Below are 59,756 nucleotides of genomic sequence, written 5' to 3'. Positions count from 1 at the left end.
CAGACTACCCTCTGTTTTACATAAGAGTTTGCCAGGGGCAGCTCCTCAGAGCAATGCTGTCCCTGGCCAGCTTCAATTCCTGAAAAAGACACACGAAGCACATTGTTCAGAGACACACGTCATTTTTAAAAATGCAGTTAAAAAAAAACACCATGGAGGGGGAGAACAATGGATATATTTTCCCTGCTAATATAGTTGACTTCCTTCCGAATATGTCCCTTCCTTTCCTCCAATCCTTCCTGTCACTTGGGGAATTCTAGTCTTCTTGTCTGAAGAAGAAATCATTCTTTTTCAGACAATAATCTCTTATCTGAATATCAGCAATGGAGGCTGGCCCACTGGGGCAAAGGGGGCAGCTACCCACCAAGCACAGTTTGCCCTGCCACACCTGCCTGCCTTATTCCTTTTAACCAGGCCAAGGAGCGGTCCTGACTGTCAGTTTTGTGCAATGCTATTTTTCTAGAAAAAGAGGTGCCTGAACTTACCACAAATGCCTCTCTTGTTCTCTTACGACACCCACCTGAGAGGAGCAGGGCTGAGTTCCAGTGAGTTCCAGCTGATTGGGGGGGGGGGACCCTGGTTTTGTGGAAGATTAGCAGCCAAGCCTAACAAATTCATAAGAAAGAGCTAATAACACAGTGCTGTCTTGCTGATAGGCAGCTACTCAGACCATAAAAATACGATTGGTAGAGAGGGTTCCGCGTGATGTCATTTCCCCATCTCTCCTGGAGAGGAAGGAGCACATAGTACTTCCTGTTCCTTTTTCTCTTCCTTTGACCAGCTTTGGATTCTGGTAAGTAAATAAATCTTGTTTTTAAACTTACTTTACAAGTTGTTGGCTGATTATTTGTTAAGCGGGATAAGAAGGGGGAAGCCAGCTTACTTCATTAGCTGTGCTTGCTCAAAACAAGGCTTTGCAGCTTAATTCCTATGCTTTTATTTTTTTCTTCCAAGGATGGGGTTTTAAAATTCTCTTCAACCTACACACATGCATGCCTGGAGAGATAAATTGCAATTAATATATCCTCTCCTACCTATTGAAACCCATCCCACAAGCTTCCTCCTCCTCAGGTTCAGCATTGCCATCAGAGAACACCATAGGGAGAAGCAGGGGGCAACACTAGAATTGCCTGGGAAACATTGCTACGATGTGGGGAGGAATACTGCTGGAACAATCAAGGGACAAACCTTTCCACCTGCCCTGCCCTACCCCTGCAAACGTTTATCACTGTATAACTGCTCCATAAACACAAGCAGAAGAAATGCTCATTAAAGACCAGGCAAAGTCTAACCACCCTGTAAGCATTGTGCAAGCAAATCGGGAAGAATGTTGAATGAGCCGGTCATCTGGAGGAGCCCAGAGGAGCCCAGTTCCAGCCTGAGAACTGGCCACAGCATTCTGCACCAGCTGCAGGGTCAGATTCAAGTAGATAGTTGCTCTAGCAGAAGCCAGGGCAATGAGTCCCACTAGTGCAACCGGCTTTTGCCCCTTCTCCTCGCCTTGTGCACTCCAAAATAGGCTCAATGGCAGCGTGGGGGGAGACAGTAGAACCTCCCAGAACAGTGCACAAGGGGGAGAAGAGGGGAAGTCCTTCCATCAGACAAGCAGAAACACTTGTGCTGATGGAGCGATCTCCTTTGAATTCCCCCTGCAGTTGCCAGTCAGGTTTCAAAGGCAGACCCATACAGAGTGCATTACAGGAATTCACACAAGCGGTGTTGCCACTAACAAGACATGCTGCCTTTCCACCACACCTTAGAAGAGTATATCTGTTTTTATTTAGATCAAGCTGTGTTCTGCGGCCACGTTCTGTCTACTCCTTAGTGACTCATTGTCTTAATTTTCACTCATTTGATGCTAGTGATAATACATAATACCAGCAAAGTGGTGTTTGTTTATCCTGACCTGAAGCCATGATGTTGTCAGAAGAAACTGATACAGGAGGTGCCAAGGAGAAAGAGCTGCTTTGGAGAAGGAACTTCACCTTTGCTTTGAATTGTCAGTACATCAAATGGAAATTTCCCTTTTTGAAGTGAGTTTTCTTTTCATCTCTCTCCTTTTTTAAAAAACAACCCACACCCCCAAGTAAGTAGATAGCTTGCTTTCATTCGCGGGTAAATGATCTGTTACTGTTTACAGTCTGGAAGTGGCAGAGGAAAATACCTACTAATGTTCCACACTGCTGAGTTTACGGGATGAGCACCAGAGTGGCTTGTAGCCACTGCAGGATTTGCATGATAGTTTGACATGTTGGGCTTCCTCCAGAGATTCTTGTTGCGCATTTGTGATTCCTTGTTCTCATGATGCTATCTGGGCAGCCCCACACAACCCCATGTTCAATACTCCTGGCACCTGCAAATGTTTGGGGTGGTCACACTGCGTCAGTGCATATCCCATAACACCCTGCTCAAATGCCATAACTTTTTATACCACAAATGTTTGGTAATACAGTGGATGCTCAGGTTGCGAATGTGATCCGTGCAGGAGGCATGTTTGCAACAAGCAGCGTTCGCAACCCGCAGTGGCATGTGCAGGTTGTGATTCGGCACTTCTGCGCATGCTCAAAGTGCGATTTAGCACTTCTGTGCATGCGTGGCCACTGAAACCTGGAAGTAACCCGTTCCGGTACTTCTGGGTTTTGGTGCAAACGTAACCCAAAAAAATGCAACCTGAAGCAACGGTATGACTGTAAAACATTAAAAATGTTTCGTTTTTGTCCTCCTTTTGTTGCAATATAACCCCTCCCAGCAGCAACAATGTGGTAGCATTTGGAAAGCATTGCAGTACAAACCAAAGCAGAATGAACCCACCACTATTGCACCGTTATTGTGTCAAGAACAGGTTGCAGAATGCACCCACATAAAATGTCATCCTGAAGGAGACCTTAATCTAGTTTCTGAGCCATATTTATGCATTGCAGTAGCTCCCTCATGCCCAGCATGGTTAGTATTCAGATGTATAAGCACATGCAAATGCAACATCAAGGTACCAACCTGTTTACTTCAGGAAGTAAAATGTCTTAGGCTGGCCTTGTGTATGAGCTTGCTGAGAGAGGGAGCAACAATTCTGGTCACCAGCAGTAATGATAAACCTCTTTGAAATGGACTCTCTGCCCCTAAAAGCCCATTGTGAATTGAGACACTTTCCCACACATCACAAAAGAATGCAGGACTTCTCACTTCCTGTCAGGTGGGAGAGACAGAGCCTGCCTTGGCCTCCAATACCTTTGGCAAGCTCAAGGCAGGACTCAGGGAATGGGTCGGCCTCAGTTCTGCAAGGGTCTTTGCAGAGGTACACTCAGGGTAGACCTTAAGAGACAGAGGTCCAATGACTCTTTCAGTAGAAGGGCTCCTAAACACTGCAGAGTTGGATCACCCAATTTTGAAGGGAAGCAATATTCATTGCCATCTAGAGTTCCTCCACTGCAAGACCATTAAGTCAGACCTATGAGCACTACTGGGCTAATCGGAGACATCCAGAAGTGGTGGGAAGGGCTATAGCTCATGGGTTTGTATGCAGAAATGCCAGGGTTCAGTCCCTGGCATCTCCAGGTAGAGCTGGCAGAGACGCATGTTTGAAACCCTGGACTGCCAGTGCCAGTCAGTTCAGATGATACTGTGGGTCTGACTCATTGTAAGGTGGCTTCCATAGTTCCTCTTTCCTTCATTTAGAACCATGAGTACTGGAATCTAACTTTAGGAGTAAGGACAGTAGTTCATTGATAGAGCATCTGCTTTGCATGCAGAAGATCTCAGGTTCAGTCACTCCCTGGCATCCTTAGGTAGAGCTGGGAGAATTGTTGTCTGAAACCCTGGATGGCCTTTGCCGGTCAGCATAGGCAGATACTGAGCTTGATGACACAGTGGACTGACTTGGTATAAGCCAGCTTCCTATGTGCTTCAAAGCAGCAAGAGAGTGTCTCTGTAGATAGCTCAGCTGGTTAAAGCATGGTGCTGATAACACCAGGGTTGCAGGTTTGATCCCCATATGAACAGCTGCATTGCAGGGAGTTGGACTAGATGATCCCCAGGGTCCCTTCCATCTCTACAATTAAATGATTCTGTGTATACTTGGTCAGTGTTTCCCAAGTCCAGTGCAAACGGAAAGACTGACCTGAACTGCACATGCTGAAGGACTCAGGGAGATGCAGTTGCCATAGTGGCCCCAAGGAATAGAGGGCAACCAGTGGTAGCCCAGAACTTGTGGTTGCCAGGAATGCAAAGAGAGAAGGGGCATGTTGCAAAAGCATGCGGTCTGCAGGAGCGTTCGTTGAATAGCTGGAGGCTGGTTCTCAGTTCATGGAATTTCAAACGGATGTAATTATCACTTGGATGAGGTTCAGGTCTTAGAGGAGCTGCCAGGTCTTTCATGAGAGAATGAATCCCTCCCATGGAGAAACCGTAGAAGAAAGGGAAGAAGAAAAGAATGGATGGGTTTGATTTTCCCATTTGGGTGTCGTCTCAAGGTTCTGTCTGAAACAAGGTACCTCCTGCACTATTCAATATGGAGGTGCAAAGTGGAACTGGAAGAAACAGTTGCTGTGCAGAGTTCAAAGTTCCAGCCATCTTCCAGACTACTCCATTTCATTACTCCCTCCCTCTTGGTTCTCCATGCCATCAATCGGCATTACAGGTCTACTGAACATGCTCAGTCTTCATTGAGCTCCCCTACCCCCAAAGTTTGGTCATAGTTCTGCAAGCTTTGGTACTCCCCCAAAACCTGCTGATACTCCCTCTTTCATGTGAGTGATGCTTTCTTGCCTACTGGCACTTGGGGAATTGAGACCACATTCATATATGATAGATAGATAGATAGATAGATAGATAGATAGATAGATAGATAGATAGATTTGTTGTTGTTTAGTCGTTTAGTCGTGTCCGACTCTTCGTGACCCCATGGACCAGAGAACGCCAGGCACCTCTGTCCTCCACTGCCTCCCGCAGTTTGGTCAAACTCATGCTGGTAACCTCGAAAACACTATCCAACCATCTTGTCCTCTGCCGTCCCCTTCTCCTTGTGCCCTCCATCTTTCCCAGCATCAGGGTCTTCTCCAGGGAGTCTTCTCTTCTCATGAGGTGGCCAAAGTACTGGAGCCTCAGCTTCACAATCTGTCCTTCCAGTGAGCACTCAGGGTTGATTTCCTTCAGTATGGAGAGGTTTGATCTTCTTGCAGTCCATGGGACTCTCAAGAGTCTCCTCCAGCACCATAATTCAAAAGCATCAATTCTTCGGCGATCAGCCTTCTTTATGGTCCAGCTCTCACTTCCATACATCACTACTGGGAAAACCATAGCTTTAACTATACGAACCTTTGTTGGCAAGGTGATGTCTCTACTTCTCAAGATGCTGTCTAGGCCTGTCATTGCCCTTCTCCCAAGAAGCAGGCGTCTTTTAATTTCGTGGCTGCTGTCACCATCTGCAGTGATCATTGAGCCCAAGAAAGTAAAATCTCTCACTACCTCCATTTCTTCCCCTTCTATTTGCCAGGAGGTGATGGGACCAGTGGCCATGATCTTCGTTTTTTTGATGTTGAGCTTCAGACCAGATTTTGCGCTCTCCTCTTTCACCCTCATTAAAAGGTTCTTTAATTCCTCCTCACTTTCTGCCATCAAGGTTGTGTCATCTGCATATCTGAGGTTGTTGATATTTCTTCCGGCAATCTTAATTCCGGCTAGGGATTCATCCAGCCCAGCCTTTCGCATGATGAATTCTGCATATAAGTTAAATAAGTAGGGAGACAAAATACAGCCTTGTCGTACTCCTTTCCCAATTTTGAACCAATCAGTTGTTCCATATCCAGTTCTAACTGTAGCTTCTTGTCCCACATAGAGATTTCTCAGGAGACAGATGAGGTGATCTGGCACTCCCATTTCTTTAAGAACTTGCCATAGTTTGCCGTGGTCGACACAGTCAAAGGCTTTTGCATAGTCAATGAAGCAGAAGTAGATGTCTTTCTGGAACTCTCTAGCTTTCTCCATAATCCAGCGCATGTTTGCAATTTGGTCTCTGGTTCCTCTGCTTCTTCTAAATCCAGCTTGCACTTCTGGGAGTTCTCGGTCCACATACTGCTTGAGCCTTCCTTGTAGAATTTTAAGCATAACCTTACTGGCATGTGAAATGAGTGCAATTGTGCGGTAGTTGGAGCATTCTTTGGCACTGCCCTTCTTTGGGATTGGGATGTAGATTGATCTTCTCCAATCTTCTGGCCACTGCTGAGTTTTCCAAACTTGCTGGCATATTGAGTGTAGCACCTTAACAGCATCATCTTTTAAAATTTTAAATAGTTCAGCTGGAATACCATCACTTCCACTGGCCTTGTTATTTGCAGTGCTTTCTAAGGCCCATTTGACTTCACTCTCCAGGATGTCTGGCTCAAGGTCAGCAACCACACTACCTGGGGTGTACGAGACATCCATATCTTTCTGGTATAATTCCTCTGTGTATTCTTGCCACCTCTTCTTGATGTCTTCTGCTTCTGTTAGGTCCTTTCCACTTTTGTCCTTTATTATGGAAATCTTTGTACGAAATGTTCCTTTCATATCTCCAATTTTCTTGAACAGATCTCTGGTTCTTCCCATTCTATTGCTTTCCTCTATTTCTTTGCATTGCTCGTTTAAGAAGGTCTTCTTGTCTCTCCTTGCTATTCTTTGGAAATCTGCATTCAATTTCCTGTATCTTTCACCATCTCCCTCGCATTTTGCTTGCCTTCTCTCCCCCCGCTATTTGTAAGGCCTCATTGGACAGCCACTTTGCTTTCTTGCATTTCCTTTTCATTGGGATGGTTTTCGTTGCTGCCTCCTGTATAATGTTACGAGCCTCCATCCATAGTTCTTCAGGCATTCTGTCCACCAAATCTAGATCCTTAAACCTGTTCCTCACTTCCACTGTGTATTCATAAGGGATTTGACTTAGATTGTATCTTACCGGCCCAGTGGTTTTTCCTACTTTCTTTATTTTAAGCTTGAATTTTGCTATAAGAAGCTGATGATCTGAGCCACAGTCAGCTCCAGGTCTTGTTTTTGCTGACTGTATAGAGCTTCTCCATCTTTGGCTGCAGAGAATATAATCAATCTGATTTCGATGCTGCCCATCTGGTGATGTCCATGTGTAGAGTCGTCTCTTGTGTTGTTGGAAAAGCGTGTTTGTGATGACCAGCTTGTTCTCTTGACAGAACTCTATTAGCCTTTGCCCTGCTTCGTTTTGATCTCCAAGGCCAAACTTGCCAGTTGTTCCTTTTATCTCTTGACTCCCTACTTTAGCATTCCAATCCCCTATAATGAGAAGAACATCCTTCTTTGGTGTCACTTCTATAAGGTCTTGTAAGTCTTCATAGAATTGGTCAATTTCAGTGTCTTCAGCACAAGTAGTTGGTGCATAAACTTGGATTACTGTAATGTTAAAAGGTCTGCCTTGGATTCGTATCGAGATCATTCTATCATTTTTGAGATTGTATCCCAGTACAGCTTTCACCACTCTTTTGTTGACTATGAGGGCCACTCCATTTCTTTTACGGGTTTCTTGCCCACAGTAGTAGATATGATGGTCATCCGAACTGAATTCACCCATTCCCGTCCATTTTAGTTCACTGATGCCCAGGATGTCAATATTTATTCTTGCCATCTCACTTTTGACCACATCCAACTTACCCAGGTTCATGGTTCTTACATTCCAGGTTCCTATGCAATATTTTTCTTTACAGCATTGGACTTTCCTTTCGCTTCCAGGCATATCCGCAACTGAGCGTCCTTTCGGCTTTGGCCCAGCCGCTTCATCAGCTCTGGATCTACTTGTACTTGCCCTCTGCTCTTCCCCAGTAGCATGTTGGACGCCTTCCGACCTGAGGGGCTCATCTTCCAGCGTCATATCTTTTATATGCCTGTTGTCTTTGTCCATGGAGTTTTCTTGGCAGGGATACTGGAGTGGCTTGCCGGTTCCTCCTCCAGGTGGATCACGTTTGGTCAAAACTCTCCACTATGACCTGTTCATCTTGGGTGCCCTGCTCGGCATAGTTCATAGCTTCTCTGAGTTCTTCAAGCCCCTTCGCCACGGCAAGGCAGTGATCCATGAAGGGGAGATAGATAGATAGATGATAGATAGAGGGGTTTCTTCATAGCAGTATTCTTTTGTCTTCTAGTTGTGGGGGGGAATGAAGTTAGTGTAAAAAAAATATCTGGCAAACAAATTTTTGGGGAGCAGATCTGTCTCGCATGAAAAAGATTCTTCAAGCCTTATTTCAGATTTCCAGGGACATACGTTCTGTGTGGATACAAAAAGGAATTCCTTTTGAAGCTTACCCTGCTCATTCCCAAGTTCTAAATAGATATTGAGTGACTAATTACTTTTGAGTGCTTTATTACGACTCCTTCTGTTTTTCTTTGGCCGTTTACTGACACTGAGTAATGCAACTTGAAAGGAGCTAGTTATTCCTGAGGGGGAAGTCAACTTTATAAGCTATTAGGGGTTTCAAAACAATCTCATGGCTCGGATTATACATCTTTAAAATAGTGATAGTATCAAAGTGCTGGTTGAGTTGTAATTTAATGGGGATTTATTTTTCTTTTTTACCCATGTTTGATAGATAAAGTGTGCAGAAAGCTGATAAAATTCTTGAGCATGTGTCTAAGAATATCTGTGAAGTATTTTTATGGTAACCAGTAATCACACCACATGGAGAAACATCTCCTGGTCTGTTTTTATTAAAACGTTAATTCCAAGAGTGACAAGTTGGATCACTATCTTTCAAAGTTTGGTAATGGTATGCTCTGCAGACTTTGAAGAAAACCTTTGTCTAGACAAACGACATCTTAGGAAAGATTTCAAAATGTACAGTTTATTTGAAACCTCTGCTGACTTCATTGCATTTATGGCTGGAATTATCTGTATTTGGGAGATCTTTAAGGGCCAATATACTGTGCTTTCTCAGGGTTTTGGCATTTGAACTGCAAGAAAGCAGATCAAATTGACAAAATGCAATCTACCAAAAGTTAGTCTTAACCTTGGCTTAACACACCATACATTTAAAGCGTATTTCCCCTCCCACAAAGAATCGTGGGAACTGTAGTTTACTGTTCAGAGCTTTAATTCCAATCACACTCAACAAACTACAGTTCCCAATATTCTTTGGGAGAGGAAATGTGCTTTAAATGTATGGTATGAATGCAGCCATGGCCCCATTGAAAGTAACAGAAGTTCATATTCCTGTTTACTCTGAATCTAGCACACCCTCACTGTGCTCCCACATGAGATAAACCACAATCCAAATCTATCTTTTATCTAGCCTGTTGTTTGTTATGTGTTTTGACGTATTCCCCCCCCCAAAAAACCAGCTTTGATCTGAATTAGGGAGAGTGGGGGCCAGAGAGATAGCTCTGAACTTGGAGACTGAGATTGGGCTTTGGATTCCCCCTCCCCACCATTCCAAGGCCCCTGCTCTGACATTGCAACATTGGTGGGGCAGAATAAGGGGGAAGGCCAGAGGATGGTTTGGCTCCATACTCTTCTCAGTCCCCCAGCATGCCTCCAAACCAGGTATTGACACCAGCCCAGGGGCTAGTGCAGTTTCTTCCAATGTATTATTATTTAAAATAATTTATTTGTTTTTTTAATGGGAAGGTTGAAGAAGCACAATAATGCTAATCCACCCACACACCTGTCCTACGGGTGTCAGCCCTGCTGGGGTTGGACAAAGCAGTTCGCTCCTTCCAGATTTAGGTCTGCAGGCTAAGAAACGGTGCTCAGGCTGGCCCACCCACAACACCTCTTTAGTTTGGCTTTTGACACTTGAGATGTATATTTTAGGACCCCCCTTATTTCTATGACAGTGAGTTGTTTTAAACTGTTTTTAATGTTGTGCTTTAATTGATGTAACCCACACTAGGACTCTAGGGTGAAAGGCGGGTAAATTGTAATAATAATCATAAGGCGTTAAAAGTAACCAAAAGGACACCCAGAAAAGGTCAGTGACTTCGTTTCATGTGGTTAAGAGGTAATATTGCGCTTTTTGCAATCCAGTAGTGTATAATTTTTAGGAAACAAATGAACAGTAGTAAGGCAAGTTGGCTTCTGAATGATGTAGCCAGGATTATTTCCTATAGCCATCTTCAAGAGTAGGTCTGGGGAATCCTATCCCTGGGGCCAAATGCCTCTCTCTCTGGCCCCCAGAATTCTCTCCATGCCTCCTCTGCACACCCTCTCCCTAAACCATATCCCTCACTAACTCTGCTTTGATCCCTCATTGTGGGTCCTTGAATTCTGATACAGTGGTACCTCGGGTTAAGTACTTAATTTGTTCCGGAGGGCCGTTCTTAACCTGAAACTGTTCTTAACCTGAAGACCACTTTAACTAATGGTGTGTTCCGCTGCTGCTGCACGGCTGGAGCACGATTCCTGTTCTCATCCTGAAGCAAAGTTCTTAACCTGAGGTACTATTTCTGGGTAAGCGGAATCTGTAACCTGAAGTGTATGTAACCTGAAGCGTATGTAACCCGAGGTACCACTGTATTGCCTGGATGGAGGACAGAGGAGTGTGAGAGTGCTATACAAAGGCAACATTTACATTCAATGTCCCACCCACTGGGTCCCCAGAAGCTGCCCAGAAAGGAGGCCGCCCCAAAAGGGGCTCTTTTCAAGAGCTTCCACTACCATGATGCTTAGTGGTTTGCTTCTTCCAGTGACTCTGCTGCTGCTGTTGCTGTTGCTGTTGCTGTTACTACTACTACAGCTAATAACGAAGATAATTATACTTGTCTAAGGCTTTTCATCTTTATGGCACTTAGCTACCAATTTTGCTTCAGAACGTTCCTGTTGTGCTTCTGAATGTAAATGTCCATTAGTCATAGACGATGAAAGGCAGCTTCAGCACGGCTGTTTAAGTGTAAAATGTGATTTGCGCCACACACACAACCTCACTCCCAGGTAGTCCACGTTAATCCAGGATAAACACCGCCCTTAGCATTGTACACAGAATTGTGGGTGTGACTTGGAATCCTCACTTTAGGTATAATGCAACAAAACAGTGGTAGAAACCCACTCTTGAGCTACACTGATTACGGATACAAGAGGGCACAGTGAGGTAATTTTAGGGCTTATCCACACTGTTTGCCCCACTGCTTTCCCCTGGGAAAACCTGCAATTTAGCACTGAATTGGAGCAAACGGCAGTCAAGTTTCCCATGGATTGTCTTTGTTTTGAGCGGTTTTCCAGGGAGAAGAAGTTGGGCAAAGGCAAAACTGCTTGGATCTGTGCTTTCTAAGCATAGGACAAGCGGAAGTGTGGATGAACCCTTAGACTCTGGACATAATGGTTTTAGAGAGCCCCTTCCCAGTGATGGCTGGCACCTATTGGAACTGGTAGGGCAGAAGACAGGAAGACCAACAGTAGGTGGAGCCAGAGCTAATGACAGGCAGATCCAGCTAAGGCCGATTACACATTACCCTGGCTCCAGTGTATTCCCATGGCGGCATTTGAAGCGTTTCTCCTCAAACTAGCTTCCATCCAATTAAAAAGCGGAGGTGTACGCATTTCAGACATCAGGTGACAACTTCATTCAATAGAAAGGCGTAGGGAAACAAATTGGGTAATGTGTGTACAGCTCAGTAAAACGCGACTTGAAATGCAGCAGGAGGAAGCGACCTCACTGAGCTTTAAGCCACTAACATGTCCATGCCCTAAATCTAGTTTTGTTCCCATCTTCCTCTTTGCTTAGTTGTACAGAGAGCACCACTGAGGCTGCACACACACCAAACAGTTTGCTCTGTCTCAGCTTCTGCCAACCCAGCAGTTCAGAAGCACACCAGTGCAAGTAGATAAATAGGTACCGCTGCGGCAGGAAGGTAAACTGCATTTCCGTGCGCTCTGGCTTCTGTCATGGTGTCCCATTGCACTAGAGGTGGTTTAGTCATGTTGGCCACATGACCCAGAAAGCTGTCTGTGGACAAACACCGGCTCCCTCAGCCTGAAAAGCGAGATGAGTGCTGCAGCCCCCAAGTCACCTTTGACTGGACTTAGCCATCCAGGGGCTTTTTACCAATTATTATTATTTTTTTTTACAGTTAAAGCACATTTAAAATACAGTATGAATGCATCTTAGTTGCACAATTTCAACAAAACTTGGCTGAAGGCAGGCTGGTTGAAATTGTACAAGCTAAATCCAAGGCAAGGTAGATATCTTAAAAGCTCTTTTTGCACCTGGTTTGCTTGGGGTTACCTGGCAAGAGGTTTTAAGCTCTCTACCTTGCTTGAGAGCAAGGCCTGCTCAGTGCACCGGCTCTGGGATGCAAACCATAGTGCACTGTAACACAACAACCGGTAAACTGGGGTTTGTGCTTGCCCTCCAGAATGACTGGCTTGATCCTGGTTTGCAGTTTTGGGTTGCATGGCAAGTGATAATCACAGTTTGGTGATGTGGATGGAACAACAAAGTATAGCTGGTGCTGAAAGGTAAATAATTTAATCTGAGCACACAATGAAAGAAGAGAGCAGGAGGTGGCATTTGAGAGGGCATGAGCCCATGGTAGGTTCTCAGTTATCTAAGTCATGACTTTGAAGGGCCAAAACCTTAAATCTAAACTTCAACCATAGCACGTTTAGGCTTTATATTTTAGCAAGTATTTCTAATCTTTAAAATGCCCACATTTTCATACGGAAGATGTGGGGGTTTTTCCTTCAGAATTCCATTGGTGAAATTTTAATTACGCAGAATAATTATTTATTCAAATTCACTATGTGACCCTCCCCAATAGAACAACTCCCATTAGTTAATCACATACAAGTTGCTTGTTTGTTTAGACTTCTGATCACTTATTTATTTTGGATATCATCCACCAACAAGCCACACCAAATAGAGTGTTTTTTTCCTCCTGTTTTCCTTCTCTCACTCTTACATGCTAGCGTGTTGGCATATTTCACAGTGGCAAACCTATATTTTGGGGGGCCCTGAAACTTGAACTGTCCAGGGGGGGGGGGGGGGCTTCACAACCAGCAATGAGGTCTGGGTAATCACTGTTACCTGCTTCAGTAGGGTTGTTCCACAACAGACCACCACATTAAAAGAACAAAACTATTACATCTCAGATTTTGATTAAAATTGGTGCTCTGGATTATCTCACATGTCAAAGTCACTGGTGTGAATAAGATTTTTTAAGCGACTAAAGTCGTTTCTGGGGCCCCTCTGGGATTAGGGACCCTAAAGCTTAAGCTTAATTAGTTTCATAGTAGATCTGCCTCAATATTTGACACACATGCACATGGAATCCGTGTCACAGTAACTGATGTTATGTGCTCCTATTTTCCCGAGGAGCCGCAGCAGAAGCAAAATGTATCATGCTTCTAAACTAGAATTATATCTATAATGAAATAATGGCTAAACGTATGTTAATGATAAAACGTTCACTGATTCTAAAGGGACTTTGAGTTGGTTATTAACTGACTTATTACTTAAATAAGTGTCTGTAAGGATGACATCATTACTATTATTATGACATTCATTGAAATCACAGCCTGACGAAACATAATGGAATTTCTGTTCTCATTTTCCAGCCTCCAAACACCTTGGATGAACATGCCCCGATGTGAGTGGGACTGAATGTCTTTCAATGCCATTCTAATCAATGGAACAAGTATATCACAATGAATTTAAGTCCCATTGAAATCATGATATTTGTGACTTTAGTCCCATGGATTTCAATGAGGCTCAAGCTCAACTAACTTTCTCTGGATCGGGGTCAATATGTTCACTTGTATTTAGGAAAAAATGCCCTACTAATCATTTATCATATATGAATACCCACATATAGATATCTTGAAACCAACTCTTTCACTTGGTTTTATTGTTCCCTTTGGCTGACAGACAGAACAAAGGTCACAGAAAGTGAGGAATATTTCAGATTTCAAAAAACAAGGTCAGTTATTATTTCACTCTCTTCTCTCACACACACAGTTGTTAATAGCATAAATAAGAAAACATTGGGAACAAAAAGGAAACATTAGGAAGAATACAGATTTTTTTCTCCCTATGGCCAAAAACTGACCAGAACAAGTAATGAAGATACCTTTTTCATCCCTTTGCTGGGGACTAGTTTTGTTCTTTGAAAAATAATGTAGCTCTTTAATAATAATAGTTAAAAGGCAGGCTTGAAGAAGGTGTCCATTTCTGAAGATGTTTTCTTAACTGCAGACTTCTTCAAATTCGCTATAGGGCGATGAAGCTAATGAGGTTTTCGATTCTCCATCACTGTTGCATTCCCTTCTTAAGCTAAGATCAGAAGCACCAGCGGCCTCCGCAGCTGGGACTGCTATTTTAGGAATTGTCCCTAAAGGCTGATGGTCCAGCAAGTTCTGGAGGTGTTTGATATAAGTGATGGCAGCTCTCAAAGTCTCCACCTTGCTGAGACGCTTGTCAGCAAACTCCTTGGGCAGGTGGTCTCGGAGGCGCGTGTAGCCCTCATTCACACAACGAACCCGTTGCCTCTCCCTCTCGTTCCTCTTTCGAATGAAGGCAGGCTCAAAAGAGTAGTCATAGACTCCTACGTACCCAGAAAAGGGCAAGTAAGAGAACCTTCCTGAATATCCACCGTAGGCTTGGTGGTCCCAGTATGCTGGGTCAAAATGGAAAGGAACACCAAATGGTTCTCGGAGTGGCAACCCATGAGGGTTGGGGTGGCTGTTTCCGAGGGATGCTGGTCCTGAGAATGAGATCCTGTTCAGTAGCCCCTCGTCACTATTACTTCCCATTTTGAAGTGATGCTGTGCCAATGTCCAACACGGGCTCTACGGAGTTAATCCATTGATGAGAAGGCCAAATAGACCAGATATATCTTTGTGGTGGTCAGAGCAGTAGTATTTGCCCAAGGTTTCTTTTGTAGCAGCAGTAACAATTCCAGAAAGCCGCTGTTGTGTCTGGATATCAGCTCTGCTCCTGGATCTGTTATTATAGAGGTAGCATGGCTTCTAATTTATAAGCAGGCTTCTAGGACCATCACTCCACACGTTAAACCCAGGTTTTCCTCTGATCTTCATATTTCAAAAGATAATGAGAGGGTTCCTGTGTTCCTTTTCTCCTAGCTTGGATGTGTGACTATAGAGGCAAAGCCAAACATAAATAATCTTCCAGGCTGTAAACACTCCTCATGTATTGTAATCCATAGTGCCCTTTGATATTACCCGTCTCCAAAAGGATGGGTAACTTGAAAAGTTTACAGGCAGCTGCCAAGTGTTGCCAGAGCTCCTCCTTCTCAAGAAGCAAGGATCTCCTGTCTGCTGAAAAATTAGCCAAGGGCTTTCGATACCAAAAATCCAAAGGGGATAAGGTCAGCCTTTCTGGCTTCCGCTGTTCTAAAGAAACTGAAGAAGCTTATAGAAAAGTTTGCAAACTTATACCATTATCTGACTACTTTGGGGAGAAGAGTGGGGGGGTAGTAGGATTCGGAGATATAGAAAATCAAGGGAAAGAGTGCTCCCTTGTGGTTGAAAGCTGTCAGGTGAAGCATGTGCTTTGCAAACACCAAAGGGGCTGTGAACACAATCTGGTTTACTCTACATCCAATGCATTCTTACCACCGGTTTGTGAAGCTGTGAACACACAGTGTTAACCATAATCCACATCTTTGCTGCAATTTCTTGAGAAATGCTGCATTTTGATGCGTTTCTCCCCAAACCAGCTTCAACCCAATTTGAAAACACAAGCCATATGAAGACATCCACGCCACCTCTCCATCCGCTGGTGTGGACAGACAGGTGAGTTGAAAACATCCCTCTGGATGGATGTGTACAACACATCATGCAAAAGTTTGAAACACAGCAGAGGGAAATTACCTCGCTGCATTTTAAGGCGATAATGTGTACAAAGTCAGGGGTTGTTTTGTATTCTGGTGTGTTTGTGCAACAGCTACAAAGGAAATATGGAAGCACAGTGGGCGGTTATGGGGGGTTATGGGAAGTCCAGGAGGAGGACATGAGCACAAAAGCACTCTCCCACTCGTGATCCCCAGTTACCGGTATTTAAAGGTATACAGCTCTGATACTGTAGAGAGTATACCCATACACAGTCTAGTAGTAGCTGCTGGTTAATAGTGCAAATAACTTAAGCTGGAGTGGGGCCATGTTCTCCAGACCTTTCAGCCGGTAGTCAATTGCCAGAATTACATTTACAGAATTTCATTATCGTAGTGTAAACTCTTTCTCTAGATATTAGACGCCCTACTTCAGTATACACTGTACACTCATCTGCTACTCCTGAGCTGAATTCTAGCCCACAATCAAGATGATTACATTTTCCATTAAAAAAAGGTTTATAAATGTTTGCAAGAAAATTAATGTAAGCATAAAGGTGTCATCTTGTGAGATTAGAGAAAATGATATGGTATTCTTCTTTTTGCAAGCGGTAGAAAGAAAATAGTCTTGAAAAGGTTTGCGGAGCGCTCTATCACCCCCAAGAAATGAAAGTAATTACTTTGGAGTGTAAAATGCCCCATTGGGCATGTCATCTCTTGCTTATGAGGCGGGGTGGGGGAGAGCAAGAACCGACTGTTCAGGCTGTAATATAGAAAAAGAAAACCCACAAGCAATTTCATTGTGCCAGATATTAATCTGAACAAGGCTAGTCTTGTTTCAGAATAGGCAATACTTACCAAGGACTAAGTTCTGTCTGAAGTTAGCAGGCACATTTCTGAGCAAATATGCATTGCATTGTATCTTGGCCCCCACATTCTTCTGTGTTCCTAATACCCTAGTTTCCTTTTTGGATGAAATCCTAGCTGTGCTTAACAAAATATTATGAGAGAGGGAGGGCAAGGAACTTCCATTGCTTTATTTTAGTAGAGCTGGGTTTCACAATTCAACCCCTTTCATATATATATGATGTCATGGCTCAGTAGCGGCAGAGCACATGATTTGCGTGCAGAGGGTCCCAGTTCAGTCCCCAGCATCTCCAGGTAGCGATGGGACAGATTCCTGCCTGAATCCCCAGACACACAGATGTTGCCATCCAGTGCAGACATCTCAGTAATGAGCCAGCATAAGGCTGCTGCCTCTGTTCCTAATCCTAGTAAATTCTTAACAGTGGAATCCTTTCACACAGCAATATAAATCATAATTAACTTCATCAAGCCACACCTGGAAAGAAGAGTAAATGGTTATTTAGTTGTTAACTAAAGTGGTTAAAGATAGGAAAGCTGCATTATACTGCAACAAACCGTTGAGGGAAGTAACATTTGATTCCTACTGTGCCTGAGCATTATTTAGCTGAGCAAATTCACATTCCATACCAGGTAATTATGAGCTTTGGCAACAAAAATTCATTAACAGGGAAGGATCAAAGTATGTTGTTGGGAGCTCCCAAGTGTAAATTTTTGGATTTCCCTCCCTACTTTGATTGTAAATCTTGCATTTATTTTGTTGTTATATTTATCTTTTGCATATATTTTTTTTAAAAAAAACCTTAATCAGGCTTTACGCACACAAAAACACACATGTTCAGGCCAACTTTCTGGAAGTTTTGAATTATACTGTACTGAGTAGATCGTTTTCCTCATGGGAGAATCCAGGCTGCCCCTTTATTGATATTATGACAACACTTTGAGAATTGCTGCCGTTATAGGGAAAATTAAGATGCAAGCATCAGGCATCCCAGCTGCTAGCTTCCGATCATGGCATGGAAACCCCATGTGATGGTAGAGATCTGACAGTAAACCAGGGTACATATTGTAGGTGCCACATGGCAGAGCAGTCAATGGAGCATGCAAATACTGCTTCAAATACTGGCTACCGCAAGGCATAGACCAGAGCTAGCTTGGGTCATTTACAGCACAGTGCTAACCCTGTTTACTCAGAATATTGAATTCAATGTGGCTCGCTTCCAAGTAAATGGGGTTAGGATTGCAGCCATAGAGATTTCCGATTTAGAAAACAGACTCCCCAAACTCATTTAAGTAAGGGGTTGATGTATTCCTTGAGGCAAATGCAGAGAGCATGAGATGCTCCTGCATTAATTAAAGAATTGTCAATTTGTTGTTTATTGGGCTTGTTTATATACTTTTGTAATTTTTGTGTATATATATTTTCTTTATTACTTTGTTCCCCACTCTGGGACTGAAAATATTAAATGAAAAGCAGGCTATCAACACTCCAGATTCAACCATCCCTATTCATATTATGACTTTGTTTGCTGTATAGTGTTTTAACTCTGTATTCATTTGACGAAAACTTTGTCATATGAAGAAACCAGTGGAGGTGACTGAGAACAGGACCATCCCTGGAATGTGTAGGTGAATGAACATTTTCAAAGCATGATGATGCACTATAGGGAACTGATAGGTTGGCACCAAATAATCTGTTGAGTTCTGAAAATGTTTTGCTCTTTTTCCTGTGTTTCCTGTTATAAGAGCAAAAGGTAGAGGTGCAGACAGCCGAATGCCTACAAGTTTCTTCCTGCAGTGACATTCTCCTCTGGCACTTCCTTTCAATACTGCAGTGGCCGCAAATTTATCAGATTACAAAAGCACACGCCACCACATTTTGCGGGATTTGCTGTTACGGTCTGGGAGAAATTTGTGGATTGATTTAAGTAGCATTTGTAACTTGCATGCATGTGTTGTCAACTGGTAGTACAGTAGGTGATTGTGTGGGTAGCTTACAGTTCATACAACACCACCATGACGGCTGAATGCAAGCAATAACATGACATACTTTTCTAAGGATAGTCTGTGAATAACAATTTAGTCACTATCTTTTGAGTTGGTGTTTTAAATTTTGGCAGCTCTCTGGCTCTAAAGAACGGAGCTGGGGAAATACAATACTGAAACAGAATCTATGATGCTCCACCAATGTCATCTTTGTTTGAAATGTACAGGAACCTATAACAGCCTCTGTGAACTGAATAATATATTTCTTTTCTTCTTAGTACTTGAGTGACAATGGATGACAAAATCACCAGAAACAAAAAGTAGCCTTTTAAGGTCGAAATACACATTTGATGTTAACGTAGCCCTGAGCATAAAGCTTGAAAAATTATCCTGCATTGCTTGTTCCAGCAGACTCCATCCAAGCTACCTTGGGCCTGGGAATTCCCTGCTCTGATCCAGCAGGTAAGCAATAGGAATCCGTCTCCATGCTTCCTGCAACAGACCACCAATGGCAGATTACCTCTTGGGGGAAATAACAGCTTGGAAGTGGGGAGTGATTTCAATGGAATCACAACAGGAGGGAAAGGGACTGTGTGATATAGCATTTAGTATTGGTCTAGGAGTTGGGAGACCAGGGTTCAAACTCCCACTTAGGCATGAAGAGCACTGGGTGACCTTGGGCCAGTCACTGCCCCTCAGCCTAACCTACCTCACAGGGTTGTTGCAAGGATAAAATGAGGAAGGGGAGAACCATAAATGCAATAAACAAACATGTGGTTCCATTCCTGGTTGGAAATCCTGGAGACTCTAATTTTTAATGTAAAAACAGGACATGTTAAATGAATCCACACTTTCAAAGATGATAAAAACTTTTATTTACCACTAGCTTGCTGTTTTATTATGTTCTCAAGGAAATTTTAGTACTGCCCACTCACAGTGTGTTACTACTGATGTTTTACTGCTGTCGTTCTGTTTCTTCCTGAGGTATTCTATTTTGTTGTTGATTATAGTGCATCTTCTTTTTATTATAAGTTCATTGGTTTCTGTTTTACTGGCAAGAAATAATTAATTAAGGTACATTCAAGTCGCTTGAGCACTCCTTCTGGATGAAAAGCTGGGGCAGAAATCAGGCAATATATCAGACAAAGAAATATGCCTCTTCAGTCTCTTAAGATGCAACATTAATGTCCTCCATCCCACCCCTAATCAGCACAATCCCATGTGCATCTAAATCAGAAGTAAACCTCACAAAGATTAACAGGGTTTACTTAAGAATCTGAGAGGAGCCGTGATGGACCACAGGCCCATCTAGTCCAGTATCCTGTCCTCACAGTGGTTAAACAGATGTCCCTGGGAAGCCTTACAAGGAATGAAGTGTGGCAGCATACTCCCCACTTGGCAATTCCCAGCAAAAGGAGCCCAGAGGCCAACAGAGGAAAACACAGCCCACCATGGCCAGTAGCTGTGGATTTGCCTAATCTTTCAAAGTCGTGGAAGTTTGTAGCCATCACTACATCCCAAGGGAGCGAATTCCATAGTTTTTAAGTGTGCCAGCACTCGGCTTCATTGTGCGCATCTAGTCTTATGGAGAAAAACGTCTCCCTACCCATTTTACAAATGTCATCTTACAAACCTCCATCATATCCCCCAACCCTTTCTTTGGGTAATCAAGGACCTTTAACGGGCTCCATCCCTTGTCCTGTTTTTAAAGAGCTCCAGATACCATACTCATGGTGAAAAATTTTCCATGCCCTTGGTCGTTTTGCATTGCCTTCTCCAAATATATCGCTTTTTTTGGGGGGGGGGAGCTGAAGAGATCAGAGTTGCGCGAAGGAAATATCCGACGCGTAGTGGCAAATACACACAGGTTTTATTAGGCGATCACTTCCCTGTCATAAACTGATTATAAAACAAGCTGCAAGCTTATCACCCGCTTGCCCGCAAGCAAGCCCCTTCCTAGTTATGTGTGTGTTTTGAGAGGAGGTGTTACTTCCGAGGTAACTGAGCTGCGCATTAGGCAGCACGAGGGTCGACCACCAGGCACGCGTATTACTAGCCGTTCCTGCTCCCCCACCCCGCTCGCTCGCCCCCGCCCAATCGCGGCAGGAATGGAGAGCACGAGAGAGAGAAGCACTGCTGAGCATGCGCGAAGGTGCAGCGGCCGGCGAAGCCCTTTCTCGTCAGGACGGAGCCGGCGCGCGGAAGGACTCCTGAGAGAAAGGGCAGCCGTTGCAGCGAAGGGCGAACAGGCCAATCTAGAGAAGAGCGGCGGCGCGCGGGCTGAGGAGAGGGGGAGGGGTCGCTTCCTGGACGCGGAACGGAGCGGAAGCCATCGCCGTTCTGAGCACGGCTCCCCCTCCCTCCCCTCCCCGGCTTTTGCCAGCGCGCGCGCGCTCTCTCTCCCCCCTCTCGCGCGCCTCGTCCCCTCAGGGAGCGGCTGTTCTGTGGAGCTGCGCCACCTCCCCTTCCGGAAGGGGGCGCTGTTCCTTTTGCTGGCGCGCTGCGTTCGCCTCGCCGCGCCGCGCCTCCTCCCATGAGGCTCCCCTGGCGGAGGCCGGGGCCTGCGCTGAGGTGGGGCGGGAGGCGGCCGTGGCCGCGGCGGCTGTTGCTGCTGCCTTAGGTCGATGCCTGCTCGCTTGCTCGCCTGCCTGGGGCGGAGAAGGGCGGCGGCTGAGCGGGGAGGCCAGATGAGGAGGCGGAGGAGGAGGCCGCTGTTGCCGCCGCCGCCGGGTCCCCCTCAGCCCCACCGGCCTCGCCAGGTAAATGCATCACAGGTGAGAGGGCTCACAGGTGCATTTGTGTGTGTCGGGGCCGAGTTTGCGCCGGTTGCCGAGCCTCGTTTCCAGCCCCCGAAGTTGAGCATTGGGTTATGTGGAGTGGGGTGCCTCTGGGCGCGTCCAGAGTGCCGCTAGACGGATAATCCCTCAGGCTGCGGAGCAAACGGCGATTTTGCAGCAGGCATTTGTGTCCAAGGAGGGAAAGCGCTCCAGAGATGGAGATTTCACGGGATAGTCGCAGTAGGAGCCAAAATGTTTAGCATGCTAAGTCTTAGGAAGGGTCGAAGGCAGGCATTGAAGCTCAGAGTCTGCTTTGCACGCAGATGCTTCCAGGTTCTCAATCCCTGGCGTTTTCAGGTGTTGGGGAGGATTTCTGCCTGAAACACATAGTGAACTAGAAGTGACTTGGTTTAAGGCAGCTATGTATTTATTAAACCGCTTCCCAACGGGATAGGATGGTACATTAAACACGGGGAGTTGCCAGGATCATATATGATAACATGGTGTAACGTATATGTGATACTGATGGGTTTAGTGTAGAGTAGAAATATGCTTAACTTTATTGGAATGCCAAACAAAAGGTGATAACTGATGCTCTTTTTCATTGCTGTAATATTGCAGCACTATGTTGAGAGACGAGGTGTGATAATAATTAAAAGAATTTGTGGTTTGAAAAGCAGAAACTGGCAGTACAGTCATTCAATTTTGCCTGTTGGCTTTTTATTCACTGTAATTTCTAGCACTCTCCTTAGTCTGTATCAAGAGGTATGCATAGCTGGGTCTCAGCATGCACAACATGCTAAATCACACAACACACTAAAGATGTTATGCCTTTCAGCTGTAACAGTGCCTTCCCACAGAGTGTTCACCCCACTTCAGGTTTCACAATCCCTTTTGGAAGTGCAGTCTGCTTCTCATATTTGCTGTTAAAGTTGTAGTTAAGTTGCCTGATTGATGGACTTGCTGCTTTGGTCCCTACACAGGGAGTTTACAAATTAGGTTGCACCCATGCCATGCACTTCAAGCACTTTTATGTCACTTTTACATAATTCACCATTCATTTTAAGGGTGGTGAAGGGAAAAAACGTCACCCGTAATGTACAGGGGAAAAAAATTGTTTTCTTAGAATAGCAATGGCACCCACCTGAGAGGTGCCAGAACTGAATTCTGGCGAGTTCTGGCTGAAAAAAAGAACTGTCTAAAGGCATTTATTTTTGCATGATTTTTTTGCCTTATATTGCTTAGAGCCAGTGTTTTCCCCCCTAGAAAATAGGTGCCGGTACTCACCATGAAGTTCCACAGTTTTTTAACAACAACAAAAAGGGTACTGTGTACCCTTGAGTAGCCCCTGAAAAAAGCATTGCTTAGAGCAGTTTACAACTTTCACAAGAAACAGTTCAACACTGGAAACAAAAAGTTCATTAAAGACATACAGTATGTTGGTGATGCAAACTATGACCTTAAGGACACAAAAAAGTGGATACTTTGTGGATACTGTTAAGTCATTGATCCTTGTCCATATCAGCAGTTTTGAAGAGCTGTGGATGGATGTGATACATCTTCATGTTTTTGTGAAGGCAAGTGCAGAGCATTGTTTTCTTTTCAAGATTATTACAGAGATTATGCAGATGCAGGGAGTTTTACAGCAAACTGGAGAAAACTGTGTAGGAAACAGTAAAAAGTATTTAATTATTTGTCAGAATTGTCTGACAGCATTCAAAGGAAAGGTAAATATTTGTCTTGAGGGGGTTCCTTGCTTCTGTTCTCTTTTTAAAAAATCATTTCTTAAAACTTCTACACTAGTTGCTTCTAAAAAAAACCACAAAGCGGTTTACAAGAGAATAACACTGAGAAAAAATTACAACCATACTTTAAAACACAGAGAAATTAAAATACTAAAACAGATTAAAATTACCTCAGCTTTCTAAGCAACTAGAGTGGTTCTCTGTGTAATGTCTTGAGTGACTGAGCATTTGTAACAGAGTTAAATATTCAGTTACATGAGCAAAGAGATGGAAGAAGGAAAATAATAAAGTGTGTATGTCTAGTTAGGTAATAATTAAAGTTGAAAACTTTAATTAGCTGATTAATCAGCTTAAAATGAGGGCCAATTTTGTAATCGTTTTGTCTTGTAAACTCACTTTCTGTTAACAATTGATAGAATATTGTTTCTGATGTTGAAACAAACAAATTTCTTCCAGTAGTTCCTTAGAGACCAACTAAGTTTGTTATTGGTATGAGCTTTCTTGTGCATGCACACTTCTTCAGATACTTCAGATACTGAAGAAGTGTGCATGCACACGCAAGCTCATACCAATAACAAACTTAGTTGGTCTCTAAGGTGCTACTGGAAGGATTTTTTTTTGTTTGTTTCGACTACGGCAAACCAACACGGCTACCTACCTGTTTCTGATGTGTTCAGGTAATAAAGGATGAAAAGGAGAAAAAGTAAAGATGTATTTTCCTTTTAGCGCTGCACAGTTACTTTTGTTTGTTGAACAGTAAACTTCTCATATGCTTCATTTCTTCAAAACCTGTACAGCGGTACCTCGGGTTACAGACGCTTCAGGTTACAGACTCCGCTAACCCAGAAATAGTACCTTGGGTTAAGAACTTTGCTTCAGGATGAGAACAGAAATCGCCCAGCGGCGTGGCGGCAGTGGGAGCCCCAATAAGCTAAAGTGGTACCTCAGGTTAAGAACAGTTTCAGCTTAAGAACGGACCTCCAGAACGAATTAAGTTCTTAACCCGAGGTACCACTGTAAAAGAATATTGGGCCATTATGTGTGTTATACACCTGGGCTCCATACTTCTCAAATGCTATAAACTTAATTTTTACTGGCTTTCCCAGGAGGAGGAGTTGAATTGTGGGTAGTATCTAATTTCTTTTTATAACTGTTCTTACTTGTTACGTTTTTATTGTTTTATTATTGTACACCACTATGGTATTTTGTAATATTAAGCAGTTCATAAATATTCCAAATAAATGCCACAGACCTAAGCACACTTAACTAGGCAAAGGTCCCAAATGAACCCACAAGGACTTCTGTGTAAATACAGAAGGACGATACTGCTAGTGTTATTAATTTAGCTTGCAATATTTCTTAATCAGTATCTACACCTTGTTAAGCTAACTCCCCTACTATTCTATCATTCAGTGATAGAATTGTTGCACTTTCTAATATGTAACAAAAAGCTGTCCATGCAGATACAGATAACTTGCAACTTGCGCTTATTTAACATACACGCTTGGCTTTTTTGTGATGCAAAAATGGTGTGCACAGAAAAAAAAGAAATGGCCGAAAATGGTGTGAAGGGGGAGGGGAATTGGGGGGAAACAGGAAAAAATGGAATCTGGTCCAGAGGATTGAGAAAATCTTGGAGCAGCAAGAAGCTAGAGGGGAGGAAGGGGAATTGGTGAAGATGGCCTCCTTTCCCATTCTGCTGAGAGAAGCCTTCATTGGATCAAAGTGCCTTCTGCCCACAGAAGGACATCACTGGACAGGCACCCAATATTAAATGTGATTTCTAGGTCCTGCTACACATACAACACTGATTATGCAAAAAACCCCGTACATCCAATGGCAATTGTATGCTGCCAATACAGTGGTACCTCAGATTAAGTACTTAATTCGTTCCGGAGGTCCGTTCTTAAGCTGAAACTGTTCTTAACCTGAAGCACCACTTTAGCTAATGGGGCCTCCCGCTGCCACCATGCCGCCACCGCCCGATTTCTGTTCTCGTCCTGAAGCAAAGTTCTTAACCCGAGGTATTATTTCTGGATTAGCGGAGTCTGTAACCTGAAGCGTATGTAACCCGAGATACCACTGTATTGATGATGATTTTAGATGGCTGAAAATTCTTTTAAATAAATTACAATAATTGAACTTGTGAGCTTCTCATAGGCATGTGGATGACCACCATGGAAAATATGTTGGACTAGATTAATCTTTGGTCTGATCTAGCAAGGCTTCTCTTAAGTTTTTGAGTTGCATTGTGCTGTACGCAGAAATGTTCTGCATAAATAAGTTTTTTTTCTGTAGACCTGATATATTTCCCTTGATTTATCCTGTCAAAATGTGCAAAAACACATATTGTAAAAGTCTAGAGAAGAAATCAAAATATTAATAATTCGGAATCTTTTACCATTGAAGAACACAATCAATAAATGACATGCTGAGGCTTGACCTGATCCAGGGATAGGAACCAGTTGCTGTGTGATTTGAGTTCTCATCATCCATGATCACTGGACACATGCCAGGACCCAACAGCATCTGGGGGCACCCAACAGTTCCTCATTTGATCTAATCTCTGTTGGGAATGGTTTGTAAGCCCCTTGAGAACATAACACATTGTTGCCTAACTATGTAGTGTACTGTTTGCATCAGTGAATGTATGTATATTAAGTGGAAAACTTTGGGCAAGATAAGGAGCAGGTCTGAAAACTTGCTTGGCTGGAATTTTATCTGCATATGTTACACGTTTTCTTTTGTCTAGGATGAATGAAATGAGCCTGAACCCTGTAGGGATGGAGCAGCTGACGGCTTCCTCTGTGAGCAATGCCCTGACTGTCTCGGGAAGCCACTTAGGGTTGGCTTCCTCACCAACACACAATGCCATACCAGCACCAGGTAACATAGCAAGCTAAGGGGGGGGCCACACACCTCTTTTTTGTGTTATGTATATCTTTGTGCTGTTTAGACTAGGGGAAGTTGTGTAGCTGACCAGGCCTAGGAAAGGTTGGAGGCCTGCATTCCTCTATTCAGCAGAAATTGCTCTTACTTTGGTCCTTTGTCTCATATTATGGTGCTTCTACCACCAAAGCTTGGCATCTGGGGATCCTGGTGGCAATTCCACATACTTTCAGTTATATGAGCATTTTTGAAATGTTACCAAAAATACAATGACCACCCACAGTGCAGAGTTCTGCTGTGAAGCAACTCCCAAGAACAGCATTTCCCCCATTGTGGTTAGAAACCAATACTTTCAATGATCCTCCTCATTTTAACCCCGCCCCCAATGCTTCTTCTTAATTTATTGGCAGTATAATTGCATTTTAATTTGCATTTTGTTTCTGCTAGGATTACCAGTTGCAATTCCAAATTTGGGGCCCTCCTTACCCTCTGCTTTGTCCCTGATGCTTCCAATGGGCATTGGGGATCGGGGAGTGATGTGTGGAATACCAGAGAGAAACTATACCCTACCTCCACCGCCATACCCTCACCTGGAGAGCAGCTACTTCAGACACATTCTACCTGGTGAGTACTGCGGCTGGATGGAGACATGTGTTGAGATTGAAGTCTTTATTTTGCAGGAAGGTTTATGGGAGAACCTTTTGCAGGGGGAATGAGTAATAATGTTGGCCCTGAAAGCCCCTGTGGGTTAGATGGCAGGATATATATTTCAGGGAAAGGGTTAAAAACTTGGTAAGTCTCTCCCATTTTTAAAAAAATGTTTAACCATTAGTCATTTACAGAAGCAGGCTTTTCACGGAATTGTAGTCATATGTCTTGCTTTCTTTTTCTCATGGCTTGAGAAATCTTGGAACTTCATAGAATTGCTGTTTGTGAGTCTTAACTTTTTCATGATTTGGGGTTTTTATTTATAAAATTTATATATTGCCCTTCATCCCAAAGGAGTTCAGGGTGGCTTCAAAGAGCAACAGCCTCTAGAACAGGAGTAGACAAAATGGCGCCCTCCACATGTTTCGACTACACTCCCATTGGGCCCCAGCAGACGGTGCCAAGTGATCAGGGATGATGGGTTTGAAGTCCAAAACATCTGGAATTCGCCATGTTGGCTATTAGAGATTTAGAACTGTTCAATTTTTATTTGTACATATAGATTGCTGTTAGGTTCATCCACTTGAAACTTGACTTTTTATTGCACACTGATCCTCTTCTCACTTTCTCTTCTCTTTTTCTCCCCTCTCTTTTTCTTTTCTCCCCTTCCTCAGGTCTTTTATCTTATTTAGCTGACAGACCTCCACCTCAGTACATCCACCCCAACAATATAAATGTTGATAGTAATCCAGCTTTATCTGTCTCCAACAACCCTTCAGGCCTAGATCCCTACCAGCCCAATGGAACGGTGGGTCTCGAACCAGGCATTGTCTCCATGGATTCCCGCTCAGTGAACACACACAGCACCCAAAGCTTGCATCCCAGCGACAGCCATGAGGTAGCTCTGGATACCACAATCTCCATGGAAAGTGTTTCGAGGGTTACCAGCCCAATCTCTACTGACAGGATGGCTGAGGAACTTACAATGGGTGATGTGGCTGGGGATCATTCACAGATTGCAAATGGAAGCCATAGTCATGAGCCTCTAGCTGTGGATGCTGTGGGTAGCAGCTTAGCCACGGACACTGTAGGTCATAATGGCGTCCTCCCTATTCATGGTAGCAGCTTGGAGCTTCCTGTTGTTATGGAGCCTGACCACATTGCAGGCCGTGTCAGTGGTCTATCTGACAGGACGCTTGGCGACTCCATTCATGCGGTGGCCATGAGCAGCAATTCTGTGAGTGTGGCACTTTCTACCTCACACAACCTCACATCCCTGGAATCTGTCTCCTTACATGAAGTGGGTCTCAGTTTGGAGCCTGTGACTTCCATAAGCCAGGAAGTAGCCATGGGACAAACTCATGTGGATGTCTCCCCGGACAACCTTTCCTTTGTGCCGTCATCGCTGCAGATGGAGGACTCCAATTCAAACAAGGAGAACATGGCTACCTTGTTTACCATATGTGAGTGCTTGTCAGTGTATGCTTGCCTCAGTCCCTAGGTAATTTTTTGCATTGCAAGGTAGGACGTTTCTTGCAGTAAACGTATTTACTTCTGGTGGCAGAGTCCAGCTGAACCATAAAAGAAATCTAACAGAAGTTGGGGAAAACTGGGCTAAATCTTACATTGTACAGAACTGTCATTTAAAGAAACCAACACTTTGGTGTGCATTTTTTCCTTTTTTGTCAGCCCAGTTGATTTCTCCCTTCCAGATTGCAAAAAACAACTTTTTTCAGCTCATAGTGCATACAGACATACCTAGACACAGGAGTGGGTGTGGGTTGTTCCACTGTCACTGCTCATTCCCTCACGTCTATACATACAGGCTCTAAAGTGAATGCAGCTCAATTGTTCTTTGCCCCTCCCCCCGCTTTCTAATTGTCCCAAGTGTTTTACCTGCTTACATGTTTGTTTGGTGTTTTGTTATCTTTTAGCACTTATTTATATTTATTTGGAGACATTCTTAGCCACACTTCACCATAAAGGCCCAGGGCAGGTTGCAATATTATCTTGCAAAGTTGAAATCGAAACAGAATAGAAGACAATAGAAGTAGGTCCCTTGAAAATCTGCTCTGCCCAAAGAAAGGTACAAAGTGGTTTCCTGTTTGGTGGACCCTTTTGCCAGTTAGTGCTGTTGGGCTAGAAACTGGAAGAAAAACTTGATCAAGTTTGTGTGTCTTGACTTTTAAGTGGCTATGTTCCCACAACAGGCTTTCCTCTAACTAAAACTATGTCTATTTGTAAGCACCCTTCCATGTGTTTTCCCATCCCTGCTGCACATAGGAATAATTCACCTCCACCTGCTACTCAGAATAAAGAACCTGTCTTTCCATCACATTTTAATTTAGTGTAAATTGGTCTTATCCATGCAGACCTACAGTATGTTAATGATGTGCATTTCCTCCCTCAAATAAATTAAAAATGGAGCAAACCCAACTTCTGCAATATTTTCTGCCCTGGTCACTTGAAGTCAATTTTTAATTTCCACAAAGAGCTGGCCAAGTCATTACTGTATTTACAAATGTGCAGGATTAGAAAAAGAAGACTGCAGGCTCTTTGCGTTAACTATTTGTAACTTGACTTTTTGTATTTGTGACACCCTCGTCTTGCCTGACTTGCTACAGTAACAATATCCCCAATGTTCTGTGTCCTCCCTCAACTACAGGGTGCACACTCTGTGACAAGGCCTACCCATCTGATTGTCCAGATCACGGGCCTGTGACCTTTGTTTCAGACACCCCAATCGAGAGCCGAGCCAGGCTTTCTCTCCCGAAACAGCTTGTCATCCGCCAGTCTCTCATGGGAGCCGAAGTTGGTAAGGATACCGTTAACTAAATTTTTATGCGGTGGGGTATGGTTGATTGGGGAGAGAAAAGGAAATCCCAAGTGAATAAAACCTCATATGGTAATAGTGGAAAACAAGATAATTAAAAGGTGGCATTTGGAAAGAAATTGGGTCTGGGCAGTTCATTTGTAAATGGGTGTAAAAGACTAGAATATCTGTTTTGTGGTCAGAGAATGGTGGGAGGTATTTTTATATTGTGCCAGTTCTCATTATTAAGTGATTAATGAGGAAAGCAATAACATTGTTGAGACTTGTTGCCTAGATCAGGGGTGGCTACACTGGCCCTTGAGATGTTGCTGGATTACCATCAACTGTGACTCTTGACCATGCTGGCTGGGGCTGATGGGAGTTGGGGTCCTAACAACATCTGCTTCCCCACCATGTTTGCGTTTTCTTATGTAGAACAGTTAACCTAGCTGCAGCAACTGTTATATAGCCCTATGAAATTTTAGTGCCTCACAGCTCCTTAAGAAAGGTAGTTGATCTGGAGGCAGGGGTTGATAATTAGAAGATCAAGAGTCTAGCAGCAAGTCATTTCACTCCCACTCAATGCAAGATTCTTAATAGGTAGTATTCTCTGTAGCGTATTTTTTATGTCTGCAAAGGTACATTAGTTTACACTAATAGAGATTGTCACCTTTTCTCTTCAGGTGGGCAGTATTGTCAGTTATCAACATGTCTTGGATCTTCCTCCTTGGGTATGGCCACTAGATAAACTTTGGCAATGAAACTCTGACTCAGTCAGTTAGTGGAATTAGGCCTGGGCATTCATAAAAACTTATTGGTTGTATTTGTATCCATGTCTTTAAATGTTTCATTTAAGCCCTGTGACATTATAGTTACTTGTGCTTTTGAAAATGCAGCTCCAGATCCGCTAAAGTAGCAACTTTTATTTGGCCTAATCTCTGTTTTGCAAGGGTTTAATTAAACTCAAAGATAAGTCAGTGGGAGGAGTGATGCTTGAGTCTAAAACTGCCATGACATGGTTGCTGCAATGTTCATAAAGGGCTTGAAAGCCTTCAGGCCAATGACTTTCAGACTTTATATCTTCAGGAGACACTTTCTGCAATGACTAACCTGTTACAGAACCGTTGTATGTCTCTTATGGCTTTCAGAAGATCCTGGGGTATCTTCTAAGAGCTTACATTCAATTTATGTGCCACACCATCCAGGTCTGGTGGGTTTGTCTTCTTGAACTGATAGTATGACCTCTCTCTCCTACAGCAGTACATTTGGAAGCCCTTTGTTGAAAGCCCTCTGCCTTAAGGCATCACTCTCTTGGAGTGAGAATTAACAGCCTGGACAGAGATGTTTAGTGGAGTAACTGGGGAGAATATGGAGAACCTAGTTAATCTAAATGTGCAAATAATTGGCAACCTAAGATGCTTGCTATATTCCTAGCTGCTTCTGCAGTTTCTGAAATAAAAATTTTCTATTTTTGCAGGAAGTGCCTTCAAAACATAAATGAGCGCAGGAGGTCAGGACCTCACTTTCACAACTCGACTGAAAGTAAATGATTTGATATTAGAAGAAAAATAGATTGATGCAGTGATTAACAGTTGAGCGTACTCCCAAGAGTGTTATGTGATAGTAGTTGTTCCTGTGACTATCTCATTTTGTAGATGCTTTCATGGGCTGATGCTTAGCAGTAGTCCTCTGAGTGCTATACAACATTACATCTTTGCAGTGGTGGTGTTGGAATTTGTTAGGTGTAATCAGTGGATTGTTGTTTTTAAACCTGTTGGCAGGTGTGTTGGCTAGAGAAACTATTCCTGTACGAACTTGCTTTGGACCCCTCATTGGGCAGCAGAGCCACTCCATGGAAGTAGCAGATTGGACAGACAAAGCTGCCAATCATATTTGGAAGGTCAGTTTGTGTTGTCATGTCCTCCTCTTCATTATTGAACCTTGTGCAAAAAAGACAACTTGGGTTTGCCTTGTCTTCTTTTGCGCACATGCACAAAAAATGGCAACATGACATTGGGTATGGTGAGAAAAGTGGCAGGTTATCCTGAATTAAGTGGTATCTGTATGTATAATACTCCATTTTCAGATTTGAAAAAGTGCTTGAGAGACTTGCCCTTCCTTTTCCCCAGCTATAATGCTTCTCTTAAGAAATATAATGTTCTCTTAAGAAAGGTGTGTGGAGCTTTTGGCTCTCCGAATGTTGCTGAACTACAACTCCCATCAGTCCCAGCAAGCATGGCCAATGACTAGGAAATTCTAGTACAGCAACATCTGGAAGGCCAAAGGTTCCCTACACCTGTTTAAGGCTTGTCTGCACAGCAGACAAAATTGAGTTTACCACCATGGGCTTTGTAGCTGCCTCGTCCTTCTTTCCTTTCATCCTTGTGAACTGAAGCCCTGTCAGGGAGCTCTAGCACATAGTGCCTTACAAAGATTCAGATCATGGCGTCTTGGAAATTGGGGTGGGAGGGAGAATGTGCTTCTAGAAATGAAGCTATTTTCTAATAAAGGATGGTCCATAGGATGATGTCTTCATGCTTAGTTTACCCCATCTTTTTAGACTGTTTCCAGCACTTAAGATATTTGCTGCAGGAAAGTCCTGGCTGTAATATTTCATCCATGCTGCTGCAGCGACAGTCTCTGTGGAAAGATTTTCCAAACATTTCAACTGGCACGTCTGTCTTACTTTTCTCTCATCAGATGTACCACAACAATGTCCTGGAGTTCTATATCATCACAACTGATGAAAATGAATGTAACTGGATGATGTTTGTGCGGAAAGCCAGGTGAGAAAGCGATACACTTTAGACAGGGTTGGGTACCTTAGTGGAACAGTCATACTGGTATGATATGCATTCCTCCATGTATTGCATCAGAACCTTATCATTCTATCTCTCTTTTCTCTGCCCCCATTTTTACTTGAAATAGCACTCTTTAGTCCAGGCATAGGCAAACTTGGCCCTCCAGATGTTTTAGGACTACAACTCCCACCATCCCTAGCTAACAGGACCAGTGGTCAGGGATGATGGGAATTGTAGTCTGAAAACATCTGGAGGGCCAAGTTTGCCTATGCCTGCTTTAGTCCAATATTTTGGACTCAAAAGTGTAATTCAAAAAAACTTGTTCCAGCCATACGTGTTCTCATAGAACTACACTGGTTATCAGATGATTTCTCGACCCAACTGAAAATGCTGTTCTGGCTTTTGAGACACATGTTCTTCTGAGACACTATCTGAATTTGGGGCACTTAGAGCAATGTAACTTTTAGGCTTAGGGACCAAATGTGGCCCTCAAAGCCTTGCTGTCTAGTCCCTGGGACTGTCCCCAGCTACATCCCCGACTTGCCTTGCTTCTCACCCTTGAGTGATTTTTCTTGACTACATTGTATACTTGAACTCCCATGTCATTTATATAAATGGAGGATAGCGGTAGGGGTGTGTTTGTGTGTGTATATAGAAACTAGCCTACTGTAGAAAGGTGAATTTTACATTCACTGCTCTGCCTACTCTTGACCTACCACAGGTCCCCAGAAAGAAATGCAGCCCTCAGACTGAAATAGGTTCCCCGCTAAGGTTTAAATCATAATAATAAAAATAATACTAACACACCCACAATGGCAACTTCAGCTCAGGTTCACCTTTCATGCACACAGGTGTGAGTCAGTAACTATATATTACAAGATCCTAAGCCCATTTGTTGCCCTGACATGTCCCAAAAATATGAGAGCTCTGGGGCTGGGTTAGTTAATACCCTCCTACTGTGATCAAATGGAAGGGGACAGAGACAGCTTCCCCTCCTGCCTTGGTCATAGTTGGAAGCTGGGCATAGGCTGTAGTGCAGTAGCTCTGCTATGGATTCTTCACCCATTCCTCAATAGGATTGCTCTGCCCTTCTTTAGGCCCACTTAAACCTCGGCTTACGTTACCTTTGGGTAACATGAACGGCAAACCCAGAAGTGTTTCACTGCACGCATGCGCAGCAGTCCCTCCAGTTGCGGAAACCTCGGAATCTGACCAGTGCTCCGGAACGGGTTCCGTCTGCAACCGGAGGTACCACTGTACAACTAGTTAACCTCCACTTCTAAGCTTCCGGCTGTATTGTTCGTGGCAAAAAGGATCAAAGGTTTTGGTGCATATTCACAGCAAACTTTCCTGAAATGGGCTGCAGTAAGTTTGGATGCAGGGTGTCAAAGACATAGGATCCAGAGTCAAGAGGTGGACATTGGGAAAGCTTAAAAGTAAAACAGTGACATCTGAATCTTGCAAGGGAATAATGTGACTATTGGTCATGCTGCCTAGAGCTGATGGGAGTTGGAGTCCAACAACATCTGAAAGGAGACACATTCCCCATCCCTGTTCTAAAGAAGCTGTCTGCTCCAGGAATGGAAGTCACCCACTGTGTGACCACTGGATGGAATTGAGTAGTATTACAAAGCTGAATTTCAGAAAGGTCCACAGCTCCACTTCTTCACCCAGAAGAAATTTTTTTTTTCTGACAGCTACAAAAGTAGTCAGTTACTGTTTTGAATTAGCTTGTACTAAGAATGTTAAACATTCCAGAAATATTGATAGAATAAATACTATGTCACATTTAAATTGGTTTCCTCTCTGCATATAACAGGAATCGGGAAGAACAAAATCTGGTGGCTTATCCTCATGATGGAAAGATTTACTTCTGCACCTCACGTGATATCCCTCCAGAGCATGAGCTTCTATTTTACTATAGTCGAGATTATGCCAGACAGATTGGTAAGCAGTTTGATGAACTTAATTCAATGTATCCTTTAGAAAGCATCCACTTGTGTTCAGTTTGCCTCTTATCAGAGCTATGCTTGAATGGATTTAGCTCCATATTGTTAATTTTATTCATGTCCAGAATGTGGAATTCTAATTCTAGGTATTTTACAAAATGTTTGCCAAGCTGGGTTATTTTGCAGGCTGGGAAGCTCAGTTATGAGCTTTGAAGCTTGTGCAACATCAGTTACCAAGGAACAGAAACTCTGTAATGCCCAATTTGCACATTATTGGCTTTACAGCGCTATCTGACCATTTATTTGCACAAAGCTACAAGTTTGTAACTTTTTCTGTGCCTTCTTTTTAGTCAGGATGGTTTTCTTGTCTTTTGTTCCTGCAAAATGCACTGAATAAAGACCAGTCACCTTTAAGCAGAGCCAAGCTTGCAAGTATACGAGAGCTGTGGTGCTTGAAACTCTGAGATCTTGTTTTTGCGTTAAAGGTGTTCCTGAGCATCCTGATGTGCACACTTGTCACTGTGGAAAAGAATGTGCTTCCTACACAGAATTCAAGGCCCACCTGAGTAGTCACATCCACAGCCACTTCCCCAGCCAGGGCCACAGCAGCAACCATGGACCAGGCCACAGTAAGGAGAGAAAGTGGAAGTGCTCCATGTGTCCTCAAGCTTTCATCTCACCTTCTAAGCTTCATGTTCACTTCATGGGGCACATGGGCATGAAGCCACACAAGTGTGATTTCTGTAGCAAAGCGTTTAGTGACCCTAGCAATCTCCGTACACACCTCAAAATACACACAGGTAAGTGAAGACCTTAAAGTTCTGGAGTTGATAACGTGAGACTTGAGTTGCCTGGGTTGTTAATGAACTGTATTGCTGTGGACAAATTTCCACAGACAAACTCAGTATGAGCTCTCAATATAGTTTTTTATTTCTGTGAAAGAAACTGTAAATTTGTTTCTGAGTGACTTGGTTAATTTTTTTATTAGCATTCTTTTTTGCCTTGTCAGAAAGTCCAATGTATTTGGCAGCATCTGTGGGCTGCAGGGTCTCCTCCTTCCTACCAAGCCTCTTTCACTAGAAATGAGCATTGTATGCAAAGTTCCAGCTGTTGCATACTGTGCCCCAGAGCCCTGCTTTATTATCCTGCTTGCATGCCTTTTCTGTAGATCCTTCTATCCCAGTTTACCATTTCTGTTCAATACATATTTGACTAAATGCTCTGTTTTTAGCCTTTAGCCAGATTTGAAACATTTTTCAGCCAGACTCTTATATTATGATGGGAAGGACTGTTGTGTGGCATTGTGATGGATCACACTGGGTGTAGGATGATGCAGTGTCCTGTCGGTAGTAAAATTTGAGGAGAGCTCAGGGATACATACTCCCTGGCATGTGAACATGCCCCACATAATCAAAATGGGTGCTGGCTTAGGTTTTTAAGTGTTCATATAATTAGGTAGAAGGAGCAGTGTAAAATGGTCTTATAGCCTTTGTTTAACCAATTCCAGGTCAGAAGAATTATCGCTGTGCTCTCTGTGAAAAGTCCTTTACTCAGAAGGCCCACCTGGAGTCTCACATGGTTATCCATACCGGGGAGAAAAACCTCAAGTGTGATTACTGTGACAAACTGTTCATGCGACGGCAGGATCTCAAACAGCATGTGCTCACACATACCCAGTAGGTAACTTGCAGGGGAAAGATAATTTAGAACACCAGATTTTCCACAGAAATGCTGGTGTTGTCTCTTACGCAGCTCTCCTCTGCACAGAACAGAGGGAGTGTGATTGTTCAATAGTGCTGTGTCTTTACTCCCAGGCAACGGCAGCCAAGTGCACAAAGCCTCTCAGGCTCTGTTCACAAGGCTGCCTTTGCACAGGTGGGCTACCACTTCTCCTGGGAGAAAGAGGTAGCCCACCTGTGCCAAGGCAGAGGTGGTTGAGGCAAGCGCACAGACCTGCCTTTGCATGGGTGAGAGGAGAATTCTAACAAAGCCTCCACTCCGCTTGTGCAGGCTGGAGGTGGAGCTATCTTAAGAGTTCTCCGCTGAGAGGCAGGCATCCAGGCGCCTCTTAATGAAGAAATTTAAATATGCCACTGGTGGCAGAGGGAGAAGCGAGCTGTACCACCAGGCCAATACAGCTTGTTCATCCCTGGCTTCTTTAAACTGCTCCTCAGCAGAGCAGTTTAAAGCCCCAACTCTGGCCCTGTGGGGGCTCCATTAAACTGCTCCTACCCGCCCCTGCAGAAGGCAGTTCAGGCTAGGAGCCGGGGGGGGGGGGGCAGCCTGTTCCCAGTGCTGGGAACAAGCTGCTTCCTCCCCAGCCCCATGAGGTGCTAGGGTGAAACCATCTCAGCTCCTTTGTTAAGAGAGCGGCAGTTTCACCCTGGTGCCTCGCAGGGCTGGGGCCAATGCAGCCGCTTGTTTCACTATCACTGTGTATTGCTGTGTTTAAAATCTGCTATCACCCAGCCCTACTTTAAACCACAGCTTAGCTCAACTGGTGACATGGAAACCAGATCAATAAGTGCTGTTTTTTTTAAAATAGATATTCAATCATAATTACAAATGCTTATTTTCTTCCTTGTTTAGAGAACGCCAACTTAAATGTCCCCAATGTGAGAAGCTGTTCTTGAGGACAAACCATCTAAAGAAACACTTAAATTCTCATGAAGGGAAGCGGGACTATGTCTGTGAAAAATGCTCCAAGGCTTATTTAACAAAATATCATCTCACTCGTCACCTAAAAATCTGTAAAGGACCAACCTCCAGTCTCTCAGCCCAGGAAGATGACGAGGATGATTCTTCAGAGGAAGAGGAATTGATAAACTCTGTAAGGAGTGACACCTGTAGGCTTAATACAAACATGTATGTGACAAATGACGCACTCTCTTGCCACAAATAAGAAATGGAGGACTTAAAATATAAATCGACTCGACTTCCTAAAATCATGTTTATTACACTACAGTGAATTTCTGGGCAAGGACCAGGTCTCACCCCCTTATGAAAATGGCGTATGCACTCAGAGGTTTCCAAAAAGGGTAAAAACAAACTTATCAGCTATCCACTTCAAGTGTGGAAACTGCTACTGGTGATTTGGTTGAAGTGCAATGCATGACTTAAGAAAAACTGGCAGATTTCCTCTGTATTCTAGTCAGCTGCTTGGAACAAGAGCAGATACCCTCATTTACAGTTAATAAATTTGATTTGTATGCCATCACAGCAGAACAGTGCCCTGACTACTCCCCCACCCCAAGTGATGTATACATTAGTTTGGGCTCAATATGAACTTAAATCAATATTCATTGTACACCAATGAATTGCCCATGTGTTAAGACAACTAGTATTTGCAGATGAGACTGTTAATATACAGTATGGGATCAATACAGGAAAGCATGCTTATAATGCAGATTTGGTTTTAGCATGAGCCAGCAATTTGCTGTATATAGTGCCATATGGTATACCTGTATGGTTACTAATAACCATGTATTTTGGGGAGTTCTGCTGCTAATATATTTATGGAATGAAGATTCATTTAAAATCTGTTTCCTTATGGAAAAATTAAAACACTGCTTTTTAACGCATGCATTAATTACCATTCTTTTCGTCAAACCTTTTCTGCTCATGTAGGAATCTTTTCTTCCCCCCTAGAACCACTTAAGGACTTCTTGATGAAGTTAGATACATACTTTAAAATATTCACTTCCTAAAGAATGAATACACTGCATGAAAACCACGTGCTGAGGCCAGTTTTTTGTGTAATTTCCCTTTCTGTTCGCTTCTCATTAGAGAGAAAAGCTTATATGGGCAGCTCAAGCTTTTACATTAACAGATTGTAAGATTAGATTGGCCCAATATCCTCCAAGGTGTAGATAAATCATTTTGGCACAGTCATGGTATCAATATTCACTTTATATTATACAGTGCAAAATGTAATACCAGATCACGGTTCCATTACAGCATCTGGATCACTGCTGCAGCCACTAGCAGAATTTTTTGCTTCAGAACTTGATGCGGCAACTACCAGCCTCTGTCGGTTTCCAAACACTTCATTCACTGTAACACAAATAAGAAAAGTAGTTCTGTTAGTACTACTACATACATTCTGGCCTTGCAAGCCATCTTAATGTGTTTGTTGCACACTTCTTTTAAACCAGGAAATAATGCAATGACATCCACAGATGCAGTACACCTTTGGCAATCCCTTCCCTCATTTACAAAAGAAATTCAGGAAGCCTTGGGAGTATTCTCTACCACACTTGGGAGCAGCTGGCGTAATCTCTGTGCTGTCTGGTAATAGATGGCAGGGGATGCTAAGTTGATCATTTCTCTGACATTTTATACCCTATTTTCTGGATTGAACATGCTAACTAGAACTAAATGCAGATAAAACCAACAATCTCACCTGCAGAAATTGTGCTTATGTCCCAAACACGTAATCCTTGTTTCTCTCCTCCAAAGGCATAAACAAATGGTAAGTCTGGGCAAGATGCTGCACAGAAGAGGACACCCTGTGGGCAAAAAAAAAAAAAAAGCATAATTTATGATCCCCTGGAAACTCAGCTACCTACCTTTCCTAAGAGAGAACTGAGAATGTATGCTTAATATGGACAGGTGCTGCTACAGGTTCCTGCTACATATCCAGTCTCAAGCTAGTGTATAAAACTTTGCATAGGAATCATAGTATCAATAGTTGAAAGGAGGAATGAGGAACCTATAGGCTTCCAGAGGCTGCTGGACTACAACTTGCATAATCTTTGGACACATTGCCCTGCGGCCAACGTATTCTCCACTAAATGCAGTTACTGATCTTTCAGTATTTTGAATGTTCATATTTAATACATGTGCTTTATATAATACTAGCATTTGTTTTACAATCCTTTTTGGGTGGACGTGTACTACTTATTTGATATTTTATTTGATATTTTATTCTACACCCACTTCCAAATCTTCCACGGGTGTTCTGAGTGTGCAATAATTAAAACTCTGAAACTCTTGATACATTAGATAATTCTTAAGACTGATCTGCACCTGGTTCATTTGAATGACCATATGCCAGACAATCCTAAAAAGAGAAGACTGGTTATTTTATTTTAGAAAGATTGAAATTACCATTTTCATGTCCCTGGAATGAACCAAACTAGGTTTATCTCCCAATATGTCCCAAATTTTCACATATTTGTCTGCAGATGCTGTCACAAGACATCCTTTAATCTGGCTGCTTAACTGTAGTCCTGCAAAACACAAGCATACATTTCTACTGTACCACTTTTTAAAAAGAAATCACAGTGAGCTAAAATTATAACAAGGGCAGGCCTAGAGGTTGGCAAGGGCTGGATATTTGCCAGAGGACCTACTGACCCAATAAAAAACATTGGAGTTTGGGACCCAATAAGAGCATTACTGTCTTGAACACACACCCTTCTCTCCTTTTCAAGTTAAGGGCACACACTGAGGACTCTCAAAGTCATTGGTTAGCAATACCAACCAAACAATCACTGCTTCCCCTTCCTCTGGTAAAAACAAGGTATCTTAGATTTCCTATTTCATCTGTCATCTCTTATACACTGCACAATGGCAAGTATGTGTTTGTCTCAGGCATGTCTATACAGGATAACTAACCCCCATCCCGGTTTATATTGGATATACTGTATATAGAAATGAGACCTAGCATTTGTTTGGGGCAGAAACAGAAAATTTACCAGATACTTCTTCGTTATGAGCTTTCATTGTAAATACTGGTTTATGTGAACGAGCATCCAGACAGTAGACAAATCCATCTTCTGTGCTGGCCTAGAGAAAACAGTTCCAAGCACTGTTAAAAAGCAGAAGGAATCAACACGACAATATCTGGAAATGCGTGGGTCAAGCTCAGCCCCACAAATGATGCCATCAGGCCTCACACAAGCCATACCCAGAAGCAAAAGAGGGGTGCGGATGAGCAGCATCTGCGGCAGTAAGGACTCGTCACGGTCTCTGGGAGAAATTGGGGACTGTGTCTGGCCCATCACCCTTGGTGGAAGTTTGTTTTTGGCAGAGCCTGTTGGTAGCAGGTACAGTGGAACAGCAATAGATAGCAGACCTCAAGCCTGCTGATTAGTTTAATTTTTGTGGGTGGCATTATGTTCCAATTTAGTATTTGCTGTCCATTTATTCTGTATGTTAAAAATAGCCTCAAGGACCTTCATTAGGTGAGGTGTAAATACATAAATAGAGGGGAAAACACAAGGCAGAAAAAGGTAACAGGGAACCTTGTACTTGCCAAGAAGTGGTGAGGGGAAAAATGATTCCAAGTCACTCTTTCAACCTGCCCACTGAAGCGCCAGGTTCGATGGTTATCCTGTGGACTTCTGCAGTCATACAAAATTGCTGATCTGGAAAGCAGAATCAGAGCATTGACTCAAGCAGGGTATCAAGTTCTTTTATTTGATTAAATGCGGAGAGTTTTTGTTCAACCTTCTCCCTCCACACCCGTGCCAAAATTTTCAAAATCTCTTTAATTCTAGGTTAAGTAATGGAGAAAAGCATAGCATACCCCAGAGGTTGAAACAGTAAGAAAATCAGACTGAACACTACCGTTCAGAGATCACCGAGGAAGGAAGTGTAACCAAACCAGTGTATCAGACAACATAAGGTTAACAAAAGAATAAGCCAAACCCTACGCTGAAGCAAAAAGTGATTTTAGTGACACATTATGATTTCTGTACTCCTGTTACAAACATGCAACTCCTACACTGTACAAGTAGAGCAGGGAAAGTATAACATGCCCTTCCTTACTTGTCGTAAGAACCAGAGACGAGAGTCTGTGTTTCAAAAGGATGAAACTGCAGTGTCTGCACCTGCAAAGAACATTAGATTTGAGAAACACAGTTCAACTGAAATATACTGTATATGATCTCATTGTGTGTAATTCCTGATACATGGAATTTTTCTACAAACAGCCAGGTTTCTGGAAATCTGGTTACCTGCTACCTTTAAACAAAATAGATCCATTCCTTAGCATGCAAAATAAATATTGGATCAAAGTTGCGGATGTTGGAGAAAGAAAATGGAGAGTCCTGGTGCCTGGCCAAGAATTTTATTTACTTTTATTATTTACAGTTTCTGACAGTAGCAAGCAGGCATTCCTACAGCACTCATCTCTCTGCAGTCTAGACATCCTGATGGTGTTTCACCTGATTAATCAAATTTGGTAGTTGACCTCAATTTCTATCAAGGAGCTGCCATCACCTGCCCTTCTAAGAAAATTGTAGCTAAAGGTGAAACCCAAAATTAAGAGGCATTTTCCTTTGTGTTATATTTTGGTTGTGAAACTTAAGTTATTTTGTATACTGCTAAAACCTCAGTGGTATTTGCACTTAGCGTTACCAGAGGCAAGGGATGGCAGGCCTGCTGTGATTTTAAACAGCAGAACAGAAAATGGCAGTAGGGGCGGTTTTTCATCCTTGCAGCAACATTAAGACAAGAGCACCTGCTGAAACACCCCTATCTACACAGCCATTATTAAAGGAATGAGCTCCAGCCACCTTTGGATTTGATCACTCTTGTTAGAAGTGGTGTGACCAAAGTGTGAATTTGAGGTTTTGAACCCAAAGCTGCTTTTTTCCATCTTCATGTTTGGCTGCTGACATTCAAATCTGATTATTTTTACAAAAACAACTCTTTCAAAATCTGTTTCATTTCAGTTTTACAACTGGCAGACAACATTTCTCTCATAAAACCTTGCTTGACTAGTGCCTCATGTTCCATACCTCTTCTAACCTGTTATTTCTTTTTTCATCTAAATCAAGAACTAATGAAAACTCAAAGGAATAAACGTGTCCCTTCAATTACATTAAGTGCTTATAAAAACCTTTCTACCATTATCTTGCTTACACCTGGAAGGCTCTGCTATTAACAATGTGCCTGGAAAGGCACTATTCATCTTACCAGCTCCCAGAAGGGAGAAGAGCAGGAATACACCACCAGAGCTTGCTTTTGATATACACCCAGAGTTCTAACTGCTTTTTCAGGCAGGCTCCTGTCCTTAAGAACTACAAGACTGAAATAATGCAGCAGGTAAAACCTCCTCTGTGCTGGGGGCCTTAATAAACTCTCATTTGCCACACAGGTGCTAAATGTACTGCCAGCAAAGCAGTGAGAAGCTGATTAAGCTAGTTACCAGTAAAGCGGTCACACAAATTTTCCATGAAGCCAAATGGCTGGTGGGCGCTCTCTTTGCTGTTTTCTAGTAAAAAGTTAACACTGGGGGGGGGGGGGGAGAAATGGGTTACCAAGTCCATGGCAGTTTATGCCTTTAGCTCGACTTTAAATGCGCCACACATTTCTTTTGTTGTTGCAGAAATACTACAGTCGATGGTTCCGGAATCGTCAACATACCTTGTCTGTGTGAAGAGAAAGCGTTGCTGCTGGTGTGCCCCTCGACATATCCCAAAGAATTATGGAGTGGTCAGCTGATGCACTCGCCAACACAGATCTGAAGGAAAGAGGTGTGTGGATTCATATGAACAAAGTGAAGGCCCAGTGGCCCAAGTGTAGACCCACTCCATACCCATTTTGGTCTCTTTTCAACTCTGCTGTAGGCTCAGAGATACAAAACAGCGCTGCCTAAATACAAAAAACGGGTGCATATCGTTTTAAGCAGTCATTCCAGCCACTGAAATGCGTATGCATTTTTAATAGCTTACATTAGTATTTGAAAGGTGTGTTCACTGCATTACAAAGGTAAACAAAGATTGGCAAAGGCTGCAATTTGCTTCTTGATCCCAGCATCCTATCTTAATGGGTAATGTAGTTCTGTTTCCTAAACTATTTAATTAACCTCCACAAAAGGTAGGAGATTCCAGGGGCAAGCTGGTGCTAAGGAGGAAGACGACCAGCCTGCTGCTGCTGCCTACCTGGCAGAGGTTTCAACTACTTACCCAACACTACCTAGTCTCACAGCCAACAGCTAGAATATTAAAAGGGCAAGGACCTGCGGTTTGCTGACTAAAAAGCCATCTGCTGCAATTGTCCTGGAGCAACTAATAACCATGACTCCTAATAAGCCAGACTGTCAGATTGGAATGGGAACCTCTGGAGAGTGGAGACACTAAAAAAACTAAAGCAATTAAAGTTGCCGGTGAACTCCTAGCAAAAAGAAACACAAAAGGCTTGTTTAGACATCTAATCTGACACACACACAGGAGGTGGCAGCAGGTACTACCTCTACATTCAAATGTACATCTGCAAGCACAGGCTTGTACATGCCTTAGCACATGGGCACTGCGGATCTGCAGAGTCTGCCCATCACCCCCCATGTGGCCTTTTACACACAGAGGACTAGACCTAATATCTGAAAAGGACTTAAAATGGAGCCCCAGAGAAATATAGAAGTTTAAAATACATATCTACACCAGAAATTGGTGCAAATCTCTCTTTCCCACATAGATTAATTTTTCCCTTAAATATCTATGGCACAGCGAGGGCAGAAATCTATTTTCTACCATATTTCCAATAACAACAGATATTGAAGAATTGTGCACAAGTATGCGAATACAAACAAAAAAAATATTTCTACAAGTTATCTTTACGCCATGTTACCCTAATTTTTACTTACCTGAGTTGTTTATTCCATGAAAGGTCCAGCACTGCATCAGTATGCCCTTCTTGATGGTCTTCTTTAGATGCATTCTTTATATAAAAACATTAAGAAGTCCTTTATAGTTTCCACATTTACTTCAATAAGCAAGCAAGCTCAAGCAGCCAATTCCAATGCTCCTTTACATGGAGCAAACATGGAAAAAGCACAGGGTTGTGGCCAGTGCTGATCCTACTCGGTGCTGGCCCACCGATATTAACATGAATAACCGAGGCCCAATCATTTCAAGACACGCAGCCCTGGTCCAGAGAGTTCCTACAACTTCTGAGGCAATTCCAGTTTATATTCTCTTGCCCCACTTAGGAACATGGCAATCTGCCTTAAACCAAGTCAGACCAGTTGTCCACCATCTTGTTCACTGTTGCCTATGCTGAATGGCCGCAGCTGTGCAGGGATTCAGACATGAGTCTATCCCAGTCCTACCTGGAGGTGCCAGGAATTGAACGCTAGGCCTTCTGCACATACGACATGCTCCACTACTGAGCTACAGCCCTTCCCAAGATACAGCCAGTCTCTTTCTATGGGCAGAACTTGCAACCTAAATCCTCGGTCTCCTTCCCCCATTCTGCCCTTCTGCTGACAAGCCCCTTCACAAACTGAAGCTCAAAGAAGAGAGGCTAGATGTCTCGAGGAAATACTTTTGGACTAGCTGAAGATCCCACAAGATGCTGCCCGCCCCTGCCTGATTCCAACCACAGTGCCCCCAATCCCCACTTTTCATCTTTGTCACTGGGAACAGTCTACTGGGAACTAGTCCCACCCAAACGCTTCTGAATTAAATCCAAGCTACCTCTCTCTGTTCAGACCTATGCACAGAGACACTCCTAATGAGTTATGACAATTCTCCAATACTGAGTTCCAAACATGATCAATCAATTCCTCCCCCCCTTGGGTATCTGTAAACAGTTTCCAAAAGAAACAAAACCACTGCCTGGCGGGTCTGAAAATAACAAATATATCCAATGGTTTGAAAATGCAATCTGTAAGCACAGAAAGTGAGCAGCTCCTTTTGGCCTTCATCCCAAAAAGTTACTACTGACTGTGATATTGATAATAAAGTCAGCTTACTTACCTTTTTCCCTTTCTTCTTCTTCGTTTTTGCTTTCTTGCTTCCGAGGGAAAAGACTGGCTCTAAACTATCCACTACGTCAAGGTCCCACACTTCAATAACAGGACTCATTGTGCCCACGGCAACATAATTCCCTGATGGAGGAACACCCAAGATAATCAGGAGTTACTTCATGAATCCTACACATTTTTAACACATTGCTGGTGTCTGCTATTTCCTCATGGAACTACCTCAGTAGGATTGCAATTCTTAAATCAGGTCATATTGTTAGATGTCTATTGGTACGCTGTCTTGAGATTGATTTTGCCATAGGTAAGTAGGATATAAATGTCTAAGTAAATAAACCACTTCTCATTGAAAATAAAGATACTTGTTCATTTTTCTGTGGTACACACACATATTATATACCACCAAATATGCACATATATAACATACACATATTCCCCAGCCCTATAGTATTGTCATAATATATTTCAATTAAAACATGCTGTGAGACAGAGTGGGATTTTAATCACTGTCTTTGTATTCTGCATGCCTTCAGAGATACAATAATCTGCTAAAGACACTTAGCGAACTTCACAGGCAATTGGAAATCTGAACCTAGGTTGCCTACATCCAAATCCAGCACACATTTCTCAATATAAATGTACGGTGAAAATTCACACATTTAAAAGCTACTTGGAATAATTATCAGAAATTCTCAGAACAAAATAAGTAGCAGTTGTCAGCTTGCACAAGGTAAAAAATGAGGGACCATATCAGCAGTACAGGGGGGCATAATAGGGCCTTTTTAGTACCAGCTCTAAACTATGGAACTGTCTCCCCATTAAGATGCAACATACCTCAGCATTGTACTCTTTAGAAGGAAGGTGAAGATATACCTCCTTCACTAGGCTTTGGGAGGTAAAGAGCTGTATACTCTATCTGAAATTGCACCCTCTATTTTATTTTATGTTGCATTTACTTCATATTTTCCCCTTGGGTTTAGAATATGTTCCAGTATGTTTAATATGCTGTACACCGCATGGTGACTGCATGGTGAAGGATGGTATAGAAAAGCATAAAGAAATAAATACAATTCCTGAGCCATTAGTCTTTTAAAACAAGATTTTTTGGGAGGGAGGGAAGAGGCAGGAAAGTGTGCTGGCTGGATGTGCCAAAACTGCTATCCAAAAAGCACCAAATGGAATTTAGAAAAATCTTGCAATTAACTTACCTGCAGAATCCTCTGGGTTAGGATCAAAGTTCAGCCATTCCGCACTCAAAGGATATGCTGATAAGAGGATATCATGATGGACGTAAAACGAGTCCTCTTCATGGTTATAAACTGTATGAATTAAATGTTGCAATTTATATACTTTTTGTCAATATCATCTTAAACTTCTTCCACATATGTCAAGGTGACACACAATATGATAAAAAACAGCTTTAAATAACAGCTAAAAACACAGAAAACAGCAGCAAATGAAAGAGAGACACCCATGGCAGAGACCATTCTGCTGGGAAAGCTTTCATAAGTATGTTGCTTAGAGATAATAATAATAATAATAATAATAATAATAATAATAACCTCTTGTGGAGAAAAAAAAAGTAGACTGGTTAACAAAGCAGACCCTTGAATATGAAGCAAGCATGCAGTTATGCCAGTGTGCATCAAGTACTGAAAACACCAAATGTTAAGTATGTGAAAGCATTTCCTTCAGCCCCACAGTATAATTACTTTAGGCCAGGCCCACACAACTTACAACTCAAGCCTGACAGGCATGCACTGTGGCCTGACAAGTTCCCTCTTTCTATATTCCCTTGTAGGAGGCGGGGGAAACTGATGTATTGCAGAGTTGCTGATAAAGTCTCCTAGCGTCATTAGCGAGACACAAAGTTGTGTTGTCAACAACAACAGTTTAACTTCTGCATCTAGCAAGTTTAACCACCCCAAACAAGAAACACATTGGGCAAACAATAGTGCAAGCAAAGGCGAAAGATGACAACTCAGGCGTGTTGTGGCCCTAGACCAGGATTCCTCAAAGGAAGATTCCTCTGGCAACTGCAGCTACAAAGAAGAGATGGATCCACTGTGTGGTTTATGCCATATGGGTTTGGACATCAGAGTATCCTGAGCTGCAAGGAAACACCTCTCTCGCTGGACTCTGACAGTTGGTCTGCAGACTCCAACCCATCAACCACCCTGACTCATGAGGACATTAGGCGATTCTCATCTGCCAAAGTCAGCTCGCAAGGGTGGGAACAGATGCGGATCTGGTCCACCAAGCCAAAAACGTCCCCTAGCCCTGCTGCAACTGTAAAAGGCAATGTCTGAAGTTAACTCGTTTTCAAATGATGGAAATCAATAGGCGAAAGAAGCAGTTGACCGTAATAACAGATAAACCAAATATTTGCTATCACTGTATTAAAAGCAAGGCGACTTTACCCACCGTGAACTTCTAGACTGCAGTGGTCCTTATCAACTCTGCCACAAACGACAAAGTTGTCACTGGGCTTAATCATGAAGTCTTCATGCTCATATTGCTCCTAAAAGAGAATGCTCAGTAGTGTTAGAACACTGCTGTACACAATGGTCAGAATCAAAGGCTATTTTAGGTGCGTTCAAACACTTGGGAATGACCAGTATGCCTCCACCCACTTCCCCTTCCACATAGCTACTTACTCTTGAAATTCCCCACTGTTTCAAAATCAGCTGCCATGTGATAGTGAACTGCTGCCCAAGGGAACAAATTGCTTTGGGCACTAAATTAGTGGCTTGATTCTTTGGATATCAGCTTAAGCTTCTATGAATATAGGGGTCAATAAGCATTCAAAAATAGCACTGTACCTGATGGGATAAATAAGGGTGCAATCCTAACCATGCTCTCTCAGATGTAAGTCCTAATGAATACAATGGGCCTTACTCCCAAGTAAGTGGGGTTAGGATTGCAGTCTAAGCATTCAGAAAGAGCTTGAAGATTAGCAGGAAGAACTGGGATATCAGTGCCCAAAACTGAAACCTCAAGTAATATTGTTGTGATAATCACATACCTAACAAAATTACTACATATACAGATTAGATATGCATTTCATCATAATAAAGTCAAGATGCACCATTACATTTCATCCACGGCATCCCTTCCTCTTCCCCATATTTCAGAACAGCACCACCACAGAGCATACAAAAAGAGTAGCAAGATAATCCACCTCACCCCAAGTCTCCCAGAGGATAAAGCAGAATGCCTTCAGACAAAACTGTCAAAGAATCATACAAAAATATGATTCTTTGTGTGTGCATGCACATGCGTGTGTTTACCTTGCTTTTATTATGTGATGAAGAGCAGTATATAAATTTAATATGCGTGGTTAGTGGGATTTCCTGATTGACTGACTTCACTGGGATTTAGACCCAAATAAGTAGGAAATGCAAGGGACACAGGTGATCTAAACCACAGAGCCTAGGGCTTGCCGATCGGAAGGTTGTCAGTTCAAACCCCCCCGCCACAACAATGGGGTGAGATCCCATTGTTCAGTCCCAGCTCCTGTCCACCTAGCAGTTCAAAAGCATGTCAAGTGCAAGTAGGTAAATAGGATAGGTACCACTCTGGTGGGAAGGTAAACGGCGTTTCTGTGCGCTGCTCTGGTTTGCCAGAAGTGGCTTAGTCATGCTGGCCACATGACCCAGAAGCTGTCTGCGGACAAATGCCTGGTCCCTCAGCCTATAGAGCGAGATGAACACGCAAACCCCAGAGTCGCCCGTGACTGGACCTAACGGTCAGGGGTATCTTTACTTTAAGCAGGAAATGCAGTCAGATTAAAGTAAGTCACAGTGGACCAGAAGACCATCACTCTAACTTCACACTTAGAGAAAACCATCAACAGAGGTCAATTTAAGGAACCCTGAACACAGAATACAAATGAGGGTGAGAAACCAGCCACCTCAAAAAGCTGGTCTTGAGTGTAAGGAGTTCCAAATGAGGCTATACTTATAAGTGAAGGAACAAACTCAACTAATTCTTTATAAATTTAAATATTTCTGTAACAAGGGACGTGGGTTAAATAACTAGACACCATATGAAGTAAGACAAAACCCAATACACAAATATGCAGGCTACATGCACTTGTAACCCTAAGGGTACCACTGCATGATGTGAATAGATCAAACAGCTAGGAGGAGTTTAGAAGGTTTTGCTTCCACTTTTGTTCAACAAAAGTACTCACTGTATCTTTAAGAGTGACGTAAGGATCATTTTCATTGCTTCCGTACACTGTGAGACCTGCTAGGGTCTTTCCAAGACTCTCAGTGCCTGTAAAAGAATATCCACAATTTCACATGGCAGATTGTGCTAAGTAAAGTCAAACGTACATCAAAGTGAAACCTTAGCAAGCAACAGTTTCCTTAGTAAAATTATTGGTCAAAATGAAGCACAAGAGAGAACATAAAAGGTTTTATGATGGAACAATCAAATGCTATTTGAATTGTCATAAAGCTGTCTGCCTTTAAAAAACAACATTTTAGCAAAAAAAAAGCACAGCTCTCCTTCACCCCAAGGTTTTAAAAGCTGGAGCTTAATGAAAATTCACTGAAATATATTCACTATGAACCAATTTAAGTGTAAAGAAGAGAAAATATCCACCTATTGCAGGGACATCTAGCTACAAAAAAAGTGTTTAGAGCACAGAGCATCTGGGTTCAAGTCCAAACCGAATAAATTGATAATGGATACCTAGTTATTTTTATTCTGGTGCTTCAGTTGCAGTAGCTTTTTTTCACCATTTATTAGAAATTTTCCACATCCTGTCCTAATGGGGAAGAGTGATGGCTTTTAAAAAAGATTTGGTGGATCAAGTTTTCCTCCACTCTCGGGGTTTAAATAATTGACAGGCTTAGTGGTAAGAGTCCTCTCCTGGGATAATAAGAAGCGCTTTGTTAGATCAGAGCAAAGGTTAATCAAGTCCAGCCACCCGTTTTCTCACAGCAGCCAACCAGATACGAATCATGTGAAGGTATTCATTCAACTTGCAAGTTTTGAAATGTAATCTTATACATGTCTTCAGAAATAAGTCCCATTTAGTTCAATGTGCCTTATTCCCAGGTAGATTCTTAGTTTTTGAATCCTGGGACTGGAGGATCCTTCCCCAAGGCAGATTATCCTGTCCACGAAGCCCTTTCTGATCTTCCAAACCCTGTGAAGCCCAAACCTCCTTTGCATTATCAAAAACAGATGAAAGTCAAGTGGCACTTCAAATGAAGCTCCTTGCCCATAAAATGTATAAATCCATTTCACTTGACTTCCTAAAAAAGTACTAATTCCTGTGAGGTGTTTTCAACTCTATACTCTATCCTTTGCAACATTGACCCTTTGTGATCTATCTTCCAATACTCAGAGCAAACATATTACAACATCTTTGAAGAATTTGCTGGTGGATGGTAGGAAACACAGAAACAAGTCTAATGTTACCTTCATCTTCCTCATCATAATTATCCAGGTCATATTCTGCCAGTTCATCGTCATCCAGCTTTTCATTTTCTTCATGGTCCTCATCGTTGGGAGCTGAGCTAGTTGCCTCAGCATCAGCAACATCCATGGTGCCTCCTGAAGCCTCTTCCTGTTCATCATCATCATCACTAGCATCTCTTTATGTAAGAAAAAGTACAACATACTTTGCACAACTGAATGTTACAACTTAGTTCTTAATCACTAACACACAATTCCATATCACTTCTTTGCCACTGACTCTGCAAGTCTTAAACACACTTCTTGTGGAGCAAATCGCATTGAACTCAGTGCAATGCTCTCCCAAGTAAGCATTCATATGGAAAGGATTCAGTTGTAAGTCTCACACCTGCTTCCTTGAGGTTCACTGGTGTATTAGTACTGAGTAACAGCAGCAACCACCTTAATGACAGAAATGAACAGGCCACACATCGCAGTGCCAAAGCTGCAGCTTTTACTCTTCTCCTAACATGAGGGAACCTGTGTGCACCTAAACTGAACCAAATACCCTCCATATAAGCCACCTCATCACTCAAGTTCATAGGTTCACTATGACCTTATACACAGTGGCATGCTCAGCTTGTGTAGCTTTATTTTATTCCCCTCCCATACTATTTTCAAATGTTTTGCTTCCTCTATGGACCAAAAAAGTTACAAAGCAGGGATGTGAAAGTTAACATTCATATCCTTGCTCTTGGCAGGTTTACTCCTGAAGATGCAGAAGACAGTATTATTTTCCTATCCTGGGCTGAGAGATGTTCTGCGCAAATCAAGTACAAAAATGTAACACATGAGCAATAATCTTTTAAAATTATTATGTCTTTTGAACATGTGCAAGCAAAGGTGTAACAGAGAACAAACCTAAAAATACACAAGAAATGGTTTTCTTTTATATTCTTGCTTATACAATTCTATGCTTCTTCACCATTCATGTAGAATAAGATATCAATGGCTACCAGCCCTGAAGGCTATGTTCTGCCTCCACAGCTGGAAGCAGCAATGCTTCTGAATACCAGTTTCTGGAGACCACAGCAGGGAAGAAGGTTCATGTGCTCAGTTGCTGCTTGTAGGTTTCTCACCGGCATCTGGTTGGCCACAGTGAGAACAGGATACTGGATTAGCTGGGTCACTGGTCTGATCCAGCAAGCTCTTATTACGTTCTTATTCAACTCACTCTGTTAACCTGTCCACCTGACAGGTGCTGGAATGCAGTAAATTTACAGTTTATCTAGGCACATCAAAGCAGCGATTCAGTTAAACGTATTACAAACTCATATAGGAAAATCTGGTAGGGAAAGACAGGACTCCACAGCGTCACCTGATGTCACAGTGTTATATCATATATACAACACATATAAAACGCGTTTTCTTTACAAATCCAGCTGAGTTCCTAGATTAACCTGTCTAGGATTAAAAACACCAGGGGTTTTGCAACAAATTAAACCTTCACGTAGATATGGCCTACAATATATTAACTTTCCCCTAATTTCTGCTTCAATATTACAAAGACTTACTGCAGTCTCTCTTTGGCTTCAGAGACCAAGCGTTTCAATTCATCTGTTTCAAGATGAACCTGCAAAGTGGATGCACAGAATACAGAATTACAATTTAATTCATGTCAGGTAGTTTTTCTTTAAAAGGACATTTGAATAGGTTTGTAAAGAAGTTCTATCAACACAGTCTAGCAGACAGTAGCATCCTTGACTTTTTAAAAAGTATGCTTTTATTCAGCCCAATCAAATAAGCCAGTGAAAACAAATGGAAACTGATCATCAATAACACCATGGAACAGCTGTGCAGTAACCTTAGAACAATATTTTCAACAATGAGAGGCACTGGGTGGACAAGCTGGAATTGGAGTGTCCCAAAGTAACAGATATCCACATTCTATGCAACTTTTCATTATGACTAGAGACTTCTCCAATAAGGCTCCATCAGCAATCCTCAGGCAAAATCAAGAAGGCTGCTGAATGCTACAAGTAAATACTGGGCCAAGGCTTGGTGGGTGAGGGATGTTACACAAAAGAAAAGGGGCAAAAATGGTAAAAGTAGCAACATGGCTCCATTAGGGGCAAAAGAAAAAGAGGCAACAGGTTGCTGGGTTTTAGATTGATTTTACATGAAAACAGAAGTTGTTCTAAGTCACATTATAAACTTTAGAATGAAAGGCAGGATATAAACATTGTATAATAATATATACCACAATGTATTAATCAGGACATGTCTCACCGGGAGGGCACTACAATCCAAGAAGCAGATCCTAATAAATGTTGCCTTTTATATTTTCCAGGAGACAGGAGAAATGGCTTCTCTATTCGTACGGTCTTTGCTGCCATCCAACACCCTTTCCAACACGCCCAAGCCTACTTAAGCTCCCAATACAAACACACGCACCTGGGAGTAAGCCCTACTTAGCTCGACGGTCTTATTACTGAACAGACTCGTGCAGGATCTGCGCTGAAAAATTCCACAGCGCTGCTGCTGTTACAAACTGCAGACGAGAACTGGCTTCGCCCTCTCTCTCTCTCTCTCTCGACCATTTTCCTGCCTGAGCACTGATAAAGCTCCCTCGTTGCATTGGTAGCCCTGTAAGTGGCTGCACCGCTGCCGCTTCGGACTAACGAGAGAGACGCTCAGAGGCAGCTGGTGCCAGGAAGGAAAGCCGCTTGCCGCTTCCACGCTCACCTTGTCGGGCGTCTCCTTGGCGACGCCGCGAGGAACCCAAGCAGCGCAGGTGACGGGGCAGCTCATGGCCTCAGCTGGCGAAAGGGAGAAGCCACGCGACCCCGTAGGAACCGTCCCCCGCTTGGACACGTGCGAGCTTTTTCCGGCAAGGACCCGCTTCGCCCCGCCTCCCGTTCCGCCTCCACCCTATCAGCTGCCGGCGTTCCCATCATTACGGCAGGCGCACGACCTATCGCTTTCTCCGGCAGGAGAGGGCCTTAAGCCTTGATGTCATCAGTACGCGCCAAGCACCCGAGACGCAGATTCCTTCACCCTCCCAGCTCCTCCCCCTCTCGTGGGCGGGGTGACGCCGGCCCCTCCCACTCTTGCAACGTCACCCGCAGACGCTATGGAAGGAGTGGGGCAGTTGCTGATAGGGCACGAGTTGTGCTTGCGTCACTCCGGTTCTTTCGTTTTGTGAGGCGACGCTGAGGCGGGGAGCGAGAGGGGGGGTGTTGCGCTGATGGACTCCAACTCCCATCAGCCCCAGTCACCATGGCCGATTGTGAGGAGTGATGGGAGTTGTGGTCCGGCAATTACATAAATACACACACGTGTGTACATACAGTATAATTCTATTACCTATGCATATTAATATAATATAAAAAATCCCCGAAGGATTAGAGGTTTACCGTATCTCCCTTGCGCATTTATTAGGAAGCAAGGAGCATTGAACTCAACATGATTTGATTGCAGGTAAATATACACATATACAGTGTCGCTCTTCCCGATTCTCTAGTGGCAATTTTGCCATTTTCAGGCGGGTGGGGGTAATCTGTGGCGGATCTGAAGAGCACTATGGTGAGGGTAGTTTAATGTATCAGACAGACAAACATCTAGGGTTCCAGACCTCTCCCCCATGGAGGTTTTGTGTCTCTTAGCACAGTTGAATGACAGACAGAAAATCAACATGTCATGTCCTCTCGCCCCCCCCCCCCCAAATCTGCATATTTTAAGATAGTCTTGAAACGTTTGTGGCCCCACATCTTTGGGAAACTGCCCTGGGAAGTTAGTACTGTATAGCCCTTTCCATGTATGCAATAGCTTTAAGGGTAAAGGTAAAGGGACCCCTGACCATTAGGTCCAGTCGTGACCGACACTGGGGTTGCGGCGCTCATCTCGCTTTATTGGCCAAGGGAGCTGCCGTACAGCTTCTGGGTCATGTGGCCAGCATGACTAAATTGCTTCTGGCGAACCAGAGCAGCACACGGAAACGCCGTTGACCTTCCCGCCGGAGCGGTACCTATTTATCTACTTGCACTTTGACGTGCTTTCGAACTGCTAGGTTGGCAGGAGCAGGGACCAAACAACGGGAGCTCACCCAATTGCGAACCGCCAACCTTCTGATTGGCAAGTCCTAGGCTCTGTGGTTTAACCCACAGCGCCACCCGTGTCCCATGCAATACCTTTAAAAAGGTAAAGGTAAAGGTACCCCTGCCCGTACGGGCCAGTCATGTCCGACTCTAGGGTTGTGCACCCATCTCACTTAAGAGGCCGGGGGCCAGCGCTGTCCGGAGACACTTCCGGGTCACGTGGCCAGTGTGACGAAGCTGCTCTGGCGAGCCAGCACCAGCGCAGCACACGGAAACACCGTTTACCTTCCCGCTATAAAGTGGTACCTATTTATCTACTTGCACTTAGGGGTGCTTTCGATCTGCTAGGTGGGCAGGAGCTGGGACTGAAAGACAGGAGCTCACTCCGCCGCGGGGATTCGAACCGCCGACCATGCGATCGGCAAGCCCTAGGCGCTGAGGTTTTACCCACAGCGCCACCCGCGTCCCCTTTAGGGGGTTCTAAATACTTACTTGGTTACTGCACTTTGAATTGAAGTTTTATATGCTGCTATCTTATTTGTTATTTTAATTATTGAGGCACTTAATGGACTGATTATTTAGCCTGTATTATTTAGTGTGTTGTAATTCGCACTGTAGAGGTTTTGCCAGAAATGCAGGCTAGAAATCTGTGAAATAAATGGCTATAACAGCAAAATCAACAAATTGTCTCACCTTCCAGAAAGGTTGGTGAAGGCTGATGCCATTGCTGAAGGCTTAATTTGCTAACAGGAGATACAGCTTCAAATCCGAACTCACTCCATGAAGCTCACTGGACAGCTTTGGGCAAGTCATCATCTCTCACCTTAACCTACTTCACAGGGGCCTTGGAAGGGTAAATTAAGCTGTGTGGCAAAACATTTCACCCACTTCAAGCTACTGTACAAATTAATAATAGTAGAAGTATATACATAATTTCCTTTGTCTAATATTGGGGGCATGCTGCTGCACTGATTTGACTTCTTAATGAGGATTTGGGCTTAGAGAGAAAACAAGATGAGAAGCATTGATTAAGCCAAGAGAGATATACCTCACTTTGCACACATACGGTACCAAGTGCAAAGAGACTATCACTGCATACATACTAACCTATTTACTCACCACTTCCTAGTGGCTTTGTGAAATTGTAAGGATGACTGTGGCATTTCGCCATCCCCAGTACACTAAATGACAAGTTTATTATCCATAAAAACATATTTTAATGCCAACAACTAATTCAAAGTCAAATTCCAATGGTGCTCTTACAACAGAAATATACAATTTGCACAAAACATGGCTGATCTGACAAGAATGTTTCGCAGGCTAACAATATATATAGATATATGTATATAGATGTAGATAACTTCCTTATTAAAGAATTTTATTATGCCAGAAGTCATGCAAAGAATTTCAGAGCAGTAAACACAATAGGAACAATCACTTGTTGACATTTCCAAAAACCATTCAAATACAGAAACATTAGGCTATAGATAAATATATACATACACTTATATTTTTGTTGCTGTTTGTGTGGTCCCTTCTGTGTTCCGTTGAAGCACCCCACTCTACCCTACGGGGTCCTTATTATAGACGTCCAAAAATAGGATTTGGCGTATTTAACTACCGATACAGACCACCAATATAAACTCTTTGAGATTTCTACCTTAGATCCCTGTAAATGAGGCACTTAACCATTGGCTGGGAGTTGGGGCAGGAGTCAGCAACACAAGTGTCCACCTCCAAAGCCAATATTGATTCTAATCCATAGTCCTTGGATCATTTGAAGTGAGAGGTTGCCACATACATCCTCATTTTGCTTGATGCCAAGCATGCTGTAGTCTGGTTCTAACACCCTTTAAACAATGGTTTTCAAACTCTGTTCCAGGGAATGATAGCACCTACAGTGATGGGCAAGATTTCCAGTAAAACCTGTCCACCATAGCTGATTTTTTCAGCAAGGAATCCTTGATTAGCACAATTATGACAAAGAAGCTTAAAGCTGAAAGGTTGCCCACCACTATAATCTGCTCTCTCAATCTGGAGTTGCAGGAGAGTATTGTCTGTTTTCCAAGGGGCACTCTTAGTTGATGGGGAGTAGTAGGTTGCCTCAACATTTAGTAGTGTTCCCAAGAAAATGCCCCCAGATCCTCTGCAATAATGGCCTAGTTCACACACAACACTAAGTCATGGTTAATTAAACCATAGTTTCTTAATCCATTGTTTTGATAACCTGAAGCCTGCCTATGGTTTGTTTACTACCCAGAAATCACAGCCATAGTTTGTTGTTGGGTTATGAATCTTGGTTTGTTTTAACTATGGCTTGGTGTTATATGCAAACCAAGCACTCTGCCTTAACCATGATTTCTCCCTCCCTCAAACCCCGACACTAATCTACAACAGCAAGAGCAGCTGGAAAACAAATCAAGCTTTGGAGAATCAAGCCATGGTTTATTTAATCATCCTTGGAACAAACTGGTGGCTAAACAAACAATGGCTTAATGTTAAATGCAAATCAGGCCAATGGCAGGTGACCAGGAGCCCTTCAGTACACAAGCTGATGTGAAAAGGCTTCCCTAAAGGTAGAAAAGTTGAAAACCACAGCTTTAGAACCACATCCTCAAGAATCTGGATCCCTTTAATGCAGTAGTGCACAGCACCATCAACAAACTAATCCAGTATGAATAGAGGAGGACTTGTAATGTATCCTCTGGTGTTTAAATGTGCATATTAATATATACAAACAAGCTTCATTAAAAAAAAAATCAAGATGCAACACATTTTACTACTTTATTTACCCTGGTATGCTCCAAAGAATGTTCTTTACCTTATTTTATTGCAAAGTCGCTATAGCCATGATCCACATAGCAGTTAAGCCAGAGTGCTGGCAGTTAAAGCAGACAAGGCTAATGTAGCTTGAGTCCAGCTATAGAGGCTTAACTTATTTGTGCTGCAAGACCATTTTACAGAATACAAATACAGCCACTTGTTGGCTACCTACCAATGCAATCCTTGTGAAGCAACAAAACTCACCCAGTACACGGTAGATTGAATAGGCTACAGTCACCTCTAATGTCACTCAGCTGACTTTCAGATGTATACAAAGTAGGCTGAATTGGCACAAAAACTATTTTTTTGTCGGAAGGAATTGATTTCACTGAAACTAACTGATGTTGTGCCTACATTCAGACTGTGATGACTGAACTATAGACACCAAATCTTGCTCACGGAAATCTTGAACCTTGGAGTAAGGCAAGTAAGATATGACCTCAGTGAATCCCTTTAAAAACATACACACACCAAAAAACTAAAGCATTCAGTGTCATTCCCACTCTTGATATAGGTGGTCTGCTTCCATATACCAATCTAAATGTTGATTAGCAGATGGACCAGCTCTGCAATCTCCTAACATCATGTCAATAAGCCTGAACATTGCAATTGCTATTGTTTTAAGCATTTCAATAACGTCCTCTCTCACAAAGCCACACAAAAACACACACATTGCTAGGTGTCCTGATTTGGTACGGATAATACAGGGAAAATTCCAATCACATCATGAATCAAGATCTATCCCTTTCAAAAGAGGTATATAATTTGGATTTGTAAGGCATAAACAGGACCTTCCTATTAATTTCCATTTTCTTCTTTGCCCCAGTTTTCCCCCCATGAATTTTAATAGCCTATGGCCTGAATGTTGATGTTTGCAACCAGGCAAAACCTATGTTTGCATTTTTTACTGTCTCCATCAAGCCATGAGGAGGGTTCATTCAATGACACGGGGCCCCTGAACAGGTCTAGGAGATGAAGCCAACTCAGGCCCAGGGATTTCAGCCAGGGCAGGCAAGGAGACAGAACCAATGAGGGGACCCCTATGGAATCTGACATATTTGGGAAAGCAGAGTAGTTGCTCCTTCAGCTTGGAACAGGTCAATTAGAACAAAAAATTAACAAGTCCAGGAAACTATAGCAGAATGTTTTAGGGCAAGACAGGATGGGACAAATAAGCTCTGTGTATGTACCTACCCAGGCATTAGGGTAGATTTAACACAGGGCTTGTTTACTGACAAGCACTTAGGGGTTATTATCCAAGTCAAAATCTACACATAAGACTTTCCAGAGTCTTCTACGCCAGGCTTCTTCAACCTTGTTCCCTTCAGATGTTATGAATTATAAGTCCCATAAGGCTGTTGTAGAAAAATACCTATACTAGACCCCAGGCAAGTTGCACTAACAACTCCATACCTTTCAATTTTTTCTCTAGACCAAGGATACAGAACATAGAAAATCATACCAGGTGAGTACAGTTTCCATGGGAAAGACCCACGAGTTCAGTCACAGCCGACATGGGGGGGGGGGGTGTCATTTAAACTTTGTAGAGCAGTACTTATCTAACTTGTTCACTCCCACACAGTTCAGATAATGTTTCAAGGGTCTCTAATTCCACAAAGAAGAAGTGCTAAATCAAGATCCCCTGATCTTTCCAGGGCTCTTCGCACTCTACTTCTTGAAATTATAAGCAAAAGAGGTTGATGGGGAGTTCAATGGCTAATTGTGCAAAGTGGCCTCTAGTGTAACAGAGAGCAATGGGCTTTATGGCTCAGAAATTTGTGGGGTCCTAGAACATGCCATACAATCTGGAAGACATATAAAACATTTTCATATTGAAACTTCTAATTCTAATTGAGAATTCATACACACCTGTGAAAATTTAAAGAGATTATATGTGATGGTGATGCATTTTGTCCTACTATGAGCCCTATCCCTCTCCAAGTCAAGTCAGTAATAAGAAGATCTGTATGGGAGGCAGGATTCATCTTTTAATGACTCTATAGTATCAGTTAAACCTGTCTCAATTATCTTCTTGTGCTACCAGCTTCTTGGCTTTAGATCAACCAAGTCACGTACAGTTGGCTCCCGGGAAAGAGCTAATGATTTTACGCTTGAAGAGCAAATCAGATTAGCCCGTTTTTGAGTAACACAATTAAAATGACAACTTGCTTGTCTCAAATGTTGCTGTGTGTCTAATACAATGTGCAAAACAGATTTGCAAAATTACATTTGGCAAAAGTGTGGATCCTAATCTCGTTGAGATGGTTTAAGAGAATGAGCAAGAGGAAGACTGGTGCTTAAAATATTCTAAGGTGTGCTCTTGGAAAATTACATGAGACATTCAGCATTTAATTGCGTGATTGAACATATGTGATTCACTCCATGCCGCCTACTGAATATATTATGCTGAAAACAAAACCTTTTGTTTTGACAGTTAAAAAAAGCCAGTTCAATGCAAATGTCAAAATGGT

General features: G+C 42.9%; 3 protein-coding genes across 13 annotated transcripts; 1 reads left to right on the top strand and 2 right to left on the bottom strand.

The window, feature by feature from the left end:
- Positions 1 to 13,810: 13,810 nt before the first annotated feature.
- Positions 13,811 to 15,643, bottom strand: ASCL4 (achaete-scute family bHLH transcription factor 4). Its single transcript, XM_083701001.1, has one exon. The coding sequence runs from the start codon at positions 14,729 to 14,731 to the stop codon at positions 14,165 to 14,167; it is 567 nt and encodes a 188-aa protein (XP_083557127.1). The 5' UTR covers positions 14,732 to 15,643; the 3' UTR covers positions 13,811 to 14,164.
- A 5,112-nt stretch (positions 15,644 to 20,755) lies between these two features.
- On the top strand, positions 20,756 to 37,820 carry PRDM4 (PR/SET domain 4). 9 transcript variants are annotated; one of them, XM_083700196.1, is made up of 12 exons: positions 20,756 to 21,392; positions 25,893 to 26,026; positions 26,477 to 26,653; positions 27,352 to 28,140; positions 29,343 to 29,492; positions 30,173 to 30,220; positions 31,271 to 31,389; positions 32,190 to 32,275; positions 34,110 to 34,237; positions 34,725 to 35,039; positions 35,747 to 35,915; positions 36,829 to 37,820. In XM_083700196.1, exons 1-12 carry the CDS (start codon positions 21,382 to 21,384, stop codon positions 37,139 to 37,141), a joined length of 2,439 nt encoding a protein of 812 aa, XP_083556322.1. In that variant the 5' UTR covers positions 20,756 to 21,381; the 3' UTR covers positions 37,142 to 37,820. The 9 variants fall into 9 exon arrangements, with proteins under 9 accessions (XP_083556322.1, XP_083556326.1, XP_083556323.1 ...); XM_083700197.1 differs by having other exon boundaries at positions 20,762 to 21,377; XM_083700203.1 differs by having other exon boundaries at positions 20,790 to 21,377; positions 27,457 to 28,140.
- PWP1 (PWP1 homolog, endonuclein) lies at positions 37,053 to 53,276 on the bottom strand. Of its 3 annotated transcripts, XM_083700598.1 has the most exons (16): positions 53,111 to 53,276; positions 51,940 to 51,998; positions 50,390 to 50,565; positions 49,149 to 49,234; positions 47,378 to 47,474; positions 46,162 to 46,272; positions 44,949 to 45,079; positions 43,835 to 43,908; positions 42,616 to 42,712; positions 41,014 to 41,075; positions 40,499 to 40,610; positions 39,939 to 40,029; positions 39,349 to 39,470; positions 38,642 to 38,747; positions 38,176 to 38,292; positions 37,053 to 37,090 (listed from the first exon to the last, which is right to left on the bottom strand). In XM_083700598.1, the coding sequence occupies exons 1-15, from the start codon at positions 53,174 to 53,176 to the stop codon at positions 38,180 to 38,182; spliced, it is 1,503 nt and encodes a 500-aa protein (XP_083556724.1). In that variant the 5' UTR covers positions 53,177 to 53,276; the 3' UTR covers positions 37,053 to 37,090; positions 38,176 to 38,179. The 3 variants fall into 3 exon arrangements, with proteins under 3 accessions (XP_083556724.1, XP_083556723.1, XP_083556725.1); XM_083700597.1 differs by lacking the exon at positions 37,053 to 37,090 and having other exon boundaries at positions 37,176 to 38,292; XM_083700599.1 differs by lacking the exon at positions 37,053 to 37,090 and having other exon boundaries at positions 37,176 to 38,292; positions 52,655 to 53,210.
- Positions 53,277 to 59,756: the final 6,480 nt, after the last annotated feature.

The sequence above is a fragment of the Podarcis gaigeae genome (assembly GCF_964106915.1).
Source record: "Podarcis gaigeae genome assembly, chromosome: 10".
Lineage (NCBI taxonomy): Eukaryota > Metazoa > Chordata > Lepidosauria > Squamata > Lacertidae > Podarcis > Podarcis gaigeae.
Note: the sequence above shows the minus strand (reverse complement) of the source record. Positions and strands in the feature narration are given on the sequence as shown.

Bases quoted from the DNA above. Each gene is read 5' to 3' on its own strand.
- PRDM4 (XM_083700196.1), top strand. The intron at 28,141-29,342 runs GTGAGTGCTTGT...CCTCAACTACAG, and splicing joins GGCTACCTTGTTTACCATAT to GGTGCACACTCTGTGACAAG. The intron at 35,916-36,828 runs GTAGGTAACTTG...TTCCTTGTTTAG, and splicing joins CATGTGCTCACACATACCCA to AGAACGCCAACTTAAATGTC.
- PWP1 (XM_083700598.1), bottom strand. From the start codon at position 53,176: ATGAGCTGCCCCGTCACCTGCGCTGCTTGGGTTCCTCGCGGCGTCGCC. The intron at 47,475-49,148 runs GTGAGTACTTTT...ATTCTCTTTTAG, and splicing joins ACGTCACTCTTAAAGATACA to GAGCAATATGAGCATGAAGA. The intron at 39,471-39,938 runs GTAAATTTTCTG...TGTGTTTTGCAG, and splicing joins TCATAACGAAGAAGTATCTG to GACTACAGTTAAGCAGCCAG.
- ASCL4 (XM_083701001.1), bottom strand. From the start codon at position 14,731: ATGGGAAGTAATAGTGACGAGGGGCTACTGAACAGGATCTCATTCTCA.